At 37.8% G+C, this 72,089-nt stretch overlaps 3 protein-coding genes across 5 annotated transcripts; 1 reads left to right on the top strand and 2 right to left on the bottom strand.

Moving 5' to 3' along the window:
* Positions 1-9,273: 9,273 nt before the first annotated feature.
* Positions 9,274-9,895, top strand: LOC145642935 (uncharacterized). Its single transcript, XM_081694091.1, has 2 exons — positions 9,274-9,528; positions 9,638-9,895. Exons 1-2 carry the CDS (start codon positions 9,274-9,276, stop codon positions 9,893-9,895), a joined length of 513 nt encoding a protein of 170 aa, XP_081550217.1.
* Positions 9,896-39,973: 30,078 nt separating this feature from the next.
* LOC145641820 (peroxisomal 2,4-dienoyl-CoA reductase [(3E)-enoyl-CoA-producing]-like) lies at positions 39,974-69,169 on the bottom strand. 3 transcript variants are annotated; one of them, XM_081692791.1, is made up of 6 exons: positions 68,884-69,166; positions 66,960-67,119; positions 44,331-44,500; positions 43,996-44,218; positions 40,201-40,360; positions 39,974-40,170 (listed from the first exon to the last, which is right to left on the bottom strand). In XM_081692791.1, exons 1-5 carry the CDS (start codon positions 69,070-69,072, stop codon positions 40,206-40,208), a joined length of 897 nt encoding a protein of 298 aa, XP_081548917.1. In that variant the 5' UTR covers positions 69,073-69,166; the 3' UTR covers positions 39,974-40,170; positions 40,201-40,205. The 3 variants fall into 3 exon arrangements, with proteins under 3 accessions (XP_081548917.1, XP_081548918.1, XP_081548916.1); XM_081692792.1 differs by having other exon boundaries at positions 39,974-40,360; positions 67,011-67,119; positions 68,884-69,169; XM_081692790.1 differs by having other exon boundaries at positions 39,974-40,360.
* On the bottom strand, positions 44,975-47,595 carry LOC145556031 (uncharacterized). The gene has a single exon (XM_081617714.1). It carries the CDS (start codon positions 47,518-47,520, stop codon positions 46,183-46,185), a length of 1,338 nt encoding a protein of 445 aa, XP_081473840.1. The 5' UTR covers positions 47,521-47,595; the 3' UTR covers positions 44,975-46,182.
* Positions 69,170-72,089: the final 2,920 nt, after the last annotated feature.

Genomic DNA, 72,089 nt, shown 5'->3' with positions numbered 1-72,089 from the left:
TTTAGGGTTAATATGACTATAATTCAAGTGATCGCCAATAATAGTTTTATTTGTGCATTAATATTCAACCAACATAGATAAACAGGTTTAGGGTTAAACCGAATGATTGTATGTTAGTCAGAAAGCGCACATGAATAAGATCAGAATAAAGTATAGGCCTATTATTAGGGCAGGTTCAATCTCTTTTAGGTTGGATTTGTACCTTCATCCCCGAACTACCAGTCATGGTTCCAGACCTATTGGAGTTGACGATCTCCTGGATCGTTAAGGGGTGTAACCTTCACCTCGTGAACGGTTTACAAGTTCCTAAAACTTGTTGGCGACTCTTTTGCTCAATCTTCTTTCCTTTTGGACGCCACCGTACTTAAGTGTATGATCACAGTGGGGTTCGAGCTTGGGATAATGCTTGAAATATTCCCTACACTTAGCTTTATCCTATTTAACATTAAGCATTTAATCTTTTAATTTATCTTACTTTACCTTCTACCTTCCTTAACCAAATTAGTATCTATCTTAATTCCATCTCTAATCTTTTCCATTGGATTTTTTTTTACATGAATTAACCTAGACTAAATTTCACTCATATTCATTTAACAAATTTACATTTATCATGTTCCCATGCTAATCTCAATCCTCCTTCAACTCTATCTTTCCACCCTCAAAACACTATAAATAGACCCTCAATTCTTCACAAATCCCTCACATCAAAAGCTGAACTTTTCACTCCTCTTAAGCCTTCACACCTTTCTCTTGCTATCTTTCCCACACTCATGCAACAACAACACCGAAACCGCAAGTTAAACTAGCTACTACCACCCTCTACCGCCTAGTTGCCGCCACACAAGCCTCCCCGTGAGCTGCCTTTAGAAGGTGGAAAAGCATGTTCTTTCTTTCAACTTCATCTTTGCCGCAAATTTCCTTAAAAAAAAAGGAAAGAAAAGAAAAGAAAAGAAAAGGATACTTTGCTTCCTCTTATTTCTATTGTTACAAATATTACTAAATTATAATACTAAGGCTATTTTGATACTATAATTACAATTTCGATACTTATATCACTACTTTTGATACTAACATAAACTATTAAAGTTTTGATAGTTTTGGTAGTTCATGCATAAATAGAGTATTATCCGTAGTTTTGTGTTTGTTTGGTTAACCTTATATTAATTAAGGTTATGTTATTTGTGTAGGAAGAGTGTCTCGACCGGGGTCAAGTTTAGTGGTCGTACCTTTATTTTCGCGTGATCAAGGTACGTATAGGTGGCTAGATCCTTGACGCAATTTTTGAATGCGTGTTTTGTATAATGTTTGTTTTAATGATTGTTTGAATAAATGTTGTGTATGAATATTTAAGTTAACAATTTTCATGACATGTTAAAGTATATAATTTTATGATTTGAAGTTTTGATCTCTAAAAGTGTTGATCGATTTAATAAAAGTTGTTTGATTTATAAATCACTTTATTTAATTAATTTGCAGCTCATTTTGAGCCTGAGTATTTGATATTTTAATTGTCCCTCTACCCGGGACTGGTTAAGTAAGACCATGAACTTTGTATGATCTGGTCTTTCCTCGAGTATAGTATAACTTGCTTGGGGGGTGTGCACACTTAGATGAGGAAAATTGGTTTGGAATTATATTTTTAAAATTGGAAAGTTTTTAATGATGATCATTACTACCCTTGGAAGGTTTAATTTTAGAAAGTCTAATTTTGAATGTGACTTGTGACAAGTCAAATGGTTATTTCGAAAGCATGTTTGACTATTAAAAATATTGAGCGTTTGACTAAGGCCCATGACGAATTTAATGAAGAAGGAATGTAAGTTTGTTTGGACCCAGGAGTGTGAACAAGCGTTCTAGACCTTGAAAGACAAGTTAACCTCAGCACCAGTGTTAGCTTTTCCAAATGAAAGTGGGCAATATGAGGTGTATAGTGATGCATCGAAGTTTGGATTAGGTTGTGTTTTAATGCTGAATCGGAGGGTCATTGCATATGCTTCGAGACAATTGAAGCTGCATGAGGTGAACTATCCAACCCATGACCTGGAGTTAGCTGCGATTGTGTTTGCTTTGAAAATTTCGAGACATTATCTATATGGTGCAACTTGTAAAATGTTCACAAATCATCAGAGTCTAAAGTACATTTACACTCAGCAGTATTTGAACTCGAGACAGAGACGATGGTTGGAATTTAGGAAAGATTATAGTGTGAATATCCAATATCATGAGGGGAAAGCTAATGTGGTAGCTGATGCTTTAAGTAGGAAAACCAGTCATTTGATGAATATGATGATTTTGCCAGACCAACTGTGTGTAGAATTTTAGAAGATGAATTTAGAAGTGATGGAGCACGGAGAGGTCAGTAAGATGTTGAATGCCTTGACAGTGAAACCTTCTATTTTTGATGAGATTAGAGAAAGTCAGTTGGGAGACTTGAAGTTGAAGGAAATAAACGAGAAGATTGAAAAAGGGCAGGTTTTAGACTTTACTATTGCAGATGAGGAAAGTATTCGATTTAAAGGGAGATGGTTTATTCCACAACATCGTGGGGACATCAAACATAGACTGATGGAGGAGGCCCATAGCTCTCCTTATTCGATGCATCCTGGAGGGGATAAGTTGTATAATGATATGACGAAGGTCTTTTGGTTGCTAAACATAAAGAGAGAAGTAGGAGAGTTTGTGCCAAATTGCTTAACATGTCAGAAAGTGAAGATAGAGCATCGAAGGCCACAAGGAATGGTTCAATCATTGGAAGTACCAAAGTGGAAGTGGGATTCGGTTGCCATGGATTTTGTGGGGGCATTACCAAGGACCAGGGCAGGGAATGACATGATTTGGGTCATTGTGGATCGATTGACTAAGTCTGCAACCTTTATACCTATGAAAAACACTTGGTCAACGGATCAGTTAGGAAGGGCATATGTGAAGTTTGTGGTGAAGTATCATGGAGTGCCTACAGATATCATTTCAGGTCGTGATTTGAGGTTCCTATCTAACTTCTGGAAAATTTTACAAAAGGCCATGGGAACTAAGCTATTGATGGGTACAGCTTTTCACCCTGCAACTGATGGTCAGACTGAAAGGACCATCCAGACCTTGGAGGACATGTTGAGAGCATGTGTATTGGAGTATCAAGGTTCATGGGAAGACCACTTAGACTTGATTGAGTTTCCGTATAATAATATTCATCATGCAAGCATTGGAATGGCCCCATTTGAAGCCTTGTATGGAAGGAAATGTAGGATCCCAGTTTGTTGGAGTGACATAAGTGAAACTGTTGTAATTGGGCCTGAAATGATCGAGGAAACTATTAAGCAAGTGAAGTTGATCCAGGAGAAAATTAAAGCAGCCTAAGATAGACAGAAAAGCTATGCTGATGAGAAGCGCAGGGATGTAGAATTCCAAGTAGGAGAGAAGGTGTTGCTAAAGATATCTCCTATGAAGGGGGTTATGAGATTTGGAAAAAGGGGAAAGCTGAGCCCAAAGTACATTGGGCCATATGAGATCCTTCAGAAAGTTGGGAAAGTAGCATATATGTTGGACTTACCTAACGAGTTGGAAAGGGTGCATAATGTTTTTCATGTGAGCCAGATTCACAAGTATGTTCCTGATGTTGCACATGTTCTAGAACAGAGACAATTGAGCTAGATGAGAGTTTGACCTATGAAGAAAGACCTGTGAGAATTTTAGATAGTAAAGTTAGAAGCACCAGAAACAAGGATGTGAAGATTGTCAAGGTTCTATGGTCGAACCATAAGGTTGAGGAAGCAACTTGGGAGGCCGAGGCAGAAATGCGTAAAAAGTACCCCTTTTCATGGTGAGTGGTTAAGTTACGGGGACGTAACTCTCTTTTAAGGGGGGTAGAATGCAATAGAGTTTCACACTTTTCTTTTTATGTCTTTTTATGAGTCTTTTGAGTTGATTCTTTAGGTTGTGCATGAACTTACTAAATTTTAACCAATTTAAGATAATTTGGAGTATTAATTCGAGTTATTAAATAATTTTAAGTTTCGGGACGAAACTTTTTTTAAGGGGGGTAGACTGTAATACCCCTATTTTTTTGAAATATTTTCTTAATGATTTGGAATAATTAAATAAATTATGATCTTGGTCGGTCCATAATTTGTTAGTTAACGTTCTACGCTATTTATTTTTTTAAAAAATTAATAATTTTTCCGGATTTTACCTTAACAATACTTAACAACCTTAGCTTAATTATTATCTCATGAATTATAACTAATCTTAGTTTTGATATTATCTATATTTTATATAATAACTTGATTTAATCATCAAATTCAATTATTATATTTATTATTTATGATTTTTGTTTTTTATTATAAAATAAATAAATAAATAAATAAACACACAAAATGGCCGTGAGTTTGTTGAGGCCTAGTTGTTTTTATCATGGCTTAGCTTTATCCTATTTAACATTAAGCATTTAATCTTTTAATTTATCAACTTTACCTTCTACCTTCCTTAACCAAATTAGTATCTATCTTTTCCATTGGATTTTTTTTACATGAATTAACCTAGACTAAATTTCACTCATATTCATTTAACAAATTTATATTTATCATGTTCCCATTTTAATCTCAATCCTCCTTCAACTCTATCTTTCCACCCTCAAAACACTATAAATAGACCCTCAATTCTTCACAAATTCCTCATATCAAAAGCTGAACTTTTCACTCCTCTTAAGCCTTCACACCTTCCTCTTGCTGTCTTTCCCACACTCGTGCAACAACAACACCGAAACCGCAAGTTAAACTAGCTACTACCACCCTCTAGCGCCTAGCTGCCGCCACACAAGCCTCCCCGTGAGCTGCCTTTAGAAGGTGGAAAAACATCTTCTTTCTTTCACCTTCATCTTTGCCGCAAGTTTCCTTAAAAAAAAAGGTTTTTCTAAGCTATGCCCCTAAGGTATTCGAGTTTCTAAGGTGTACCCATGCTTTTTCAAGTTTCTAAGCTGCGCCCTTCAACTCCTTATCAATACTAAAATGTACCCTTATTGGTTGTTTAAATGTTATTTGAGAGTGTGATTTCGTGGCTTTAGTTTTCATTATTAGGGTTGCGGTGGCTAAGATTTCTTTTTCCTACCATTTCCCTACCTTTTATCATCTTTCTATTAAATTTATAGTTAACTTTAGGTGACGTGGAAGTCCCAAGGAGGGTATCATTCATCAATGGTAGTAAGTTGAGGGGCACAACTTAAAAACTTGAAAAAGCATGGGTACACCTTAGAAACTCGAATAACTTAGGGGTATAGCTTAGAAAAACCCAAAAAAAAAAAATTGATACTTTGCTTCCTCTTATTTCTATTGTTACAAATATTACTAAATTATCATACTAATGCTATTTTGATACTAGAATTACAATTTCGATACTAATATCACTACTTTTGATACTAACATAAACTATTAAAGTTTTGATAGTTTTGGTAGTTCATGCACAAATAGAGTATTACCCGTAGTTTTGTGTTTGTTTGGTTAACCTTATATTAATTAAGGTTATGTTATTTGTGTAGGAGGAGTCTCTCGACCGTGGTCAACTTTAGTGGTCGTACCTTTATTTTCGCGTGATCAAGGTACGTATAGGTGGTTAGGTCCTTGATGCAATTTTTGAATGCGTGTTTTGTATAATGTTTGTTTTAATGATTGTTTGAATAAATGTTGTGAATGAATATTTAAGTTAACAATTTTCATGACAAGTTAAAGTATATAATTTTACGATTTGAAGGTTTGATATCTAAAAGTGTTGATCGATTTAATAAAAGTTGTTTGATTTATAAATCACTTGATTCAATTAATTTGCAGCTCATTATGAGCCTGAGTATTTTATATTTTAATTGTCCCTCTACCCGGGACTGGTTAAGTAAGACCATGAACTTTGTATGATCTGGTCTTTCCTCGAGTATATTATAACTTGCTTGGGGGGTGTGCACACTTAGGTGAGGAAAATTGGTTTGGAATTATATTTTTAAAATTGGAAAGTTTTTAATGATGATCATTACTACCCTTGTAAGGTTTAATTTTAGAAATTCTAATTTTGAATGTGACTTGTGACAAGTCAAATGGTTATTTCGAAAGCATGTTTGACTATTAAAAGTATTTACATTGCACTTATACGTACTTAGCGTTTTTGCTAATCTTATTTCCTTTTTGTTTTGGTTCGCCCTGTTTACCATTTTTTGTAAACAGTCTTGATTTCAGGTGTGGAGTTGTTCGTGCACATAGTAGAGTCGGGACTGGGATCACATAGTTAGGGGTTAATTTTATTTATGTGTGGAGTTTTCATTAGATTATTTCGATACAGTTATTATGGTTACTCATATTATTATTAATAAAAGTTAGTTATTTTTCCGCTGCAATTTGAGTAATTAAGTAAGCCTTACGTTTTCACGTGGCGGTAATACGCCCAAGTCTAATTCTACGGTATTTGTATACGTATAAATATAGTAATTACATAAAGGGAGATTTGGGGTTGTTACACCCATCCTCCAAGGGCTCGGTCCAAGTCTCAAAGAACCCGGGTCCATTATTTGTTCATAAGCCCTAGACGGAATTCGGGGAAGGGCGCATTTCTTCCTAAGCAATGTCGGGTCCTAATTGTACCGGCGTAAGAACCGGTTTTTTCTTAATTTAGGTGAGGAGATCAAGTGAACATCTCCTTCCAGCCGGACTATTTAGACGGTTTGTCCAAAAAAACATCAAATACTGTGAATGGGTGGTTAGTGTGTACCATGCCTCATACCCGCCTGGTTCCCGGCTCATGTAGTGCATGTGAGCAAAAGCCGCAAAACATGGCTCTATATCTTGAAATTCGCAGGCGACGATGTAACTAAGTATGTTAAACCATGAATTTGGGGTATGTTGCCAGACTCCTAAGTCATACCCCTTCAAAATTTTCTTAATACCCTTGTGAAGGGGAATACGAAGGCTAGCTCTAATCACGGCTTCATAGCAGTCGAAGCAGTTGTCGGCGTTTTCAATGTTATCCTCCCAAGCAATCGTTGCCTCAGTAGGCGAAACTTCTATTTTCCAGCCTTCCCCAACCGGATGAGCATCCGAAAATGATCGGAAGCTACCCCTCATGACAACAAGATCTCTAGGAAGCATCTTAGTCTGTAAGGGATTTGGCAGGATTGGCCCCCCTAAGTGGCTGCTAGTAGTCAGCCGCAATATCGCCTTGATCAGAGCTCGACGCTTCTGATCCGGATCTTTTGACGGCTTCCTCTCTGCTTGACTCCTCTTCATCTCAGGCTAGGGAAGAGGCAGCATCCTCGCCGCCTGACTCCCTCAGGATTGAGTCACTAGGGGTTGAAGGGGTGCCACCCGGAGAAGATCCCGCCTGCTCTACTGAACCCTCATACTCCTCATCCGAAATTATTTCTTCAACGGGCACTTCCCGAGCGCGCCGCTTCCTAGGCTTGATAATCGTCTATTTGACTCTGGCTATGGTGTCTTGCATAGACACAAGGACGGAGGGATTCGGAGATGAGCAAATAATACTAGAAAGTGAACGTCCATTTTTAAATTGTTGAAATTTTGCATGAGATCACAACTAACATGCAGACTCTTTTATAGGGTGGCTCAACCAAGCCTCATCTCTCTCAATAGTCGAACCCTAAGCTGCAAAAGTAGTTGGGTGGCGACGTCGACAAAAGCCGAAAGCACGTCGCCTACAAGCCAAAGAAGGGACCGGCGCCTCCACCCATATCCAGACACCAACGAAGCAAGATACTCATCAACGAGTATCGAAGAGTGGAAAGCCACTCACTACTGCTATTGGCTCAACAGGCGGCAGTGATGCCGCAGGGGGGAGGAAGGTAATACATCTGGCCATACTCCACTTGTTTAATCACATAACCTTGATAAAAAAAAAAACGCAACTGTCTTTTCAAAGTTCTTACTTAGCTTATTTTGTTTGTTTTGACAGAGGTTCCAGCGAGGCCGACTATCCTACAGATGGCCAAGCAGATGCTCAGGACGCTTGATCCTGATAACAAGGCGCCTAAGATAGCTTAAATAAGAGCTAACTGTTTGTTTCACAACAAACTTTTAACCAAAGACAATATACATGTCTCTTTGTAAGCATAAAAACGAGACTACGGGCATTACCTGCATAACCTAATTGAGAACATAATGTTTGTTGCTATACGTGATGTCTTTCTGGAAAGTAACACATTTCCAAAACGACAAGTGGAAGGAAAATGAACTTGATGACCATCTAGCTTAGAAATAAACCAGAACGGAGAATCTCGGAAGACTCAAAAGGGCTTTATGAGAATGACTGATCAAGAATACTCAAAAGGACTTTACTACCTTAAATTGGAATTCATTACTCACAAAATATCAGAAATGATGGAGTAAGATCAACATAATCAAAGGGCATTGAAAGCGCCTTGAAACTCATGTTTGATGTAATTACCCCTTCACCTAAGGCTTGGATTGAATCCTATAATTTCTATTAAGTTAGAAATAAACCTAAGACTTACAAGCATACTATTTATAATTAGATAGTAAGGTTGCACGCATTTCTGGAAATTTTGGTGGGGGGCAGAAGGTTGACGGGAAGCAAAAACATGATGGGTGTGGGGATTATGATGAGGTGATGAGGGATTCAATTGAGGGAGGGGGGGAGTGTGTGCTAGAGAAAGAAATGGTGCGCTGGATGGTGTGGAGGGTGATATAAGGATGGATGGAAGAGCACTAAAAAGTTATAAAATAATGATGAGTCCTCGGGTTGGGTGAAGACAACTCAAGTAACGGAGATTGGCGGTGCCCAATCCCGAAAAGAGCAATGAACATTCTAGCATGGAACTGTAATGGGCTTGGCAACCCATTGATAGTGAGAGCCCTCCAAGATTGGTGCTGGAGGGATAGGCCGGAGTTAGTTTTTGTTTTGGAGACAAAGATTGATAGTCAACGTTTGGAGCTTATTCGAAATAGGTATGGATTTCTGAATGGTTTGTGTCTTAGTAGTGAGGGTAGACCAGGTGGATTGGGGATGTGGTGGAGGGATTTAAGTGTGGTTGTGCGCTCTTTCTCGGCACACCATATTGAGGTTAATATGTGTAATAATGAGAGTACTACTCTTTGGAAGGCTGTGGGTATTTATGGATAGGCGGAGGCAGCTTGCAAATATAAAACATGGGACCTTATGCGTAGCTTAAAGGGGGGTGCGAATGTTCCTATGCTGTGCTTTGGGGATTTTAACGAGATATTGGGGATGAATGAGAAGAGTGAAGGGTCTGTTTGAGAAGAAAGGGTGATGGATGCTTTTAGAGGGGCTTTGGACGACTGTGGATTTAGAGATCTCGGGTACAAGGGTAACATCTACACTTGGCAACGTGGAATTTCAATCAAAGTCCTTGTTCGTGAAAGACTTGATAGGTATGTGGCCGATTCGGGGTGGTGTGCTCTCTTTCAATGTTCTGAGGTAATTCATCTTCCAATGTGCCTTTCCAACCATGCTCCTAATTTGCTTAAATATGGGGATCGTAGCAATATTGATAAGAGGGATAAGGTCTTTAGATTCGAAGCTCTTTGGCTGTTGAATGATGAGTGTGGGCAGGTGGTGGGTGACACATGGATTGAGGGAGTTATAGCTCCCAGTACTGATCGCATTGCATTAGTGGAGGAGAGGCATAAGGCGTGGGGCAGAGAAGACCTTTGGTGGGCTTAAAAAGAAAATTGATAAAGCTGAAAAGAAGCTGCGTGTGCTACAGGGAGGTCGAATGGATAATTCCATTATTGAACAATGTAAGGCAGTGAGTAGTGAACTTAATGATTTGAGGCGTGTGGAAGAGTCATATTGGTTTGCTCGATCTAGAGAAAATGATCTTCGAGATGGAGATAGGAATACAAAGTACTATCACCATAAAGCGTCTTAACGAAGAAAGAAGAACACTATTGTGGGACTTTTTGATGAGAATGAGGAGTGGCACACTTCTCCTTTGGCCATGGATTCGATTATTTCTGGCTATTTTTCTAACCTTTTTAAATCAGATGAGCTAACGGAGTTTGATGATGCATTGGAGGGTATTGAGAAGCTTGTCACCGAGGATATGAACTTGTTACTTGATCAGGAGCCCACTAGGGAAGAGATAAAAAGGGCACTCTTTCAAATGCATCCTAATAAGGCCCCGGGTCTGGATAGGTTGCACGCTCTATTTTTTCAAAAATTTTGGAGCATTGTTGGGAATGATGTGATTAATTTTGTGAAGGCTTGGTGGCGTGGAGAGGTGGAGTTGACTAATGTCAATCAAACTTGCATTGTCCATATCCCAAAATGCAATGAGCCGAAGAGAATGTCGGAGTTTAGGCCAATAAGCTTGTGCAATGTGTTGTACAAAATTATTTGGTGCCAATAAATTAAAACCCATGCTCGGTTATGTCATCTCTGCAAATCAAAGTGCCTTTGTTCCAAATAGGTTGATTTCTAATAATGCCCTCATCGCCTTTGAAATTTTCCACTCAATGAAACGGAAAGGGGAGGGTCGGGATGGTTTGATTGCACTTAAGCTTGATATGAGTAAAGCTTATGATAGGGTGGACTGGATGTTCCTTGAGAAGGTTATGATTCAGATGGGGTTCCGGATTGCTTGGATTGGTAGGGTGATGAAATGCTTGGAGAGTGTCTCTTTCTCTTTCAAGTATAATTATTCGATTTTGGGTTCCTTAAATCCTTCGAGAGGTCTCCGGCAAGGAGATCCTATCTCTCCATAATTGTTCCTTATTTGTGCTGACGCCTTTTCCACTCTAATTTCAAAAGAAGCTCGTGAGAAAGTGATTCATTTGGCTAGGGTGTGCCGTGGTGCACCGAGGGTGTCTCACCTATTTTTTGCTGACGATAGTATCCTCTTTGCAAAATCAAGCTTGCAAGAATGCTCTTAGATTGCTTATATTATCAGTAGGTATGAAAGAGCATCGGGTCAGAAAATTAATCTAAGAAAGACTGAGGTTGCATTTAGCAAATGTGTTAGTATGGAAAGAAGAAATGCTATTTTGGGAACTCTTGGAGTGAGGGAGGTGCATAAACATGAGAAGTATTTGGGTATGTCGACAATAATTGGTAAATCAAAGAAAACAATTTTTGCTTGCTTAAAGGAGCGGCATTGGAAAAAATTATAAGGATGGAAAGAAAAACTACTCTCTAGGCCGGGTAAAGAAATTCTCATTAAGGCGGTGGCGCAAGCCATTCCTACGTACATCATAAGTATTTTCAAAATTACCGATGGTTTAATCGATGAAATTCACTCCTTGTCAGCCAAGTTTTGGTGGGGTTCGGTGGGGTCGGAGAGAAAGATGCACTAGCATAAGTGGGAAAACCTTTGCCTTCCAAAATCGAAAGGGGGTCTGGGTTTTCGTGATTTACGTGTGTTTAATCAAGCTTTATTAGCAAAGCAAGGTTGGCGATTATCAAAGGACAACACTTCTCTGTTACATGTTGTTTTTAAGGCCCGATATTTCAATAATTTTTATTTTCTTGATGCGAGACATGGGTATGATCCGAGTTACAGTTGGCGTAGTATATGGGGTGCGAAAGGTCTTTTGCTTGGTGGCCTGAAATGGCGAGTTGGGGATGGATGTGTGGGATGAAGCATGGCTCCCTGGTGATATCTCTACTATGGTGCCTTCGCCAATCAGCAATTTAGACCTCAAAGTGTGTGATTTAATTGATAGCGAGCTGCATTGCTGGAAGGATGAGGTAATTACTTCGAACTTTAGTGCGGCTGACAGACTTGCAATTCTTGATATCCCTTTGCCTTCCTCTGACCAAAAGGATATGCGTTACTGGTGGCCATCGAAGGATGGTTTTTTCTCTGTTAAGAGTGGGTATTGGTTAGGTCAACTTGGTCACTTGCGAGCATGGGATTTATTTCATGGTGATAGTTCTAGCTCATTATGCACTACAAGAATCAGGTCAAATAACGACGGACCAGTTCTGACGGACCTGAAAATCCGTCGGAAAAATCGATATTTCCGACGGATTTAATTTCCGTCGGACAATTCCGACGAATTAAAAAATTCCGTCGGAAATCCGTCGAAAATTTCTTACGGAAAATAAATCCGTCGGAATAATTGGACATTCCGACGGAATAAAGATCATTTCCAACGGAAAAATATTCCGTCGGAACATATACTATAAAAAAATAAAAAAAATATTTATTTACCACCTAACCCTAAACTTCTTCTATCTAGCCGCCACTTTTTTTCCCTCACTTCTCTTTCCTCTTCTTTCTCTCTCCTTAACCCTCAGCTCCTCCTTTCCTTTCTTCTCTTTTTCTCTCCTCATCACCTTCGTCCGCCCCTTCTCTCTCCATCCGCCCCTTCTCTTTCCTCCTCCTTTCTTCTCCTCTTTCACCCCCTACCACCACCAACAACAACACCATAAAACACCAAGCAACAAAACCGGCGACTACAACAACAACACCGGCGACTACAACAACACCGGCGACCACAACAACAACGGCGACCAAAACAAGAACGAAGACCACGTACACGCGCATAGATCTAGTTAATTTTTTATGAAATTGCAATGTTAATTTATAAATTTTATTAGATGATTGTATAATTATATATTTCCTTTAATTTTTGTGGTTTAATTATCGTTTTTTTTTTTTAATTTTCTTTATGAAATTCTTGCTTAATTTGTAGATCTATTGGTTTTGATTTATTTGTGTGGTGTTTTTCGATTTTATTGTCTCAATTTTCGTATTTTTGGGTTGATTTTCGATTATGGGTTATTTTTAGTTTTTTTTTGCTAAGTTTTGTGTTTTTTGGGGTTTATTTTTGGAGTGGTGGTGTTTAAAGGTGGGAAGGGGCTAGGGTGGGTGTCGGTGGCGGTGTTTGAAGGTGGATTGGTTGCTGGTGTGGGTGTCTGTGGTGTCGGTGGTTTCGGTGGTGTCAATGGTGGTGTTTGAAGGTGGGAAAGGGGCTGTTGTGGGTGTTGGTGGTGATGTTTGAAGGTGGGAAAGGGGCTGCGGTTGGTGTCGGTGTGCAGTGGGGTCTGGTGGTGCAGGGTGGTTGCTGGTGATGTGGGCTGGTGGAGGGGTGGTGCGAGGCTTTTTTTTTTTTTTAAATAATTTTCCGACGGAATTTCTGTCGCAACATACCGACAGAACTCAGTCCGTCGAAAACTTGCGACGGACTTTCTCGGGCCTGAAAATATTTTCCGGCGGACTGAATTCCGTCGGAAATTCCGTTGGAATAGTGTTTTCGACAGAAATTCCGTCATAAAAAGCCCATTTTCCGACAACTAGTTCCGACGGAATTCCGTCGGAAACGAGTTTTCCGACGGAAAACAAGGTGTTTCCGACGGAAATTTTCCGTCGTTATTTAGCTGTTTTCTAGTAGTGATGGAAACTGATTTGGAATGTTGGAGGTCCTCCAAAGCTTAATCATTTCTTATGGAGTGCGTGTAAGGCCTCATTGGTTGTGACGGGAGTAATGTATTGGAGGCATATCAGGGACTCACCTCAATGCTCTGTATGTGGAAGTGGAGAGGAGTCAATTACTCACACTCTCTTTAAGTGTACTCATGCTACTGCTATCTGGGCAAGAAGTGATTTTGGCGACCTACTACGCGATGCACCTATGAGTTCTTTGCTGCAATGTTAAGTTAGATGGCGACAAAGGTAAATAAAGAACGTTTGAGCATTTTTGCTTCTTTGGCATGGGCTATTTGGTATTGTAGGGATTTTGGTATTGATGATGTGCGTATGGGAGCTGGTTTTGTTAAGTTTTTTTTTACCATTGTGTTTATAATAAGAAGGTTTGCAAGCCAAGTGGTGGGGGTGCGCCTGTGATGAGTGCTTCGTGGCAGCCTCCCTTTAGTGGAAGGGTCAAGATTAATGTTGATGAACACGTTATACAGGGCAAGGGTGTTCAATTTGGTGCGGCAATTAGGGGGTCAAGTGGGCAACTCCTTGCAGCTGTTGTGAAACAAATGGAGGTCTGTTGGAGTGCTGCTATGGCAGAAACTAGAGCTGCTCGTTTTGGGGTTGAGTTGGGACGCAGGCTTGGTTATGAAGAAGTAATCCTGGAAGGTGATGCGCTGCAGGTGGTTCGTGCAATCCAAGCAAAGCAAAAGGTTCGTTCTCCTATTTTTATACTGTACGAGGATATTCGTGAAGTTAGTTCTTTTTTCTCTTATTTCCAATGTAAGCATGTAAGACGCGGTGGTAATTCTCTAGCGTATTTAGTTGCTAGATGGGCTGTGAATCCAAATTCGAAGTTACTTTGTACGGATTCTTTTCCCCATAGTCTTTATACTTTGGCGGAAATTGATTTAATATAATGATGCTTACTTAGTTTCAAAAAAAAAAAAGATAGTAAGGGAATAATGTCTTGTAAAATAGCTACAACAAATCCAAATTCCGAATAATGATTAGAGGCTATAAAATCCGAAATAGACCCCATGTTTGAAATTTATGTTTAAAACTTGATTTATTTTCATGAGGGTGAAGACCCATCAATCGCAAATAAGTTTTCAAAGTGAAAACTAACAAATGTGGAAATGTATATGAAATACATAGATTGGTTGAAAAGGATATAATTAAATTTACGGAGTTGATTTTAATAAAAACTTATTCACCAATCGGAATGCTCAAGTCTTTTCATGTTTATTCTAGCAAAATTGCACATATGATATATGGAAAAATAGATACAAAAACCGCCTTTCTAAAATAGGATTTTTGAAGTGACTATGAAAATAGTCCAAGGGTTTTGAAAATCTAAATAATGTTAGTTTTGAAAGCAAGCTGAAGAAATACATTATGGGATTGAAGGAAGCATTGCATAAAGGAAGTGGAACGTGTTTTCTCATAAAGTTAATAAAAGAATTGACTTATGGAGAAACATTGAAATACTTACACTACTACAAAAGGCGTACTTTTTGGACGCTTTTCGTTCGACGCTTTTAAAGTGGCATTAGCGTATGATTTTTGGTACCACCTTTTCTCGACGCTTTTTAAGGTCGAAGATTGTCTCGACACATAAATGTGTCGGAAAAACACGTGCTATGCACGTGAGTTATTGTTTTTGCAATTTTGAAATCTTTAATGAAAATATTAGCAGGTTATATTTTCCCCAAATTCAAAATTAAACTGCCCACATTCTACTCAATTGCTCATCTCCTCTAAACCCACGACTCCTTCAGCAACAAAAGAATTTTCACAATTTTGCTTGCTAAACTTCAAGGAATTTGGGGGTTTTTTGCTCGTCACTTTCAATAATTTCAGGTATCAACTTACAATTTGCTATACAATATTGTTGCTAGGTATATATCTATCGTTTTTAGTACCCTAATATCTCACAATTCTCTAAATTTCGTTTATATTGGGCATTATTCTTTGCATGTCTTCGATTTTGAGTTGATGTAGAACAAGAATCGATCTCTTATTGAGAGGTAATTTTTTGCCCTTAATTAGATAATTCAATTTCTTTTTATGTTGTTTTTTTCATGAATTCTGTTTTCAAATCCATGGTTTCCATATTTTTGTTTTTATTTTTGTAAGTAGTTTTTTGGTTTTTGTTATGATTTTTATGGCGAATTTTAGGGTATTAGTTTGAAATTTTATGGGTTTTTTACATGAATTTTATAGGCTTTGAATTTTTTGGTTTTTGATATGAATTTTATAGGCTTTGATTTTTCTAGTTTTTGAATTTTATGGGTTTTTGATATAAATTTTCTAGGGTTTTACTAGTTCTCTGCATTCATGTTATACTTTAGGCTTGGTGTGTTGCTACGATTGTTGTGCTAGCTATTGTTTTGGCCTTTAGTTTAGGAAGTTCTAATTACAGTTGGTTGCTGCTGAGAAATAATGCAGTAATGTCGTTTACTATAACTGCTGACATCCCTTTTCACAATAGACCTCAGATTTTCGGATAAGGTTCTGTTTTTCGCGCCACCAACTCAGTACAGGCAGTTTAGTTATATTCTCATTCAAGTATTATACACCACAATGTTAGTAAGTATTGCCAAATTATGTAACGGACCACCATCTATATATTAGTTAATATAGTAATTACGAACTTTAATTTGTCTTTAGCTATTTGATTAAAGACAAAATGATATAATTAATTGTTGCTTTTTCATGAATGAAAGCATTTTTGTAATATACTAGTGCAAAAAAAGAGGGAAAAAAAGTGATGTTGATTTGTTGGCATGTGTTTTTGATAGTATTCTAAAGCTTAGTCTGACTTGTCGAGTATTTTGTACTCTTGTTAACAAAATTATGGAGTATTTCTCTCGTGTAAAATTAACTTTTAATGATTTTTAACTTTTTTGGGGAGTTTATATCCGTAATCTAAGTCAATTTTTTGGCATGCATATTCCTCACCAAACCACTCACTGTTTTATGTACCATGGAAAATATAGAAGAATACATTTGTTTTCTCAGTTGGTTAGGCATACCAAAAATGAACACTGGAGGTTGGGCAGTCTATCTTGCAGCAATACTGTATATTAATGCCATGCCTCAACTTTCGCTCCTCACTCAAATCAGGTTCTTAATAACACATTCAAAGATCAAACTCGGAGTTGAGCAAATACCTCCTTTCATTTAATAAATTTAGCTTGACTTGAAACATAACTATTCTGATGGTTTCCTTTGAAATGAAATGATCAGTGTGACTTGTTAGTTAATGGATGAATAGACCTTACAAAAAAGAATTGCTTAATTATTGTATCTTTTATTTTGCTCATAGAAGTTTCTTCTCATCCTTTTTTCTTGCATCTCAACCTGGTTTTATAAGTTTCATCTCAGGCTTTGCATCCTTTAAAATGTTAAAGCTTACTAACACTACCTATTCTGTTTTCAGCCTTGTTCAGTAGCTTGAAATGCACCGATTGTTTGATCTTACTGTACTTTTGCGACAAAAGAAGGTACACTCTACCTTAGACATTAGCTCAAACTAGAATACATTTTTAAAGATTGTGGCTTGATAGTGTATGTCATATACTTATTTCAATTGTGTAGGCTTGATTAGATTTCCCTAATTGGATGATTCATGTGACACTATCTTCTAATTGCTTGAATAACATGTGCCTACTGCCTTAGAGTCATGTTTTGTAGATTTTCAGTGTGGTTTGTTGAATGAGAAATTAAACGAACTTGCATAATTTTATTTTTTTTGTTGCATGTTTCTTTCTAATTTTCTTCTTTCACCCCCAACAAGTTTGTAGGCTTGAATTACTTACTTACATTATTTTTTAGTGGATAAACTTCTTGATATTATAAGTTTGATCTATGTCTATTTACGTAGTGAAAGTGATGTCCCTATTATATATTGGTTTAACGATCCTTGTAACATGTTTTTTTTATTTATTTATTTTTTTGATGTCATTGTTTTTAATTAGCAATTAACTATATACTTCTTTGTAGACATGGATACTAGTTGGATTGATTTACCAAGAGGTGATCCTGGATATTTTAAAGGTTGCATGAAATTCTTGAAACTTGCTAAAGAGACTCTTTTACCAAATACATGGGAAACTAAATGCCCATGTAATAAGTGCAAGTTAAATAAAACGAATTTTGTAGAAGAAGTTGGAGGGCATATTTTATTTTATGGTTTTTATAAAAACTATAGAAATTGGATATTTCATTATAAAGATGAAGGGAGTAAGACCTATGATCTAAGTGATGATCAAGTAAATGCAGTAGGTCGAGATGATATGGACGAGTTACTAAGAGCAGCTTTTAGAGTTAATACACAACAAACCGACAAAACTCAAGATCCATCATTTAATGAAAAAAGTATTGAAGATGACAATTCATATGACATGGATGTTGGGTTTACCATTTATCGCGAGGTAGATGATGAGAATCAATCAACTTTCTCAAATGAAGAACAGGCAAAGTATAAAAATCTCATGGAAGCTTCTGAAAAAGGCTTATACGAGGGGTGTACTACTTTACCGAAACTTTCATTTCGATTGCATTTGTTTCACCTAAAGTGTATGTTCCATTGGTCTGGAGAGTCATTTATTAAATTACTTGAACTTCTAATTGACGCATTTTCCATTATTAAGGAGTTTCCATCGTCCTATTATGAAGGCATGAAGATAATAAATGATTTAGGGTTAGGATATGAGAAAATCTATGCATGTCCAAATGACTGCATGTTATATTGGGGCAAATTCGCAAATAAAAGTGAGTGTCATATATGCCATACATCAAGGTGGAAAAGTGTGAAAGGAAAGGAGGGTGATGTAAATGAAAAAGGAAAAGAAGCATGTAAGAAAGGCGAGGCAGCTACAGTAATGCGGTACTTTCCCCTTATCCCTAGATTAAAGAGGCTTTACATGTCATCTAAAACTGTAGAGGACATGAGATGGCACTTTAATCGTAAGGATGATAAGATTCTACGACACCCTGCTGATGACAAGACTTGGAAAAAATTTGATGAAAATATACAGAGTTTGCCGCTGATCCTCGCAGTGTTAGATTAGGCCTAGCGAGTGATGGTTTTAATCCATATCGTCTTATAAACACAAATTATAGTACATGGTCGGTGGTCCTCATTCCTTATAATTTACCACCATGGCTTTGCATGAAACCATCATCCTTTATTCTTTCTATAATTATTCCTGGTAAATTTGGTCCCGGTATGGATATTGATGTGTACTTGCAACCACTAATCCATGAATTGAAATTATTGTGGGAAGGTGTTGATGCTTTTAATTCTTATAGTGGAAGCAAATTCAAACTACGAGCAGCCCTACACTCTACTATTAATGACTTTGCGGCTTATGCTATGCTGTCAGGTTGGAGTACGAAAGGCTACAAAGCTTGTCCTTCTTGCACTCATTCTACTTATTCAGATGGATTTGGTGGCAAAATTATCTACCCTGGGTATCGAAAATTGTTTCCTATTGATCACCCATATCGTTCACAATCTAATTTGTTTGATGGGAAAGAAGCTTATTGTGCATGAATCAATATTTAATATCTTATTCATAATTATATAATAAATACATACTCTTTGAATGTGAGTGCAGGATATGTCAGAATGCGGTAAAAAAGCACGAGCCTCCCAAAATCAGTTTCATACATCTGGCTCTAAAAGTTTTGCAAACCGACAAGCTGATTATGTATGGAATATATATGTCATTTTATAATTACCTAGGATTGTATTTAGAGCATGTCTTTTTATATGTGATTGATATTGTTGACTTTTCATATTAAAGCTCTTGTTGCTTTATTATTTATAGGAAGAGGAACACGGACAGAAAATGAGCTTGTTAGAGCTGTGGATTAAAACCCATACGGGTAAAGATGGAAGCTTTCTTGCTAACACAGTCACTGAAGATTTTGTGGTATGGTTTTGTGACAGATTTCTGGTATGATTTTGTGCAAATTTTAATTTGTGGTATAATTTGGTGCAAATTTTGTGGTATAATTTGGTATAGGATGATGTTAAAGCTAAGGTTGAAGAGCTGAGGATGATGCACCCTAAGATGTCTGAACAAGAGCTCGAAGATGAAGCATTTCAGCAAACTATGTATGGCAATGAGATTCCCGATCGTCCTGTAGGTTACGGATTAGGGGTTAAAAAGGGGACATTTTCGGAGTACATGGTGTGTTAAGGAAGGAAGGGTATGGAAAAGTTCAAAAGAGGAATATTGTGATGGATAGTGTTAAAGAAGAAGTGAATGCTTTGCACAAAAAAAAATGATACACTATCCCAAGAAAATGAAAAGTTGAAAGACCGGGTCGGACACAACAATCTTCTTCTTAAAGCGCTTGTTGGACAATTTTCTTAGATTGTAGGTGCAGTTCGTCAAGGGAATGCATCTCCGGATCTTTTAAACAAAGCATCTGAGTTCTTAGGAAAGGCAAAGCATCAAGTAATATCTTTATAACTGAAATCAGAGCTGAAATCCAGAACTGAATTCAGATTTGAAGTTCAAAACTGAAAATTAGATTTGAAATCAGAATTGAAATTCAAAATGCTTGTCTGCCCTGCTCCCCTACTGCTTGTCTGCCATGCTCATTTGTAAAAAAAAAAAAAAAAAAAAAAAAAAAAAAAAAAAAAAAAAAAAAAAAAAAAAAAAAAACTTGAAAAAACTTCAAGATTAGTATGTTGGGACTAAGGCTTTGTTGTTTTTTACTATGTATTATAGGAACTAGGAAGAGATATATTGCCGACAGTTGTTTAATAAATTTTATGGGACTAAGGCTTAAATCATGCATACAGCTACACAAACATAAATCATGCTACATTTATTAGCATATACAAAACCATAGCACAAGTTTGTGAGCTGAAACAGGTACATTTATTAGCATATACAGTCTGACAGTGATGTCAACATAAGAAATGTACCCTGCTAAAAAAATGTTATGTATTTCAGCTTTTAGTGTAACATTATAACTTACCTACCTACTCTAGGTGGAAAGCTGCCTAAATGGTCATACTTAAATACAATTTGTTTTTGGTAGTTAATTGAATTTGCAGTCTATTTATACAGGACAGAGTTCTAGCTATAGTTCTCTACTCTTGTGGCTATGCAGCAGTGATATTTTAGTGTTTTATCTTGCCAATATTTGGAAGTCAATGATGTTTATAGCCTCACTTTAGAAAAATCGTGTTTATCACTAACATGATTGTTTACCCTCTTTTTGACATTAGAGGCCTTCTGTTTTGCATGGTTTTATCAGATTCCCATTCTAAGGAATTGCAAAGCTTGACCAATTAGGAAGTTGGACAAGACCCCAATTTATTGATGTGTAAAGCTCTGCTAAATGATTTGATCTTGTGAGCGTCAAATTGGGTTGTATGAAAATTTTGACATCATTCTTGTTTGAGGGTTAACTCTTTGCTATATATTTAGTGAAATAGGAATAAATAAAGAAGCATTACATGTTCAAAGATATGATAAAGCTATTAATACTTTAGTTTTTTCATAAGTGCTAATCTTGTATAGTTGTGTACTAGTGTATTAAGGAATAACTGTCTCAAAAAAGTGGTATAATATATTGGTGGTGTTGGCTTAGGTAGACCCCACTCCCACTCCCACTTGATGTTTCCCTTGCACTGCACATGTAACTTCTTGTGGCGATAGAACTGGAGAGGAGTGTTTTTCAATTAATTGTGGTGTTTCTGGATTAACTGTTGGCTTTGGCAATGAAATTGTGAACAGACATTTGTAGGGTTGTATCCTGTATGTGTTTGACTATCCTATGCTTGTTGCATGGAAAATGACAGTCTTTGTGCCTTGAGTGTGGTTAGCACACCTGTAGGCGTCGTTTGAAGTGCGCCTACGTTGAAAGCATGTATGAATATGCTTGGCACTCATAGGAAGTGGGAATTGACATAATACGATTAGGGACAAATAAAGTAGGGAGCCTCCAACAAGTTTTTAAGGAACTTGTAAACCGTTCACGGATCATAAAGGGCAACCACGAATAAGGGACAACGATAGGCAACAAAGATTGACCCGTGAAGGTTACACCCCATTCATAATCCATGAGATTACTAACTCCATATGGTTTGGAACCACGAAAGGAGGATCGGGAATGATGGTACGAAGTGAGTCATGGAGTCACATTCGCCCGTATTGGCCTCTACTCGATTCTTATAGTGAAAAGTGATTCCTGCGATCTCAAAGGCATACAAACAAAATATTCAATTTGCTCCAAACTATTATTAAGCTAAATTGGTTGAATATTAATGCAACACATAATTCTAAAATATTTGTGATCACTTGAATTAAGAAACAAGATTAAAAAGGAACCTAAACTGGTTGTCCAAATTATCTTATTAGGCGTGATTTTCAATTACATATTCCCTTTAACATGCAATATGGTGATCATAATAACAATAGAATAAACATTAATATTGGAAACAATTTAACAATAATAACGTTAGTCAAATCAAATATAAAATAACCCTAATCATGATCCTAGCAATAAGAAAATAAAATAAGAGTAATTAAATTAATTAATTACTCACATTCCGCGCGTTCCTTTAAATTGCTACATCATGAATAAATTGTTAGTAACTTCAATAAAAATATAAAGCAAATGAAAATTAAATTAAATAAATATAGATTTGATTTGGTCCAAACCCTCAATTATTTATACCTTTCATGCCTTGATTTAAGGACGGAACCTCGGGTTTAGTATAGACTCCTTGGAGTGCTTAAGGGAAGAATGGTGTAATTAGGAATATAGGTTTAAGGCTTAGAATTTGGGAGAGAGAGAAGAGAATGATTTTTGGTGTAAAAGAGAGAAAGAGAGAAGGATTCGACGATCAAGCTTGTTGATGATTGGAAAAGGGGTGATATGACCTCTATTTATAGAGAAAAAAAGAAGGGTCGAAGAATTAAGATAAGATCGAGTTCGAATCGGATTAAAACTCTTGCGATAGACAGCAGTTTTTGTGGTTTTTGTTTTTATCATATCTTTTGATCCAGAAATCGGAATAAGATAAATAAGATATCGTTGGAAAGCTCTTGAAGTCTAATTTCTAACCCAATTATAGTCAGATTAAAATATTTTTTAGAACAAAAGATATAGACGAAATAGTGAGACGGTATCAGTTTTGGATAGAGTTTGACATTTTATTCATATCTTTTCCGTTATTGCTCGGATTTGATATTATAATATATCATTGGAAAGATAATTTCAAGGGCTATCCAACCATATAAAATTTGGATAAAAAATATGAGACACAAAAATAATATCTGTCTATCTTTGAATGTCTTTCAATTCGGATAATATTAGGACTTTAAAAAAAAAGGAGTTTTATTCAATTTCAAACTCTTTAATCTTATCTTTAAAGGATCATTAGGATCTTTTAAAAAATTATAGAAGCTTATAATTAATCCTAATTGGTTTAGGAATGGGATTAAATAATTTGGACCCTCCACATGATCATTGGGTCGTAGGTAAGGTGGGCTTAGGTTCGGTTTGGGCTCAGTTTAATATTTTGGCCATAACTTATTCATTATAACTCGGATTTGGGCTTATAATATATCGTTGGAAATCTATTTTCAAGCCCCATCCAACTATTCAATCATTGGACCCAGATTATGGACCAAAATAAACTGAAATAAATGTTTTTTTAAAAAGGACACGAAATGAATGATTTTAAAGGACACAAAATGAATTATTTTGGGTTTAAAGGCACGAAAAGAGGAAAATAAGTTATGATTTGGGGAAATGAGATAGAAGTTGGGTTGGTTTATGAAATGGAAATATGGATTTAAGCACTCCAAGAGATTAAATACTCAACCCGACCAATAATGGCGGTGAAAGGTTGTTCATCATCGGGTTTGGTTTTGGGGAGACATTTTTAGGTGTCTACAGAAGCCCCCACTTTGACTGAGTTTGTAGAAACGTCAGTTTTGAAAACGATAGTCAAAGTAGGCGATAGGGACGGAGAATGAGTTAAGACGTTCTGCGATCCTAAATCACTCTGTATACGCCGATACCTGCAGAAAAATGTTAATTCCACAGATAAAAGAGTAAAAGGATAGAATACGTATCTGGCACCAGTGTATCGGTGACAAATGAGTTTGGAAGCTTCCTATGCTTGAAGGAATCCACCGTATGACGTTTGTTGAAACGCTTTCCATGCTTGAGGAAAGCCGACATATGAGTTTGGTAGCTTTCTAAGCCTGAAGAAACCTACCAGATGACACTTTCCATGCTTGAGGAAAGTCGACATATGATTTTGGCGTTTTTCTATGCTTGAAGAAATCCACCGATAATGCTTTCCATGCTTGAGGAAAGCCGACAAAGGAATTTGGCGGTTTTCTATGCTTAAAGAAATCCACCGAATAATACTTTCCATGCTTGAGGAAAGTCGATAGATGATGAGATTGCAAGTCTCTGTGTATCGAGAACCTTGCGCCATGAAATGTTGGTGGTTCGATTGTCCCCGAACATGGGCTGTAGATGGTTCGCTTGTCCCCGAACATGGGCTGTAAATGGTCCGCTTGTCCCCGGATGTGGGCTGTAAATGGTCCGCTTGTCCCCGGACGTGGGCTGTAGATTGTCCGCTTGTCCCCGGACGTGGGTTGTAGATGGTTTGCTTGTCCCCGGATGTGGGCTAGCTGTAAATGGTCCGCTTTTCCCCGGACGTAGGCTGTAAATGGTCCTCTTGTCCCCGAACGTGGGCTGTAGATGGTCCGCTTGTCCCCGGACGTGGGCTGTAATGAGACCTGCAAAAATAAATATGCCAATGGACTCGTATATATTGTGATTAACTTGACCACTAACTTGACCAAGTTTGACTTGATGTGACATGACATGTGTATGACTCGTGAGTGTGTGTGTGTATATGTATGTATGCAGACACAAGCAAACGAAGATGCAAAAGCAAAAATTTTCCGTCAATTTTTGTCATGAGTGGAGGGTACTGACTTTCTCCCGAAAAAGAAAGATGTGAAACTGAACTTTTATTTTTTAACTTCCCTCAATGAGAAAATTTTGAAAAAGTTTTTTTTTTAAACTTCCCCTAAAGAAAAGACGCGAAAAAAGGAAATAAGTTTTGAACTTCCTCGTTGAGCAAGACAATATGAATCGCATGGATTGAATTTCTTTTCTTGAAAGTAATGTATGCATGATGCATGTCCTTAGGCCAGGAGGCTAAGGACAATTACATCATGTGACACGATGAATGAACTTAGGTCATGGAGCTAAGCATCATATATGGTGTAAAGAAACGATCTTGAACGTCACTTAGATCTGGAAGCTAAGCACGTATACATATGAAGTGATTATTGCATAATGAATGTTGCTTAGATCAAGGAGCTAAGAACGATATGCTTTGTATATAAATGTTTCTCAGCACATTATGCGATGCATGAAACAATAAATATTGCTCAGGTCAGGAAGCTAAGCAAGTATACAATGTTTCTTCTAATGAATGTTGTCTTTAAATATGATGAAACATGCATAGTGTTGAAACAAGATTTCATGATAAAGGGCTCTTAAAAGGAAGGATGATTGATATGGATATGGATGTGTGAGTGAATTGTGTGAATGTGATACTCAGGCTGGCTGCAAGGGTTATGGCGATGGAAAGAGATGTGAGAAGAGTCAAAGATGATGACTCTTTAGGCTAGGTAGGCTAAATGATGTAGGTTCATGCCCCCAAGTCTAGCTCTAAATGGGTAGGGGTAAGCATTGGATATTCTTTAACTCGATCATGCATGGATATGAATATTGAATGTGGATATGAATGTGGCCGCACCTCGATGTGAGGTTGCCTACGAATCCGTTAGGAATCAAGCTAACGTAGCTCTAGCCAAACTTTGCACAAGTGTATGTGCACCTTAAAGAGGTCTTTCAAGGGTTGTAATGTGGTTAAGCTGATGGTTTAAGGAAGAAAGGGGTAAAAAGCTCAAGACCCGAGAGAAGCCCCCAAGATGTGTAATTGTGAATTGGACTTTGCAAGTTTTATTTTCAACATTTCTTTTTACTTTGAATTTTTTTTTTTTTTTTGAATCAATGTGGGCAATCTCAGATCACGCGGTCCATCACTCACTTAGCATTCATGTTTCTCAGGCACGGTACCAAGCACTCGATGAGAGACGCAATTTGAGACGTGTTCATATCAAAGACATTGGAACACTTGCCCTTAGACATTGTTTTTTTTTTTTGTTGCTTTATTTATTATTTTTTTTAATTGTCTTTAAATGTTATACAATTACACATCTTCCAATCCCAGGGTTGAGTGAATGTGGGTTGAAGAAATGAAGGCCAAACGTTAGACGAGGCTCAAAGTGGTTGATGAAGAAATGGAATTTGTGCTTGAATGGTTAATGGGAAATGACAGGGTTGGAAAGGTGCCTCAAATCATTGGTGTACCTTGTGTTTAGTTCGGTAATTGAGGTTTTTTTTTTTTGGCGAATGACATGATCGAATGCAAAGGAAAGAAATGCTCATTGATGGAACTTGGCAAATAGACATAAAGATAAGGAGAACCTATGCTAGACTTATTAGGGGAAAAGGGTTGAAACGAAAGAAAAAAAAAAGCATGAAATCTTGTACGGAAACTTTTCTTGTGCTTCGTCTTTATGGCTGCTTATGAATTACTTGTTACCGCCAAGAGGGACAAGAAGTTTGTTATTGTTGATGCTTTGATTAGAAGAAAAGAAGGAAGGAATGATGTTCCCCTTATTCTTCCAACTCTTGCCTAGTGATTCTAGACTCAAGTACTGTGTAAGGATGAACCCACTTAATGCATTCACTCAATACTCGGATTGAAAAGGAAGAGTGTATGAAACAATTTTGAAAACTGATGGGAAATACTTCACTCATTCCTATTACGACGGAAAACGATGCATGCATGGTCCTAGTATACGATCATAAACAATATAGTGCATTACTCGAAGACAAAGTGTATGCAATGACTCAACATGTGTGATTAGGTGAGTTTATTAAGACTCGTGGTATGATCGCATGGCTAGACATGAGGACGTTGTGAAAAACAAAGGACCCAATGACTAAATAGCACGGAAGACTAAAAGACAAACTAACTTGATTAATTTTGTCCAATTTTAATGTTTATGCTATTTACTAGGTGAAAACGGTCCATTGGCATTCGTTAGTCATAAATAAGATCAACAACAATCAAATCAAAGAACACATGTTAAGGTTAGCACAAAAAATCACAAGAAATTAGGAAGAGGACTAGAATTCTAGAAGAGTTAGGACTCATGCGTATAAAAATAAATAAATAAATAAACCTATAATCCTATGTTATACGAGTTGACACGGATTAAAGGATTTGGCTAATACTAGCTTGATACGAAAAGATATAAAAAAAAATTAAAAAAAATAAAACAAAAGAAAGTTGACGCTAAAAAGACACCTAAACTGGACAGGCTGTAGTATGTCGGTTATAACTTTTTATATGTGACTTTGAATGAGACGAAACCAACTCCAAATGAAAGATAAAACCAGGGGCTACAGATCCATAGGTATTACGACACGTAACTCTTTCTAGAACTCCGGCTATGACCAAAATAAGTTGACTCTTGTGCAGTATACGGGAATTAAAATCCGGGTGACTCAAAAATAAAAAATAAAAAATCTATGGCTCGACTCTAATAATAAAAAAAAAAGGGTTTGATAAGAGAAAAAAAATTAATTAAAAAAAGGTCAATAAAAAAAATGCACACATAAGCATATCGTCACGCATGATGCAATGAAGTTCGCAACCTAAAGTCAAGTTCTATGTTCGACTATGGTCAAGCTTTTGGGTGTCAAAGGGTACCATGGTTAAGAGTTTGGACGCGTTAGCAAGGCAGCCTCCCTTGAGGGTGTATGCCAATGGGCGGCTCCGTGAGTTCGTGATGAAATCGAACTCGACTCCATGGTTTGGGTGGATTTAAAAACTCGGATGAACCCTTATTGCCATGAGCGTTTTCGGGTTGATAGAGCATAAATCCCCCGGGCTAGCCACATACGTAGAACACGTACTATTGTGGCAAAATAGGTAACCTAAAAAAAATCATATGTATATGTGACAATGCCAATTAAATCGTAGGAATACAATTCAAGAATCTTTCAAGTCTCATCCACTCATCTTAATTAAATACCAATCACTCAAATCGATAAATAACCAAGAATCCTCCCCAGTGGAGTCGCCAAATTGTAGGCATCGTTCGAAGTGCGCCTACATTAAAGCATGTTGTGAATATGCTTGGCACTCATAGGAAGTGGGAATTGACATAACACGATTAGGGACAAGGAAAGTAGGGAGCCGCCAACAAGTTTTTAAGGAACTTGTAAACCGTTCACGGATCATAAAAGGCAACCACGATTAAGGGACAACGAAGGCAACAACGATTGACCCGTGAAGGTTAAACCCCATTCATAATCCATGAGATTACTAACTCCATATGGTTCGGAACCACGAAAGGAGGATCGGGGATGATGGTACGAAGTGAGTCATGGAGTCACATTCGCCCGTATTGGCCTCTACTCGATTCTTATAGTGAAAAATGATTCCTGCGATCTCAAAGGTATACAAACAAAAATTCAATTTGCTCCAAACTATTATTAGGCTAAATTGGTTTAATATTAATGCAACACATAATACTAAAATATTTGTGATCACTTGAATTAAGCAACAAGATTAAAAAGGATCCTAAACTGGTTGTCCAAATTATCTTATTAGGCGTGATTTTTAATTACATATTCCCTTTAAACATGCAATATGGTGATCAATAAATATAATAGAATAACATCAATATTGGAAGTAATTTAACCATAATTCCAACAATATAAAATCGTTAGAAAAATAATAGAAATAAAAGGAACATAATTCTTACTTTGATTCTGTTTGTTTGCAACTAAAAAATAATAAACGAGTTAGTAACTTCAAGGAAATAATAATAAAACAATAATAAAATTAAATTAAATAAAGTAGAGTTGATTTGGGGCCAAACCTCAAACAGCTCTACCTTTCACGCCTTGGCTTAAGGACAGAACCACGAGTAAAGTATGGACTCCTTTGAGTACTTGAAGAAGGAATTTTGAAATAAGAGGGTTAGCTAGTGTTTAGGCTAAAGCATAGAAGAGAGAAAAAAACTAGAGAATTACTGATGCCCGTACATCAGAAATGAGGGGGTATTTATAGAGAAAATGTGCTGAGGGAGCACACGGAACCCTAAAATGATAAAAACCCTAAAAAAGTATCCCGCGATACGGCAAACTGTACCGTGACACGGGAAGTCCCACTGTCAGATGGGAAACATTCCCGTGACACGATGCAATTTTTGAGTGACGCGGGAAATCTTTAGTAAACGGGGAAGAAAACGCGTTAAGGGTTTACGCGGAAAGGACACGGAAATTCCCGTGTCACAACAAGTTTCCCGTGTCACGGGAAATCCCACCGTCAGACGGGAAACATTCCCGTGACACGGTGGATTCCTGCCGTGGCGCGGGAATTTTCAGTCCCCTTTTCCGTCTAAATACATTTTTAACCCTAATTTCGTTCAGCATTTTAAGTGCCGATTGATAATTTCAGGCCTTTTTCTGATTTATTATTATTTGCGCTAAAATAAGAAAATAAGAAAATAAAATAAATAAAAGGTTTGGGCCAAAAATAAATAATAAAACAATAAAATAAAAAAGGTTTGGGCTAAAATTAAATAATAAGTTTGGGCTGAAATTAAAACTATGCTTTTACCGAAAATCAAGACTAATCCATGGACTATTCAAAAATACGAATTTAATAAAATACGATTTTTTTAAGCACTCTCGGGGTTAAATACTAAACCCGACCAATAGTGGCGGTGAAAGGTTGTTCATCATCGGGTTTGATTTTGGGGAGACATTTTTAGGTGTCTACAACACCACTTTGTTTGATTAGGTTGCAATCATAACTTCTTTAATTTCTGATGGTTTGATATATCTACAGTAATAAAATAAGCTTTTCTGTTATACTTTGGGTGGTGTAGGAGGTTCAGAACTTCAGAGGATATGCTTCTTCCAAAAAAATGTTAATAATAATTTAATAATAATCAGAAGAGATATTTGTGCATGCAGTTTTGGAGAGGCTCTTTTAGAAATTAGCCTTGTCCCTGTTAGGCAACTTTACTTTACTGCAAAACAGAAAAAGTAAAGAACCATTTATCAAGAACATCTTTGACTGTTTATAGGGTAGGATTCCTTTTGTAATTGATTCAGGGATAGATTTGCAAATAATGTGAAACAAGCTATGCAAGAAAAGTGTGCCCAATGTAACTGGGGTTACCCTTTTTTAGTGGAAGTCCACCTGTCCTGTTATTTCCATGAACAACTGAGAACACAAATCAAAATTTTCAGGTGGTCTAGGCTTGTCATTTACTGTTCATTTGGGTTATGCACTATGCATAGAAGTAGAGTGAGTTTTTTTTGTGAAAGTTTCAGAAGTGAAAGCATCAATTGTTTAAATATGGTCTTCGGAAGTCATCATCCATGATGTCCTTTTGGGTTTGAAGGCAGATAAACTATCTCTTCATTTCAAGACCTGAAATTCCACCGTAGTTCTGCTTACAACATTATAACTTACATTGCTTACAACTTAAGACTCTTCTATTTCACAATAACTCTCTTAAGCTTTCTAATGGACAACAAGAAAGCTTAAACAATTATTTTTGATGCAAAGAAAGCTTAAATAATTATAGGCCTACTTTACAGATTTATATATGTGCATTGTACACAATTAATTGCCTAGATTAAAGTATAATGTCCGTGTTATTGTCTCAAATCGATTATGAATCTTGAGCCTATATTGTGTAATGTACTAATTTATACTATTTTTTTTTTTTTTAAGATTGGAAAAGGCAATGTAGGTGCAACAAGAGAATAGGTTGGGACACTTGAGCATCAAGACAAGCGACTATATCGTCTATAAGGTCGTCATCTATATATTTTGGTTTTTTGTCTTATATTAGTGATGTATTTATTTAGGGACAAGCTACTATATATAATATGAGATATTTTTTTATTTTATTAATTGTGTTGATGTTTTCTTTTTAAAATTTTGGTAATTAATTAACTACGTACTGTTATTATATATTGTTGATTAATTATTGTTTTTTTTTTATTTTTTTAAATCTAGTTATATAGAATATTTGTTTATTTTAATTTTTATGTTATTAATTTAATTTATGATAAATTTATATAACTATAATGTATGTATGATGGTAATAATTAAATAAAAGGAAAAAAAAAGCTTAAAAAAAATTCTAGACGCTTTTTAATGTCTACATATTTGCACATTTTTAAATTTCAAAGTGTTTCCCGCCATACCATAGGTTGACACGAATAAACGTAAGATAACAAAAAGCGTCGCGAAATTTGAGTATGTGGACTGGTAAAAGTGTCGCTAAAAAACTATACACATTTGGGATAATGCGCGAAATACATAATTTGCGACGCTTCTTACATAAGTTAGGACACAAAAAAGCGTCGATATTCTCGACGCTTTTTTGTGTCCCTGAAAATTTTAGACTTACGTTTTTTCGACGCTTTTTAGCAGCGTTGTGAAATAATTTTTCGACCCTTTTTAGCGTCGATAAAAAGGCCAAAAAAGCGTCCAGAAAACACGCTTTTTGTATTATGGATAAGAATTTTAGTGGGAGCAAGAGTCAATCTTGTAATGTCTAACAAGAAGTTTACGAACTCTGTTGTAAATTAACTATCAAATGTTAAATGCTTAAATATGAAAGTATTTTCGACAATAGACCAAACTAAAGGCGACACTTAGTACATATTGGAAATTAAGATCTATTGTATAGACTTAATAAAATGTTTGAACGAGTAAAGGAATTTACTGTGTTAAACATGAATTGAAGGACTTTGAAAGGCTTTCGGCCCATATGTATAAAACTAAGTAACTGTTTGAACTAAGTATGAGCTAGGCTAAATACTAAGTCAAACAAGAAAGACCCTAGTAGAGACTTTCAACCATATCACATAGCAAACAGTTTAGCAAGACTCGGTGAAACTGGATGAGCTAAAAGGTCACATGAAAAGAATAAAATTGAGAATAATTCTGCAATTGAAACCATCATGTATGCTATGGAGTAGTCCCACAATTTACATGTTTAGCGCATGAGAAGAATAAAGTATCAATCAAAATAAATCTAAGTCATGGATCGTTATATTATGATCAAGAACATCCAAAGTACTTGGATAAGTAAAAGGGATGGGTTCTTAACGCATGAAACAAATGTAATCTGAGAATTGATGTTGCAAGCACATCCCTTATGAAGGATCAAGATCCTTAAACAAGGAAGCCATTTATAAGCACAAGCTAAAATGCGTCGTGGCTTGAGAACATGTGTAATGTACGAAAAATTAAGGTAAATTTCCATGACCACAAGTGATTAGGGTATCCCAAATTGTTGTGAACCGTTTGGAGTTAAACCCAAGCAAAGCATCATCAGAAAGTCTACTAGAATATATGTTGAAAAAATTGTTTCCTTAAAAGGCAATAATAAGGAAGATGTTAAATGGAAAATTCGTTGTTGAACGTTAAATGATTATAGGTTGTCAAGTTAAAGATCTCAGTTCATGAAAATAAGTGGGAGCCATCACTTGGACAATAAATCCTATATCAAATATAATCCATAACACTCTCAAATTCTATCATCTTATTATGAAAGTGATCGATAATGAAGATGCTAGGATTTGCAAAGTAGTCATAACTAAACCTATGCAATAAGTGAACGACAACATTCACAATTGCACGAAAGAAATCAAGCATATTAAATATGGGTGTGAATTCTATAAATGTTTTATAAAGAGCATTACTCTTAAAACATTTGGGAAAATCATTTATAGCACCGTTCTAATTATTCCACAAAACTATTAAATTGTGGTTTAGAATTGAATTACGAGTCCATTCGATTTGGAGAATATAGAAAATAGGGTATTAAGACCAGTCTTGGATAAAGAAACACCTATTAAGTGAACATTGAATATTGTAATCGAAAATTATCCCTAATCGAGGTCATTTAAATGATGGACGATTAATGCCCCCTTGAGATTAGTGTGTAGTATGATTTATCGCACCGTTCCTTGTGCTACAAGGACATAATTTTCATAAATCATTTGCACGGGTATTGGTTTAGAACCATACTGGATCGACATATGAGAATACTTTAAGAGATTTAAAAATCGTCATAAGTATAATTCTCATTATGGCTATCGTAACCTCTTTCCTCGACCATGAGTATTGTGAGTTCTCTTGTTTAAGTACTAGTCCATTTTCATGTTAGTCAAACGTCTGCCGTACGAGATTATAATGACAACACTCGGGCAGAGTTCCTCTTAGTAAGAGAAACAGACAGTACAAGACTGGGAATGTCCCCCTACTAACAATAGGGAACATGTCTTTGTTGTTTACAAGGCCTCTCAAAGAGCGAGAGTGTAAAATGCATGGTCGTGCTCAGATAGATTTTAAGAAATCATCTGTTTAATAATAGTCAAACTCGGATTTCGAGAAACACATCTGAACGTAATAAGGATGACGAATAATCTTACCTTATAGTTCATGAAGAGATATTAAGTGACATAGGAAATAAGGTATACACAAAAACCAACTTGTCCGGAAGGACATGTGGGAGATCGATAGGAATAATGTCCTTCGAACAAGTGTATTATTCCGATAAAGGGTACGGAATTAGTAGTAAGCTAATTATTCAGTGAGGTCAAGTGATCGGAATGCCTAGTTGGAAGCCGCTTCCGATCAGTAATTTTAATCCTTAATTGGTGATGAGTGTGTTGTTTGGTATACAGACTTATTGGGCTCAAATTTTTATTCTTCCGAAGAAAATTCTGAAAGAGATTGAGGCTAGGTTCAGATGCTTTCTTTGGACTGGATCCTCTGCTCCTGCTAAGAAGTCTTTGGTTGCTTGGAATAATGTTTGTCTTCCTAAAGTTTGTGGTGGCTGGAATCTGCTTTCTCTTCCTGAGTGGAATAAAGCAGCTGTCACTAAGTTACTTTGGGATATTTCTCACAAGGCTGATAATCTTTGGGTTAAGTGGGTTCATATCTACTATTTCAAGCACAAAGATTGTTGGACCACTCCTACCCCTGCTAGATGCTCCTGGTTCTTGAAGAAGATTTTGAGTTGTAGAGATGTTGTGAATGATCAAGGGGGATGGGATGGTTTTGTTCAGGGCAACAAGATGAAAATCAAGAAGCTTTATGCTGCTATTAGGCCTCAAGTGCCTAAAGTTCCTTGGAAGAGAGTTACTTGCCATAACTTAGCAACTCCCAAGAGTGTTTTCATATTGTGGCTAGCTTTATGGAATAGGCTTGTCACTAAGGATAGGTTGCTTCAATGGCACATCTCTTGTGATCCAAAGTGTTTCCTTTGTCTGAATGGCAATGAAAGTGTTCAGCATCTTTTCTTTGATTGTGATTTCTCTAGGAAGGTTTGGAGTAAGGTTTTGGGGATCTTACGTGTTTCCAAGCCTGTTCAGCAGTTTAGTGATGAGATTGATTGGATGAAGAAAATCTGCAGAAGTTCCAGATTGAAGAATAAAGTGATCCAGGTGGCATTTACTGAAACGGTTTATGGTATTTGGATTCAAAGGAATGCAGTTCTCTTTACTGGTTGTTGCAAATCAGTTGATGCCCTTGTTCGGGATATTGTCTTTCACTCAGTTTGTAGAATCCCGGCGGGAAGCAAATATTTGATTGTTTAGGGCTTGTCTCGGGCTCTTTGTGTTTTTGTTCTGGTTTCATTGGGTTGGGTTCTGATACTGGGTTTCCCGTCGTTTCTTTTTGTATTGGTTTCCTTCTCTGCAGGCTGGTTCTAGTTGCTGTCTGCTGGTAGCTCTGCTGGTTTTGTGTTGCTGTGCTCTGCTGTGCTACTGTGTTGCTGCTGCCTGCTTTCTGTGCTGCTGCAATGCTGTCTGCTGTTGGTGTTGCTGTGTTGCTGTTGCTGTGCCTGCTGCTTGCTGTTGCTGCTGGTCTGCAGTGCCACCTGCTGTTCTGGTTTTTTTTTACTCCTGTTGCGCTGCTGTTCTGCTGTCTTTGCTGCTGTGTGCTGCTGTAGGCTATGAGTGGTGTTTGTTGCTGCTGCTTGCTGTGCTTTGCTGCCTGCTGGCTGCTTTGCTGCTGGTAGATTGTGTTCTGTTGTGCTGTGCTGAGCTGCTGGGTTGCTGCAGTGTGTTGCTGATGCTGTTTGCTGTTGCTGCTTTGCTTTTTGCTGCTGCTGATTTGCTTCTGCTGCTGCTGCACTGTCCTGCCTTGCTGCTCGTTGCTGCTGGTGCTGCGTTCTGCTTTTGGTGTTGCTGTGCCCTGTTTTCTTGCAGCTGCAGTGCTGTTTTTGTTTTTGCACGACTGTTTTGATGCTGTCTTTGTTGCTGCAGTTTGTTATTATTGTTGCTTTGGTGCTCGTTTTGTTGTATATCTTTGTTATTTTGGTTTCTTTAGTCGGTTTGCAGGTATGTCTGCTTCTGGCTGTTGGTTTTGGTGTTCTTCGGGTGTTGGGCTTTGTTGTTTTCTGGTTTTTTTTGTTGTCTGGTCCTGGTTTCCGGAACCCTTCCTAGAAGGTGGCCGGAAATCTGAGTCCAGTTGTTCTAGGCCCTTCCTAGAACCCTTCCTAGAAGGTGGCTAGGTGTGGGTCTAGAACTGGTCGTGGGGTGACCTGTTGTTTTCGGTCTATTGGTGTTCTGGTGGTAGTTATAACTTAGCTTCTGTAAGTTGTAACTTTCTCTTTTTGGTAATAAAATCTTATTTTCCAAAAAAAAAAAAAACCCTTCGGGTCACACCCAAGCAACTAACGATCCGATACGACGAATTAGTCTGAAAGGAATTAATGAGTCGCTTGAGTATTATGAATTTAGACGTCGGAATTCGAGCTAGGAGCGTCGCGTCACAAGTCAAGTTGAATTAATAAATGACGAGACGGTTAAATCAAATTAATTAATCAATAATTACCAAAATACCCTTATAATCCGAGCAAAATGCGTGCTAGGGGAAATGGTGCTAGCATGCACACCGCACTAAGGCTAGATTGCTGGGTGCGCATGGCTAGCTAGCTAGCTGGCACAACGCTAGCAATGCTAGCGGCATGAACCACGCACAAGCAGCAGCAGCAGCCCGCATTGCATGGCTGGTGCAATGCTAACACGCTGCTGCTCGCGCGCCAAGATAGCATGGCTGGCAGCAGGCCTCGACCAGTAGCCCGCGCATACGCGTGGCTTGCTGGGTCGAGCCTTCGACTAGCCCACACGCACATTGCGTGCACGGCCATCCCAGCCAAGGCAAGCCTTGGTGCGTAAGGCTGGCGCCACGTGGGGAGTGGTGATTGGTCCTTGTGGCATGATAAGGGCGTCTAAGGGGAAGCTTTGGGAGGAAGGATATGGTCCCTTCCATGGTTCTCACCTACCTTCTCCTTCCATGTATGCCACTTGTTGATTAATCATTTGTTTGAGATTTCTTTTTATTTTTTATTTAAAATAAAATAAGAAAATTGATTTTTCCAACTCTCCCACAATGATGGGAGAGTGGAATTCTCATATGACATTCTCTATAAATATCCACCTTGGGAATTGGAGAAATCACGTGAGTAGGAACTTAAAAAGGCATCTCCACTTCAGATAAAACTTTTAAGTTCATATAATGCTCGAGTAGTGTTTTTGTCCGACTCGACTAAACTCTGAGTAAGAGACCGATCGGTCGGGTTGCGGGTGGATACCGTTGGAGGTCTTTGCACTTGCAAGACTTGACTTTTCAAGTAAGAGCTTTGTAGTGTGAGCGAAGCATGCGTCAAGGGTAAGATGGTCTTTTCACTCTATCTTGTTATTTATGTCTTTTAGTTATATTAATTATGAGCGGGTCTTGGGGTCGGGTTTTGTTCCGCGGAGTGTTAAACTTTCTGAAACCCAACACATAATACCTGTACTTTCCAAAGACAGGGGAATTAGGCGGCAGAATTGCATTAAAATTCTAGGGCATTTGATACTAAAGTGGTTGAACAACTGGAATTAGAGTTGGAGTACGGTGAGCTTGACTTCTGTTGGTCCTTGTCGAGCTAGTATGCTTGGAGAGGGTGTGGTTTGAGAAATCATCCGGCATAGTTGGAGTGGAGGCGATGTCCGAATAGGCTATCCGCTCACGCTTCCTATGCCGGATGCACTCCTTTACATCATTTAAACGCCAAGACGGCTTAATTACTTCCTTCTAAGGCTGCTTGGTCAAAGGATGAGGCATCATGGAATGAGGTGGTCAAAGGATCACTTTAATTGATCGTTGCGATCAAAGTCTTTATATGCCCGTCCTGACCAGGACCCGGATTGGTGTTAGGTGTCCAACATTCTTATGCCATAATGGACGAGTATCCCCACAGACGGCGCCAAATGATTCGGGGATTTTTTTAGATTCCCTTGGGATAATGGTCACGCTCTTCGAACATATGGGCTCGCACACCTACAATATAACGAATATTCTGTTTACCGGAATATTCTCCCTCGGCGGTCAAGTTAGTAACCGAAAAACAGAAAGGCTAGAGAGAGAAAGTAGAGAGAAGTTGGAGCTCTTAATGCTCTTTTCTTTGTTGTGCCACAATCTACCCCTCTCATCGTAAATTTTTAGGGTATTTATAGGGGTGGGGAATTATGCCCCTTAGGGTTACTACCCTAATTTTCAGTGCTCTTATAGGCGGCGCAATCAGGAGTGGACACGTGTCCTTAGGGGCGCCGTTTTGCGGCTTTCTCAGGGTTTGGGCCTCCTGATGTAAGGAGTCCTTTTACTCTCTATTTCAGGTGCTCTTGTTTGAGGTTAACACGTGTCATCTTCCTATAGGGACACGTGTTGCCTTTTAGTTTGGGCCACATGTTTCTATGGGACTGGACGAATTATTTGGGGTATTTTTACCACCCTAAACAAGAATGTCAATCTAAACGCCTACTAAACCTATAAAAATCCAAAACCAAAGAGCAAATGTCTCCTAAAACCTAGGAGTTTGCATTGTCCTTAAGACCAAGAATAATGTTCTTCCTATGGTGAGCCTGAACTACAGAAAAAAGTAATCAAGTATTTTAATCTCAGATGCATTCCACTTCACTTTTGCTCGTTGTTTTCAAAAAGAAACACCACCTAAGCCTTTGTAATCTTTTCCATCCTAAAAGTACTAAACAAACACCGACTACTTTGACAATCAAGATTTAAAAAGTATTAGTGACATCCGTAACCGACTAAAACTTTCCAATCAATACCCCAAGCCTTTTTATGAGAGACACAGAAGACCAGCAAACGATGACGAAGAACACAGAGTCTTTTTTACAACGAAAACATAAGAGACCCCGGGATATGATCAGCAAAAACAGTCCGAACCATAGTAGCAACATCCACAGAGTGTGGGCATCAGTTTTCAATTTTGTAATGCCACTTGTATCTACCAAAAGGCAAAGAATCACATAGAATAATAGCCACACAAGACATTCTTTTGAGTTCGCATTCTCACTTGAAATTTCTATGTAAATTAAGATAAGGGGAAAAAATTAAAATAAAGTACATTTAGACCAGTTATATACAATAGAAGTATAGAAACATTCTTTTTGAAATAATGTACATTAGGACCACTTATTATTTTTGAATAAATTAAATTGGGACAATTAAATTAGGGTAATTGTTGATTAATTTAAAGTATTGTAGACAAATGCATGTTGTTTAATTAATTAGCATAGGTTAACGTGTTGATAATTTAAACAAGTTTTAGAAGCAATAAAGTTCTCAATGTAGAGGAGTTGAAAGCAACCTGGTTAGGAATAGCTCCGCCCAATACGGCGCGAGTGCACGCTGATTAGTGACATTTATGTCACTCTTAGGGTAGTGTTTTTGCTTTGTTTCAACTTGTTTTAGATGGTTTTATAGTTTTTTTTGTTCAGATAATGCGTGCATTCATGTCTTGTTATGTTCTGGAAGCTAAGAAATCACGTATGTTCTTGAATGCTTGCCTTTATAACGTGGCGCGACATATGTGTCATAGTGTGGTAGAGGCTCCCGTGTCTCAGTGCCTGCTGCCATGTCATTGCGGTATCTACCATGTTGTGACGGTTTCTGCCATGTCTCGGTGCCTAATGTTGCGGTGTGGTGCCTTTGCCATAACGCGGCAGATTTTCATTTATGCCCGGGCACGTAGCTCTGTGAGATGGCATGCATAGGAAGCAAATTTCAGAAGCTGAGGCAGAATGTTTGCTCATGGGCTACAAGGGCTATGCGTGGGTGCGCATCTGTAGTGCGTGGGCGTGCAACCGAGCACGCAAAGCCTCACATACCCACTTAAGCGCGGGCGCGTAACATCATGCTAAAGCATGTCGGGCCCTTGTCCGGCTTATTTCAACGGCTCTGTAAATACGCGAGGCTTGTTTTGTATGGGCATCAATTAGACTTCTTCTATTCTTTTTATATCTCTTTCTCTAGTTTTAGGAGAGCTTTTCTTTTTGGGTTTAGCTTAAGATTAGAGTAGTTTAGAGAGAGAAAGTGAGAGATCTTTAATGGTGGTATTTAGAGCTTGAAGATTCAACTTGTGATAATTTTTTTGAGATCTCCGTGTTAAATCAATGAGAATTTCTTACCTTCTCTCCTTTATTTTCATTCCTTTCTTTTGCTTTTGCTTTGTTAATTGCTTATTAATCATGTTGATGCTTGTTAATTTGTTGATTAATCTTGTTGTTAACATGATTAGTGAGTATACCCCTCCATTAAGTTGGATCTTGAGCATGTTTTAGGGTTTGGAATTGATTTGTTTGTGATTAAAGTCTTTATATGCTTGATGTTCTTCAATCTACTTGCAAAGTGCACATTGTTTGTTGATTGAGGGTGGATTGATGCTTGATGATGTGACAGCAAACCTAGCTAGATTCATTTGTATCGATTTATACTTGATTGCACCTTCTAATATATGATTCTAGTATGACAACATAGAGGCTATGTTAGGAGAAACCAATTGAACCAAACAGGTGGCTAGATTGGATATTACATTGAGATTCAAACATATCTAATTCATGATTAATACGATTCCATGATTTGTTTATACATGAGTGAATGCTATGCCTAAACCATTTCCCTTAGTGTTTTAGTTCTTGTTTTAGTGTCTTTAGACTTTAGTTTATATATCCCATCCCGGACTAGCTTAATTGTTGATAGCATTTAGTATTGCTAAACTATTCCATGTAGTTCGACCCCTATGGTTACATTATACTCGTATTGCATTTGTTTTAGGGATAGACAATTGACGATGCGTTTATTCCCTCACCCCCTAATGAGTGTATGCATTTCACCCAGTTCGAGCCACTGCCGCCCGGTCGGGCGCGAGAATGAAGTAAGAATAGCGTTAGGCAGCCGCCCGATTGGGGCCGCTAATGCCTGGCCGGGCGCAAGAACGAGGTTTTGAAAATGGGCTTTCTCACTTGGTAGGGCAACGAGCGCCTTGCCGGGTGTGTGAACATCCAAACCATTAAATGTGAAGTCGAAAGGGTTTTTGGTAAATTAAAAAAAAAAAATTCAAATATTACAAGATGTTTTTTTAACACCATACCAAATACGAATAAAATAAGATTTTAATGAAGGTAAGAGCAATGATCATTGATCACCCAGAATCCTTGTATGATAATTATTATTATTATTATTATTATTATTATTATTATTATTATTATTATTATTATTATTATTATTATTATTATTATTATTATTATTATTATTATTATTATTATTATTAACTGATTACAGCTTGCTCTTAGGAAGCCCAACTGGAGCACTTCTTGATTTTTTCTCTACTACACGAGAAAGTTCCTTCACTGCATCTTTGGGCAGATGGCGTGGCCGGCTCAGCCAGAGTCCTCCATCAACTGGAAGTGTTGATCCATTGACATATTTACCTGAAAAATTGCAAAAGTTGACTCAAATCAGCAGAGTCCTTTCAATCGCTTAAGAGGAAGATTCTGTGCTTTACAAACATAGAGACAGCATAATGTATCTAGTTAAGTAACTTCTTGTTGGTCTGCCCATCGTTAAGTTACTGCCTTATATCTTCCATTCCAAAGAACAAGGGAACATGAGTCTACAAAAATATGAAGTGAGGCATATCTAAACTCACTAAACTCAGCTACTTTTGAATGGAAATATCATCTTATTAGAAAGAAATTGCAAGTAATGCCAGATATAATTCTCTTCTTTGGCTAGGAGGCAACATATACCATATGCACAGATATTTAATAGTCACAGTATCAAAAACAACAGAAAAATGGATTAAAGACTCCAAAAATATGATTCTGACAGACAAGGAATTGCTAACAGGTATGTCTTGGTGTAAGTCATAACTGCAGAGACAATTTTAAATGCAGAATCTCAGAAAAACTAACGGTCTGTTCACTTCAGCTAAATTTCAGTTTAGTTCACCTCCAATCAGTTCAGTTCCTAATTTCTTTCTCTCATAATATAATCATTTCAGCTCAGTTCAGTTCAGTTCAGCTCACCTCAATAAATGTGAACACGCCCTAACAAGCGCAAGCTTGAATACATTAGAGAATGGAAAATAATTTACAGGAACGAGTATTTTTATTTAATTAAAAAAACATACACGTGAGAGGTAAGATAAACGGTAGGTACCACATAGATTTTTTTTACCATCATTATCTATATATAAGGTAGATCACACAAAGTTCTGAAGTAATACACACCACTATTAAAAAGTCAGTCCAACATTTTCAAATTTTCAATGCCTCCGATATCAGAATTATTCAGCATCCTCCAACTAACAGTCTGCTTCCCTACACTCTCTTTATTGGTAACCTTATTACGATAGCACAATATCCACTGCCCACACATAGAACTTAATTTAACTTAACTAATCCGCATCTTGCCAATAGATAGGAAACTTCCAGTTATAAGCACTAGATGAGTTTTGTAATCTAAAAGAACAGAAGATAGATGTCTGGAGGTGAATACAGATTTCAGGCTTGTTGGAAAAACAGCATTATCTAAAAGATCAGATGCATGATTGACCTTATTGAGCTTCATGGTATCAAAATCCTTAGTAGATAACCAAGGCAAAAAAATGGGCTTGCAATACTCCCTTTATCTTCTCTAATTTCAGTACCTCACAATCATATATTCCTCCTTTCCTATTAATGATTTAATTGCAGTGGAACTATGGCTAATTAAAAACAATTCAGTAATAAAACAAAAGGAAATGCTTTTGTTAACCAAGAATAACAATATCATAAAAACTACTTCATCAAACTTGTATACAAGTTCATTGGATAGATCAAACTGGTCAAGAAAAATGTAATAAACAATCAGTCAATCAAAGCCTTAATCCCATAAGCAGGGTCGGTTACATGAACCAAGAGTGATTATTCCGTTTAGTCATCGTCAAAAATCTTCCTCCTCTATCCCTTACGATCAAATGCCTCATCCTCATGCAAATCCATTCACTTCATTTCCTTCCTAATTCCTTCCAACCAAGTCATTTTCAACCTCCCTCTCCCTCGTTTAACCCCATCATGGTCCCACTCTTCCACTCTTCGTACCAGTGTACCCTCGGGTCTCCATTATCATTTTGTGATTCTTGACATAACCCACTCACATATTTGACCTTTGCTCCCTCTCCTTCATTGCAGCCTTTTAAAAAAATCTTTTTTATTTTCTGTTTTCCGTCTCCTCCATGTTCAAAATGTCTTATCAGTTCTCAGCATAGTGACGGTAAAAAGTAGGAATAGGAAACTGCAAGGAAGAAAAGACGGATATCTACCATATCCAATTTGGACAAAATGTGTCAAAATATCAGATTCCAATACCCTTCCCTTTTCCTTCATCATCTCAGTTAGAAAAGTACAAACTCTCCCTTTATTTGGTTCCTCCGATCAATTTACTGCAAATAATCGATGAAAAGAGTACAAAACATTTGCTATCTAATTGGTTCCAAGTCCTTTTACATTGACATGGTAATGCAGACAGTAACAGTCATTGTCCAACATCTAAAATCAAAAGGTAGGAAACTTTTCCCAACCAGTGGGATACTAATGTACTACTGAAAATTTTTAGAACTATCAGCAATGCCCTGATTTATAAAGATGATTTTACAAAACCATATCAAGTTTTACAGAAATTCATAACTGACCCAAACAATGCACAAAAAAAAAAAAAAAAAGGTAGGGGAAAAGGTAAATAAGTATCAAGCACATTCAATAGATTATATACTGAACAAACTTACGAATACTAGGGGAGGAAAAGAGATAAGGAACCCTGATTAATGATCTTAAAAATAGAACAGATGTCTGATTGAAATACAAAATACAAAATGTTCTGAGATATTGCAAACTGGCAACAGGAAGCCTGCCTCAGACATTCCAAGTTATGAAGCAGGGAAATTATTTTGGACAAAAGTAATACTAAATTACTAATAATACGCAGCATGACTAAGCTCCATCAAGAGATAAACCATCAGTGTTTGGCACTCTATGCAAGATTAGCAAAAACGGTGACTCAATATTATACACACAGCTCGATAGCTTATATTTGGAGCAGAGATACCAAGAAATGAAAATCAAAGGAAGATAAAAATCAGACTTCACAGGTTGTATAGTGAGTTAATTTTTTGTTTATTTGTAAACAATTTAGGCAAAAAATGTTTGTCAGCTTCAGAAGATTTTTTAGGAAGGGGGGGAGCAACATAAGAAGAATATTTTGTAAGAACATGCCAACACAAAAAATTATGAGTGATTAATTCCATACAATTTCCAAATTTTTTTTGCAATAATTGAGCATTAGAGCATCTTGTAAAGTGAAGCCTCACTTAGCAAATAAAGCAAACAATCACATAGAGACTACACTTGGGAACGTTGGATGTCACCACAACTACAGATTTGAAAATGGTTCCATATTCAATATTATTATAAAGGAGGGATGAGGAATTAAAGAGATTTTTTTACCATAAATATACCTTAGTTTCATTGAAAGATATTAATAAAAATCAAGCAAGAATGCAGGGAAGTAGTAGTTTGGTTATCAATCTTATGTTGCATGTGGAACAATTATTAATATAAATCTGTGTCTTTGGTGTGCCACACCACCTAACTGAAATGTGACAGCTGCTTACTGTCCTACATGGAAAAGGTGTATTTACATTCTTTTTTCTTCCTACTGATTTACAAGCTCAAGTTTGCGTAAAAGAACTAAATTTCAAAATTTTTAACAAGGCATAAAAAGTAAGAATAATAATATTCGACACTACAGTGCATGTCTATGGAGAAATGCAACTAGACCAGTACACTTGATATCATAAATGCCAGCAAGCATATATACGTCAATAAGCCATGGAGTCAATAATTGCACATCTTGACATCATTTTCTTGTAAATTTAGGAGAGAGGAGGAGGGAGGGGGGGGGGGGGGGGGGGGGGAGAGATGTTAGTAGTTTCTATAACAAAATACAGCTTCTTATATACTAAGTACCATAATTAGGTACATCAAGTAGTAAAGAAGGAAAAAATACATAAAAATGAATTGCTCACCTGCATCTGACGCAAGATATACCGCAGCCATAGCAATGTCCCATTTCTCACCAAGTTTATAAAGTGGCATGTAATCTTTAGCTTTGCTTGTTATCTCTTCAGGTGCAAGTTTACTCATTCCAGGTGTATCACCAATTGGACCTGGCGCTATTCCATTGACTCTAATATCATAATCTGTACCCCATTCCAATGCCAAGTTTCTGGTAGTTGCATCAACAGCTGCCTGCATCACCACCCACCAATTGACAATTAATGGGAATGAAAGAAATAACCTAGAATACTGGAAACAAAAAAATGTATTAAGGGACCCAGATATAGCATTTTTTACAACTAACCTTGGCCGCAGATACATGAATTTGATACCAAGAAGCTGTGTAATGCAACGTCGCACTTATATTCAATATTAGTCCACCACTGGATGACTTTCTTCCTGGCCCCCCTTTCTTGAGATATTTTAGTGCTTCATGGCACATAGTGAATGTCCCAACAGAATCAATATCCATCACTGCAGAGTGAGAAACGTATGCAGTCAGTGGGCAACATAAAAAAAAATTTAAAACTTCAAGAAAATTGATGTCCGCACTAGGGGTATTATTGATTTTAAAAAGTGCATGAACTTGAGCTCCACCTGACTTGAATAAATTGCAAGCGCATTACAAACTCAAGCTTGAATCGACTCAATGAATTCTAGGTTTGAACTTGACTCAAGATAGACTTGAAGATAAACGTCAGTTAGTTTAAAATAACTACAAATTGTATTAATATAAAAAATGTTTGAATAAAGAGGAAAAATTAACAAATTTTGAGTTTGTGTATTTTACAAATATATTTATCAATTCGCATATTGCTATAGCGATATACCAGAATAAGTACTAAACTAATAACTGGGTAAGACAAAAGTAAATGTGATAGAGGAAGCAACACTTCACTTAGTTTTCTATCTTAATAAAATAATAGGATACAAATGAGGGGGCTAGTGTACATCTTGCTTACATGTTTCTTCATTTTTTAACCGTACTATGTGTGGAGGAATTGGATTTTAATTGGAAATAGCAAACACTGAGACAACACGACCTGACTTGACACGAAAAGCTACGGGTTAGTGCCAAGGGTTTACGACCCGTTTAATTAAACGGGTTAACACAACATGACATGACACATTTAATTAAACGGGTTAACACAACATGACATGACACATTTAATTAAACAAGTCAGGTTGGTGTTGAGATTACCAACACAAAACCGAAACAACTCAGCCCGCCTAAGAAACGCAACTAATAATTTAGGGTATTGACGATAAATCTCTTGAAAGAAGCCAACTCTTTTTAATATAACACGACAAAGAATCAAACAAGGAAAAAGTATATTAGTATTAAGGGTTTTCACATTTTTTAGTATATGGTCACCACGACATGACAAGTTTAACTAAACGGATTGCATTGGTATTGAGTTTTCCTAACTAGCTTATTTTCAAATATGAACACAAGCACGACACAATACAACACGCTTTCCAACTCTAATCTTAATGGTGGAATCGTGCAACAAACGTGGTGGTTCAGATTATAATATTTGGTCGGAAGGTTAAATCGATAGATATAGCACAAGGCTCGGGTACAACGTAAATGGCTTTAGGCCATCACTCTCCAAGACTCACTACAATAATCTTCTGGCTGCTTTCTTCTAACTTAGGCTATTCTATTTATACTACTTGATTGCTACAAGCTTTGGCCTACTGCCTTGATTGTTAAGCATTTACTACTATTTGTCATCTAGCTAAATTACCACAGTAAAAGATAAAAGGCTGCCTGCAATTTCAGAACTGTTGCTGCTCATGGTAATGGGTTTGTGTTGCCTTGTGTTGCTCGCTGTTTCTGTCTTCTTCTTCTGTAGGTCAGAATGTGTGGAGGTGGTGGTTGGTGCATTGCAATACTCCCCCCCAAAAGAGCCACCTTGTCCTATTTGTTCTGCCATACTCGCCGGAACCCCCATCGCCATAAACTCTCCCTCAGCGCCCTCCTCCTCCTCCTCTACGAGCAGGACACTTAGTCCCTTAGCCGTGCACACGTGAGTGGGCCCGGTCCAGCGGCCGTCACACTTAAAGCACAGGCCCTTGGCCATCTTATCTTGCATCTCTCTCTCCGTCAAACGCCTCACATTTCTGCTGAATTGGGAAGAACTGGGGTTGGTTCAGTTTTGATTTTGGTAGGTGTAGGTCTGGTAGTTAAAAAAAGCTACGGAGCTCTGAGTTGCAGAAGTATTTTGTGGGTTGGAGTTTGTGGAGTTAGAAGGCTGGTTGTGTGTTGTGTAGGATCCAGATCCAAGAGGAGTGAAGGCTGAACTTCTATTAAAAGAAAAATAGGGTTCAGTTTTGGATACAACCGTACCCGTTTTCTCGCTACCACAGACCCGATTCCGTTCTTTAACCCGAACCGCTAGGTTCATGGCATCTTCTAAAGTTAATGGGTTTAGCAACCGGATTTCTGCCATAATTTCCTCCTTCAATCCCTTGATGAACTGCCCTTTCATCACGCTCTCTGGAATGTCCACCAATGGTGAGGCTTTCTCGATAAACGCCCTCCGATATTCCACCATTGAGGTCGACTGAAGCACCGCGAGCCACTGCTCATGCAAACTCCCTGAGTTCATCGGTTGAAACTGGGTTAAGATCCGTCCCTTGAGATCCTCCCACCCGATCAACGGTCGGCGCCTACTCTCCCATTGGTACCACCTTAACGCGTCGCCATCCATGGCTACCACCGCCGCTTGGAGTTTCTCCACCTCCGTCAGCCTATAAAATTGGAAGTATTGCTCTCCCCTAAAGATCCAACCGTCGGGATTGGAGCCGTCGAAAACCGGCATGTCTAGCTTGCGAAACCTCCGGTTGTCGCGATTTTCGTGGTTGTTGATGGGGTGGTCGTTGTAGGGGTCGCCGTGGTTATGGAATCCCCCACCAGCACCGGGGTCCCAATTGCCAAATCTGAGCCTGTTGAACCCACTAGCACTTAGCGGCGGCGCATTGCAGCCACCTGCACCCACCCTGCGGCGGTTCATTAGAACCACCTGCCCCAGCGGTGGCTCCTTAAGACCACCAGCACCTAGCTGCTGCTCCACTTCCTCGTCCACCGCGATCGGTGTTTTCCCCTTGTCCTTCAAGGTCGCCATCATTCCTCTAATTTCGTCGAAAAAATTGTCTCGGTTGTTCTTCATAAGAGCGTTTTGTTGGTTCTGATCGTCTCTAATCCGATTCATGCGACCTTCAATTTTCTGGGTTGCTTCGTCAATGGAAGCCAAGTTCTTGCGGTTGGACTCTTCGATGGCTTCTCTGTTTTTGCGGGCTGCCTCTTCTTGATTCTTGTTGAATCTCTCTGTCAATGTTTTCTGAATAGCCTCCATACCCTCACGGATTGTCGTCATCAAGATTTGCTGAATGGAATTTTCACCATCCCCTACCTTGTAACTGATCTCTAAACGTTCTTTAAGTGCCGTAACTCGTTCAACGGTAACCGTCGGGGATGTCGGAGGCATGTCGGCTTTGATACCAACTGCAACGAACGTGGTTGTTCAGATTATAATATTTGGTCGGAAGGTTAAATCGATAGATAAAGCACAAGGCTCGCGTACAAACGTAAATGACTTTAGGCCATCACTCTCCAAGACTCACTACAATTATCTTCTGGCTGCTTTCTTCTAACTTAGGCTATTCTATGTATACTACTTGATTGCTACAAGCTTTGGCCTACTGCATTGATTGTTAAGCATTTACTACTATTTGTCATCTAGCTAAATTTTGCCTGCAATTTCAGAACTGTTGCTGCTCATGGTAGTGGGTGCGTACTGGTCTAGGACTCAGTGCATGTGTGTGCTGCTGCAAGATATTATGGTTCAGGATAGGAAAAGTGGTGGCATAAGACGTGGGAATGGTTGGGAGATGATGATTTCGCATTGCAGCATGCTGGAAACGACACTCCTGTGTTACAGAATCTTTCTTCCAACGACTTTTTACTTTCTTTACAATTGAATAAGTGAGAGTCCTGCAAGTGATATATCATAAATTATAAGAAAAAACAGAATAAGTTTTGGGCTTATCTTTACACGCTGACAACTTGGTTTAAGACATGCAAATTCCTCCTGACTTTAATTTAATCTGTCATGTTCAAGTGGCTTTTGGCTAGTAAGTCTTTATTTTCTAGTATCATGTGATCTCTATTGTAAGGAACATAGAGTTATGTAATTTGCCTTCATATAGAGCTCATTAAGATGGTTTTACCATTTCATGAAGCTCGGATGCTGAACGTTAATTAAGCCAAAAAAAAATGTGTAAATGTCACTTTCTGATCAAGAATGTTTTGATGACTAATGAAGTGAAAAGTTTGCCTTACAATTAATTTCATGTGTTTAGAAGAGTAATTTTAAATCTTTCAAAAAAAGAAGAATAATTTCAAAAGAAAGAGTGTTTCCATAATTTCAATGAATAGGTCTAAATTAAGTTTGTTAGACTACTTAGGCCAATGAGGCTTAAAAATAACAGAATAGAAAGCAGAAAAAATAAAGAAAATAAAAAAATAATAATAAAACAGCCTAAATTTTCAGCAATTTGTATTTTACATCTCAAATACCGTTCTCACCCCCTTTTGACAAGTGACATATAATGTCACTTCAAGGTTAGGTTTCGTGCTTGTTTTTAGCTTGTTTTAGTAGCTTGTTTTCATTGTTCGTGCTTCACTGGTAAATGGTGAGTGCACGTTTATGCTCATTTTCTTAATGGTTTTCATCCATTGCCTTATCAATCCTACTCTCCCATTTGCTTTGCTACCTTTGTGTAGGTTTCTTGGGTTTCCCAAGTTCATTAAGAGGTTGTTTGGCCAAGCATGGAATGTAATACCCCATATTTTCATACGTATTTTCTAATTAATTAATTAAGAATTATTTTATAAAAAGGGTATTTTAGTAAATTCATTATTTGAAGCCAAAATAATATTTGAATTTTGGCGCCAAATATAAGTATTTAATCATTTGAATAATTAATTATTTTCGGATTTCTAAATTAATAATATAGGTTTAAGTATCTTTTTTAAGGTCGGTCCATATTTTATTATACTATCTATTTCAAGAGAAATATCTAATATACAATATGTATTTAACTAATTTTGTTTCGAGGTTATTTGTGTCCCTCGGGAGAGTTACAGCTCTAGACTGGATTTAGCAAGGACGCCCGTACCTATAAGCCCGTACCTATAAAACAAACGGAGCACCAAATGGTCGGTGGTGCGCCTCCGAAGATTAAGTTAGTACGGTATTTGGAATGAAACGTGCGGAAATTAAGTTATCTGCTCGGATTCCAAGCTCAGTAATAATTGCAAGAAGTAACATGTCCCCATAAATGAGGGGAATGTCCCTATTTATAGGGTCCTTGGGAAGTGTGCCCTCCCTAGGGTTTGATGACTTAGGGTTTAGGGCACGTCGTTTTGCGGCGCCCTCAAAGTTTGGGCCTTGAAGGCCGCCTTTTCAGAAAGGGATATCTGAGTGACACGTGTCACGCATCTGGAGAGGGCGCCTCCAGGGCGACACGTGTCGCTCTCTCATTGGTCCACTTGGGGGTATTAAATACCCCAAATCATTTGCCCCTCACAGGTGTCACGTGGCATGCCTCGTGGCGCCTGTGACAGGTGTTGGCTTTTAATTGGCCGAGGATTTTACTTTTACTGTTCACCTGAATCTATTGCGTGAATCTTTGGGAGAATCTTTGAATTTTTTGTTTTTGAAGAACTTTGACTTCTTCAGCACTCGGCCAGCTTAGTTCGTCTGTTCCTACAGACGTCCCTGACCGGCGCCTCTTAGTACCTTCTTCTAAGGTAACCGCCTGACCCTTACTTTACTTATTTCTTTGTGTTTTTTCTTTATCAAAAATGGTTTCCCAAACGCACCCGCCACAGCCTAGATTAGCGATCAGCCGCTCACCGGGGACGGCTGAATCTAGAACTAGGAGTGTCAAATGCTCGTTCGAGAACTTTCCTTTGAGTACATCTCCAAATCCGACAGCTGTGCCCCTACAGGACACGATGGCTAGAACAAGGCAGACGACCAGGAGATATAGGATGGATGGTTTTTGGTACCATTCGGAGAGTGAGACAGTTTTCTCGGATAGCTCCATTAGGGCGCCTGTCTCCGAGATTAGTAAAGATCCCCCTAGCAACGTCAGCACTCCCAGCGACTCATTTTTAGAGGAGTGTTATGAGGAATATGGAAAGCCCGAGCCGAGTGAATCGGTGTCGGATGCTGAGTTGGGGGAGGCCACTGCTGGCACCAATCGGCAAGCCCAGAAGAAAATTCTAATGATCATCCTCCAACAGCGCCTCCGTTGACTCGGAGGAGGCGCAGTCGAACCTTAAGACTGCCTGAGAGTCCCTCTTTGTTGAGAAGGGAGAGGGCTGGGAGGAGCCGTCTGCTTTCAGGCGACATAAGCGTCTCCTTATTACTTGCACGTCGCCAAAAGTAGGCGGAAAACAATGAAAGAGGACCTTGGAAAATTTATTTCAGCCCATGTCATGGGACATGGGTTCTTGCTGTCCGTGTCGGATGCTATGGACACGGTCACCTAGCATGAGATGGCCAGCTATGGTGACCAGTGCTACGAAGCAGCCATCCAGACAGGGCTGCGCTTCCCTCTTTATCCGGTCGTGGAGAGGATAATGGATGGATATCAGCTGGGTATTTGGCAACTAGCCCCCAATTCTTGGGTTAACATTCTGGTTGCCGCCTGTGAGATCTGGAGGTGGAGCCCAGCTTCGAGGCGTTTGCTCATATGCACTACCTGAGCAAGACTTTAAATTCAAGCGGGATCGGCTGATTTACTCTAACCAGCCATACCCGTTATATGATGACCCTAGGGAAGGAGAATAAATGGAAGGACCGGAGGTCCAAGTTTTACATAATCTCTTCCCCAGATTTCCAAAAGAACAGGCGGTACAACGGCTGACTCAATATCCGCCCCTCATGGGAAGAAAGTCCTTCTGCCTGTTCCCAGGAGGAGACTTTTGATCGAGGCCTTTTTACTGTGGCCGTCCGAACAAACAAAGAGACAGGGTCAAGGATATTACCCCCCAAAGTTATATTCCCCGATTTGAGTGGCTCTCGGACGGGACGTACTTTGCCGCCTGTGGCCTTAGTATAGAGAAGCCGAGAGGTAGCTGGCCGCTTGAATTTATCAGCTTTGTTACCCATATTGTTTTTATTCATTTCATTTCTAACTATTATGTTGTTTGGTGCAGACATAGCTGTTAGAGCAAATGGTTGATAATTGAAGTAATTAGCAAAGAACAATTAAGAAACTTGATAGTAAAAGAGACAAGAAATTGGAAGGTGGGAAAATCCTTCAAGCAATTACTTGAAGACTATAAAACCCACCCAAGAACAAGGAGAATGTTTGTATTGATTTCAATTAGTGTTTACAAGAGTAATCTCTCACTAATTTCCACTCTAAAGCACAAGGGTTTCAAGAACAAAAACCCTAGCTCTAATTGTGTTTCACTCAATTTGGGGATAATGAACAAAATAAACCTTAATAGGTATTTATACCCCTGACGGATTTGGACAGGGTATCAGGTAGGCACGGACGTGCAAGCCCAGATAACTCATTCCAGTAGCTACTGCTCGTCTGGAACTGCAGCAGCACGGACGTGCCATATTTGGCACGGACGTGCAGCTCCTATTCGCGTCAGCACAAACAGCTCATAGTAAAACAATTATAACTTCCTCGTTTCTTATCGGAATTAAGCTTATGACCTATCATTGGAAAGCTCTTGAAACAAGCTTTCACCTCAAAACTCCAAGTAGTTTGAGAGATATGCCCAGTTGAAGTTGACCCATCCAATGCTTCCTTTCTTAACACAAGTAATTCATCCTCTTAGCTTATATGCCAAGCCTCGATTGATTCTCGAGTCACATTCCAACAATTCTCCACCTTGACAAGATAATCAATCATGTCATGTAACCACAACAACCATCCGAAAAACAACGGATGTAACCAACATCTTCAACAAAGCTGAAACCACCTACAAAAGGTGTAACCATCCTTACAAGGGTGTCAAAAACAACATAGCTAATAACAACCAACCAAGTTTGAGCAATGCTCAAACTTTGCAACCGGCAAAGGCTTAGTTAACATATCCGCCGGATTCTCCGAAGTATGCACCTTCCCTAGTGCTACCTTGCCACTAGCAATAGTATCTCGAATATAGTGATACTTTACATCGATGTGTTTTGTCCTCCTATGAAAAGAATTTTGATTTCTGGCCAAGTGAATAGCGCTTTGGCTATCACTATAAATCATAGGAACACATCTCTCCGACCTCAACTCTCCAACAAAGCCACCAAGCCATAAGACTTATTTGAACCCCTCCGTTAAAGCCATGTATTCGGCTTCCGTTGTTGACAAGGCGGTCACTTCTTGCAATGCCGACCTCCGACTAATAGCCGAACCACCGAGGCAAAACACATACCCCGAAGTGGACTTCCGATCATCAAGGTCACCACCATAATCGGAATCCACATAACCAATCAAGTCATCTCTATTCCGCCCATACTCTATACAAGTGCAAGAAGTACCCCGCAAATACCGAAGAATCCACTTGACGGCTTGCCAATGTGTCTTTCCGGGATTTGCCATGTACCTACTTACCACGCTTACGGCTTGAGCAATGTCTGGTCGAGTACAGAAAAGCTGCTAAGTTTTTTTACTTAGCATATTTATTGAAAACGGTATTATCCGCCTGTCTTGCCCCATAGCCAAAACAGGCGGTAAGGTAGCCTCTAATATGAAACAATAGCCGTTTTCCGCCTGAATAGTCGGAAAACTTAACGCTTTTTCGATTTCAAGTTAAATTAAATCAAACGACAGCGAGCGCTGCCTTAGCACATCCGGTAGGGCCGCTTGTTGTATTTGTAAAGCAATGTGCCATCCAAATGGGAAATGCTTCTCCGCGACGAATTCGAACGGATGGACGTCGCCAGTTGTCTGACTCATGTTGGAGCAGATAGTCGTACTCATGTTGGAGCAGACGGTAGTTTAAATAATTTTCATCCGGCCATTAGCCTTGTTTAACAAATAAATAGCCACTAAGTCATTGTCTTAGCTTAAAATAAAGAATAATTAGCTGCTAAGTTATTAACTTGGCTTAAGGATAGGTTTTAGGACGACTGTTTTGGTGCAGTTGGGTCCTTTCCTGGGTGTTTGCTGTAGGGGCAGACGGTCCCTTAACCATTTTAAATTTTAGAGTGTGCTTAGCCGTCTGTGCAGGCGGTAGCTCATAAAATCTCGACGTTGTTCGTCTGCACATTGTGCAGGCGATATTTGAACATCGTCATTAGTTATAATTTAGTTCGTCTGCACTATGTGAAGCCGGAACGATAAAGGGTAAGTAGGATCCGTCGGCACATAGTGCAGGCGGCATCCTTCATTGTTGTGAGCATGGTCCTTCTGCGTGCGTGCAATCGGTCTCAAAATAAAGTAAAATAAAGACAAGTATGAAACGAAGGTTATATTTCATTAACAAGTCAAAAAACTTTACAAAATTTCAGAAGTAATACTTCTTTAGGTTATCTACATTCCACGTTCTAAGTAGCCTCCTGCCGTCAAGTGTTTCAGGCAATAGGTGCCGCCTCTTACTTCTTCGGTAGGAGTCTTCCCAATTTGGAGTTAACTCCCGTCCACATACACTTTCCAAACCTGATTGATAGTGTCCAGCTTAGTCGGCCTTGTCATTTCAACAATAAAGTCGGCGAATGTTTGCCCCTTTATTGCCTTCCTTGGTTCGAAAGTGATTTCCAGTCCCTGCAACTCAATAGCCCATTTGAGCATTCGACCAGTTCAAGGTCGTCATTGGCCGCTTGATCGGTTGGTGGTGTAGACCGTGACTGGATGTACCAATAAGTAAGGTTTCAACTTCTTGACAGCCATGTAAAGGGCGAGACCAAATTTTTCGACCATGGGGGAACGAAGTTCCGCGTTTCTAAGAACGTGGCTCATGAAGTAGACCGGGAGCTGGATGCCGTCTCTTTCAACTAAGAGAACAGCGAGGGCATGATCTGAAACAGCCAGATACATATAGACCGCCTCTTTAGGCAAGGGGCTGACTAACCTCGGCAAAGAGTGCAGATGCGTTTACAGCTTTTGGAAGGCCGTCTCAGCATCCTCTCCTCATTCAAATCTAGTCTTCTTCCTGATCGCCGGGAAGAAGTAGAGGCACTTGTCGCCTGACCGGCCCGAGTTTTTTGGACTTCCTTAACAGTACGGGGCGATTGCATGTCGATTACCACCTGTATTTTTTCAAGGTTGGCCTCTATCCCCCTTTGGTCAATCAAGAATCCAAAGTCTCAGACTCAACACTAAAGACACTTTTTTGGATTAAGCATGACCTTGTGGTGCCTGAGGGTGGCGAATGTTTCTCGGAGGTTAGCAAGGTGATCCTCCCGATTTGATTAATAAAGACTGAATTAATCATGCGTTGGAAAGTAGCAGGCGCATTCTTCAAACCAAACGGCATCACATTATAACAGAATAACCCCTGATGAGTGACGAATGTCGTCTTCTCTTGATCTTTTTTCCACAAGGGAATCTGATGAAAGCCTGAATATGCATCCATGAAGCTCATTAGGGCATGTCCGGCTGTTGAGTCGACTAGACTATCGATCTTTGGAAGTCGATAGCTATCCTTCGGACATGCTCTGTTTAAGTCAGTGTAATCCACACACATGCGTCAGGTACCATTCGGCTTCTTTACAAGCACAACATTTGCAACCCATTCAGGGAAGTTACATGGCCGCATGACTTCTTTCCTCGCCATAGTTTCTTTTCTTTTGCCGAATGGGCTTCTTTTTAGGATCCACAGCAAGATCCGGGCTGATGTCTGGCATCTCTTACACTTCAAAGGCAAAGATGTATTTGAATTCTTTGAGCAGTTGGTGCAAGCTTGCGCCCAACTTAGCAATAGCAGCCGTCCCCACCTTAACATCAATGTTCTCACCAGCCGGCTTGGGACGGAGGTCGTCTTGCTATTGCTTCTCTTTTTTTACCACCACCAACGGAGTATGCTTTCTCTTCTTAGCGGCTGGTGGGGTCGAATGGTCATCCTTGATATCATCAAGATCTATTGGCTCTTTGCCCTACCAACTGCAGCTGTCGCAGGCTTGACGTCCGAGAGATAGCATTCTCAAGCCATCATCTGGTCCCCGTTTAGGGAGCCAATAGTCCCATCATCCTTCTCATACTTGACAAGCATGAGATTGCACTCGTTAAGAGTGGGTCGGCCAAGGATAAGATTGTAGGCGGTCAGCTCTTCAACCACTAGGAACCGGATGGTCATGTGTCGACCGCTACCTTTCTCCCCCACTTGAATGGGCAAATCAATGCGTCCGACTGGATGCACAACTCCTCCCCCAAAACCCACAAGGGGATGGGAGACATCCATCATACTATCCGGCCTGTATTTGAGGTTGGATAGACATTTGCGGGATATTTGAGGAGCTTCCTGTGTCAATCAAGATTCGACCAACCAATTGGTTGGCCACTTTACATTCTATGACCACAGGGTCATCATTCGGCCGACGGACTTTGCCCTTGTCCTTTTCGGTGATGATGACTTCAGGGAAGGCGGATGTGCTAGCCGCCTGTCCCTCATCAACAAAATGGACCATCTTTCTTATATGGTCCTTGTTGCCCCGGATGGTCGGACCACCACCGGCGAATCCGCCTGCTATTGTATAAACCGGTTCCTCATCCGTTTCAGAGCTGATAGCAGGCTAGGGAGTCTTTTTGCTTGACTGCCCCAGATTCGATTTTGAAGCCACTTTGGACTTCACATAGGATTTCAGCGCTCCTTTGTCGGCCAGACGGTTAAGCGTCCACTTGAGGCTAAAGCATTCATTTGTGTCATGGCCGACATCCTCATGGTAGTGACAGTGCTTGTTCTAGTTTCGATTTTTAGCGGAACCTTTCATAGGAGTCGACTTCTCTAGAGTCAGCCGATCCTTAATCTCCATGAGGATGGAGTAGCTGTCCTTGTGGAACTCGTACCTTGGGACGTACGGCTTCCACTCTTTCTTTTTCTCCTGGGCTGGCTCATCGGAGTTATCAACCGCCAAATCTGTTTTTTCTTTTTGCTCTCTTCTGCTAAGGAAGCCGACTCTCCTTCTGTCGGTCAAACTTCTTAGAGTCCGACTGTACTAGAGGAGCAGAGCTCGGTCGCCTGTATATAAGCGTCCGCCTCCATCAGGATTCCTAGGAGGGTGAAAATTTTCTTGCGGACGAGTTCGAACTTGAAAGTTGACCCGTCCTTCAGACCTTTGAAAAAGTCTGTATAAGCCACTTCGTTAGACAGTCCTTAGGTCTGAATTCTCACCGGGTTGAACCGCCTGACATATGATCAAAGCCCCTCTCTATCTCCCTGCTGCACATGGCCTAGATCAAGGCTCGTTTTCTTTACAGGGATGTTCATAGAGAAGTTAGAAGCAAACAAGAACGCAAGCGTCTTGAAACTGTTTATGCAACCAGTCGGTAGATTGCCAAACCACTGCTAAGCTATTACCCAGCAGTGTGGCCGGGAAGCATCGACACCAGGCGGCATCATCCAACCCCTGTAAGTACAGGAGGTGGGTGTATGCCAAGAGGTGGTCTAGAGGTACCATCATAGGTTCCAACCATTATATTTTTCACCTTGGCCGGCTGTTTAGCCTAGCCTCGGCTATTTCCCCGGAGAATGCATAGGGTTGTTCCCCAAGGTTTTGTAGCTTCTAGCCGAAGCTGCCAGTCCAAAGGCTGGTAGTTGTATGCCGCCTGTCCTTCGAAGAAGGCAGGCTGGATGTAAGGCAAAGCAGGCGGTCTGTATATTGGCTAAGCCATATACTGCGCCGAGGTGATTACATGAGGCCCCGACTGTACGAGAGGACCGCTTGATGGAGTCTGTGGAACTTCCTCACCGAGGTATTCTGAAAACTATCGTGATAAGCCGACGTAGAAGCCGACTCCGACAGCTGCTGATTCCTTAGCCGGTAAATGTGCTGACATCAGGAAAGGAATTTTTGGAGCAGGAAACTAGGGCCGAGCCTTCTCCTTTGGAGCAGGATGAGGAGTCGGCTGTCGATCCCAGATCGACTTTTTCTTTCCAGACTCAGCAGGCTTTGTGGCCGATTGTTCCTTTCTAGGAGCAGTCGTCCGCTTGTTGATTAGTCCCTTAATTTCACCCTTAAGGCTACTCATGAATTTCATGAGCTCATCACGAGTGACTGGCTGATCCTGCCGCCTGGGAGGCATCAATTAGCTTCCCTGAGGGCTTACTTGAGGCTCCAGGGGGCCTGCTAGGACCCGCCTGGTTAGCATTGCGCTCCCGCCTGTCTTTGTGACGGAGGCGCTTAGAGATGAGTGACCCGTTTGGGGCCACATAGGTTTCGGCGTCTCCATCGTCACCTGAGTCATGGTCCGTCTAGACCTCTATTTCTTCCAGAGGACGGGTGGTCTCTAGAGGCGGCACATGTTCTTGAGAAGCCATCTTAGAGGTACTCTCCCCACATACGGCGCCAAATGTTTCGGGGTTTTTTGTGTCCCTTGGGAGAGTTACAGCACTAGACTGGATTCAGCAAGGACGCCTGTATTCAAATACTATTATTATGAGTAGTTTTAATTATATAAAATCAAATTTTTAATAATGTTTATGTTGAAAGGTTCATGTCCATATAGCCGGGAAGTTTTAATTTAATTATTTGTGATTATTTGTTAACCTTATATTGATTAAGGTTATATTTATTTGTAGGGTGTGTTCAATCAAGGTTCTTGAGGTTCTTTTTGTGTGGTTTTGCTAGCAAGAATCAAGGTACGTTTAGGTGGCTAGATACCTTTGAAAGTAATTGGTTTGAATAACATGTTTTACATGATTTGATTGGTGATTGAATTAAATTAGTTTTGAAATTAATTATGTTTGAAGGTATTTATTTTAATAAAAGTATTTGAATGATTGATTTTTAAATCATGTTTTGAATGGTTTGGATTACTTATCGTGTTTAAATAATATTGGGAACTATTGGATATTAAAAGGATTTATTAAACCATTGAATTATTATTAATGTTTTATAAACATGTTAGTAATCCCACTATGCGGATTTGGTTTATTGATAAGGCCTTGGACTTTGTATGACCGGGTCTTTCCTCAAGAATAGCCTTGTAATATAAGGAGACTAGCTTAAGGGGTGTGCACACTTGGGTGAGGAATTGGTTCTTATTAAATGAATTGGTTTTATTAACTATTATTTTGAATATTGAATCATTGGAATCAGTTTTGGAATAATGAGTTTTGAATGTATTAGATTAATTATTGGAATTGGTTTTAAAAGCATGTTTGCAAATAAATTGAGTTTACACTATCTTGCACTTATCGTACTTAGCATATTTTGCTAATTCGTATTTCTTATTTGTTTTGGTTCGCCCTAATGGTCGGTAGTGTTGACTACTTTCAGGTGGAGTCATGAATGAGCATATGGGAGTCATGGATTTGCTTCACCTAGTTTAGGAATGTTGGTCTTGTCTTAATTTTTTAGCACTCACAACAATGTTACTATTTTTATAAGTATTAATAAAAGAAAATTGGGTTTCCGCTGCAAGTTTTGTTGTTGAGTTAAGTACTTTAAGTATCCTTGCGTAATCAAGCGGAGGTAATACGCCCAAGTCTATCTCTACGGTATAATTATACGTATTATACTAGTATTTCCGTAGAGGGAGATTTGGGGGTGTTACATGGAAGCCTAGAAAGAAGCATGAAGCTAAGGAGGAGAGTGAAAGGAGAAATTGCAGGCCGCGCTCATGGGACCAGCACGCCCTCACCAGTTATGTAAAAAAAGACTCCAAACAAACTGATTCCTTCATGCATGGACTGCATAGTTAACTTGGATCTTGAGCATATTAAGGGTTAGGTTTGGGATTATTTGTGATTAACTACTTTACTTTTCATGAATGGCCAATCATTAGTTGTAATTGGGTGAATTGACCAAGGACATAACGATGGTGTGATCGAGATTCATTGAAAGATTTCTTTTAATTGTACCTTGTTGTAAGCAAGCTTATGATTATACAGTAATCTTGTGTGTATGAGAAATCAATCAACCCAAATAGGTTGATAGGTTGTTGATTGTGCTTTAAATCATCGATAATGAATTTCTTAGTTCACATCTTATTCTCATTTCCTATACCCTTTGTGTTGCTTGAGTGAAGAGTTATGCTTCACCCATTTCCTCAGCGCTTGATTGATGTGATTACTTCGTTCATAATATCTCTAGTTTTTGTTTAGTGTGTTTAGTTTAATCACTTTAGTCAGTAACAAGCTAGCTAAATCTCCAAACTTTACTAGATATGTTAGGATTTATAATTATTTTGATTCTTAGGGTGTTTTATTTGACAACATAAAAAACCCTTCACCACCTCTCTCTTTCTCTCTCCAATTAGAATACCCTATTTTTCTTCCCTCCCCTTACCACAAAAATCCATCCATCTCCTATGCATATTTTCATTCTCTCTTCTCTTTCACTTTGAAACATCAATCGATATTTTTTATTGCTTCAAATCTTCCTATAAAATATCTCTTTATCTGTAAAAATAACAACAATTCTCCAATCTCACTTACTTGAGATCAATTTTCCAAAAATACCAGCAATTGGAAAACACAAAATGAATATCCCATTTTCATTACCAAATCCAATTAATCTTGTTAAGACATAAAAATATGTAAATATTATTTGTCCATATTAGCTTTCTAATATATTAGAGTATTGTGTGTAAACCCTAGTATGCTGAATAGAAGCCTCCAAGGAGAATTATCCTATAAATCTTCCTCTCTTCATCCTTATTGGGTAACTTGCATGCAACATTGCTGCCTAATTACTCCACCAAAATCAAACCCATCTTTGAGTTTCTTACGGTAATTGAGAAGTTTTTTATTTTTTTTTATTTTTTTTTTTTTAAAAAATCCCAAATGAGTTAATTATGTAAATTTCAATCGAATCACAAATTTGCTATGAATTTGACACTTTTTTTTTTGGGAAAATTGTTTGACTCTGATGTTTATTGCATCAAATTTTGAGCAAAACAATCTGATGAATGCATTTGGGCAAATGAGTAATTTTATGTAATTGAGTTCATCTAAAACAAAGAAGTTTAAAATTTATTGCACATACCTGTAAATTGGTTATTGTCTTACTCATTTTGAGATAAATGAGCAAAATTGTAATCCCCCGTATTTTTTTAAATAATTTATAAATGGGATTTTATTTCATTTATAATATATATTTGTATTTTTCCGGAATTTCATTTCAAAAGTTTCGATTTTTAATTTGGGTCGAAAATTATTTTGGTACAAATTTCTTATACATACATTCATTCTATAATTCATGTCCAAACAATCAAAGTCTAACCCAGTTTACTTTCCTAATTGACCCGTAAATTTTATGAGGCCCAATCTTACTACTTACCCTACAACTCTCTCCCCTATAAATACCCCATACATCCCCAAAATTTTCCCCACACAAAAGGTTAGTCTTATTTTCTCCTTTGTTTTATTAATTTGTGTAATTATAATTATTGATTTATGGATTTTGATTTTATTGTTGAAATTAATTTAATTAGTATCAAATTGTATTTTGATGATTAAACTTTATAATTTCAGATTTTAATTGTGTTATATATTTTCAGATTTTATAATTTATAAACCTAGGGTTTTAATTTAATCAGATCACGATTTTAGGGTTTTTACGAACAATTGATTTAGGGCTTTTATAGTAATGATGTTTGAAATTTTGGTGATTATAACTACTAATTAGTTTAACTTAATCCCAGAATATTTTGAACACGTAAATTCGTGTTTAAAGTCTTAGATTTCCATTCGTTAATATTAATCCCGTTTTAATCCCGATTAGGTTCTGAACTCATCCGATTTTGATAAAAAAAAAAAAAAAGTAGTGTTTTCCATGTGGAAACAATGTTTTAATAAAGACTCACTACCTTTAGTAGTGAGCACCACCCTCTCGTGGCCAAATTCAGCCTCTAAATATGATTTTCGGGCAGTTTTTGATTTTTAACGAAGTTTTTTTTTATGATTTAAATTTTATCCTTGAGTTTTAAAGGGTTTTTGATTAATTTAAAATGCTGGAATTTTATTTAAAGTAGTATAATTGTGATTTTAATAAAAGGGTGTGATTACCCATTAAAAAGGAGTTTAATTAGGGGGTTTTAAAATAATTTTCAAATTTTTTTTAAGTAGTCTAAAGTAAATTTAAGTTGCTAGAAATTTGGTTAAGTATTAATTTATTGTTGTTGCTTGCTTTCTAGGAAGTGATTATTTCTTAGGAGACTTTTAAGTGATTAAAAGTGGCACAAAAGATTGTTTATACGAGGTACGTACGTGTCTACTTCGTTGTAAGTAGTATCATGTTTAGGTACCAAAGAAAAGAACTTAGTTTCATGATTAGAGAACACTTGGATGGAAATTGTTTGGTTATATATTTAATTAATTCATGTATTTATGTTTATGAGGCATGTTTTGGTGAATTAATTATGCTTGTATGGAATTATGGATGCAAACATGTTGAATTATATTGGATTAATTGTTTGTATGGAATGTTGATACAAACATATTTTATTGGATTGGTTTGTTAACCACATTTGGATTATTAAAGGATTGGAATTGAATGGTTTAAGTGGAATGAATTTATTAATTATTCCACAAGGTTATTATTTATTTATTTATTACTCAATCATGACTTGTTAGTATGTTAAGTAAAGGTGGATTAAGCCGAAATGGCTAGGTGGGTTGACTATGTTCAACAATTTTGAATAATTTGGAAGTTTAATGGAATTAAAGGTCAACTTGTGATGTGATCACCATTGTCCTAAATAAGATTAAAAGTGAATTGATGTATGATTGTTATGTATGGTCTTCTTGATTGAGTCGACTATTAATTAAAATTGTAATCACGTAAAGTGAAACATGGATGAGCAATAAAACTCTGGAAAGCGTGCACTTCTAGAGTATTGACAATTATGGGTTGGGGTACACGGTGGTAGCTCGTGGCTTTCCGAGGCTTGTTTGAACATGTCCTCTTCTCTTTTGGTATTTACATTTTTATTTTATAATGAAAGTTAGATGGGATCCTAGACTAACTTTGTGAGAATGTAGTCGCGCCCATTCTTGCATCGCGCTAAACTTTTATTTTAAATGGTCATTTGGGACCAAAATGATTTGATGGATTGGACAACCTCATCTATTGCTTACTCCAAATTAAATTAATTAAATTAAATATAAAGAGTCAAGTGTTTGGAATTGATTAGTAAGTATGTTGAGTCGATTGAATTGTTTAAATGTGGAGTCTTGATTAATGAATTCGTGTTGTATGTTTATTTACTTTAATGAGTTGAGCATGCTAGGTTTGGTATGTTGTAGCTTGTATGTACTCAGCTTTGCTGATTGCGTGCTTTTGTGTGTTTTCTTTTGGTCATGGCCTTCGGCTTTCAATGACCCTGTGATGATCCAATTATTACACTTGTATTATTGGGGAGCAATATTGCACAGGTTAACTTGATGATGTGAAGTTCGGTGATTTGACATACGCATTGTCAAGGGATTGGTGTGAGATTGAGAGTATTCGTTCTTTGTGTTGAACTTATTTATGTTTTACTACTTTAATTATGTTTTGGGACTTCGATTATTGGTTTGGTTTTAAATAAGGGCCTTTATGGTTCCAATTTGTAAGCTTTGACTTATTGGTTTTCTAAATTATATTATTTTAAGATTTAAGTTGGATTTCCGCTGCAATACTTTGATAAAGCCTTAACGTTTTAACACGTGGCGGTAACATGCCAATGGTTCTCCTCTATTTTTATTTAAAGTAAGTGGTTTGGAAAAGGGAGAATTATTGGGGTGTTATTCTTAAAAATGGCATTTTGTAGACATGCGAAAGTGTTAATTTTAAAAGGCGCAAATGGTCCTTGCAGCCTAGGCGCGAGGCGCAAGGTGAAGGCGCGCGCCTTTTGTATGCAAGGCGCATGTATTTATATATTCATTTCAAATTATTTTTTACTTTGTACTTAATTACCAATTAAAAAGATTCATTATAAATTAAGTAATGACATATGTAAATCCATCATTCTTCAACTTATAACTTAAATCTTAGTTATTTTCCTTGAGGCACAAAGGCGCGCCTTACCAAAGGCACTTTGAGGCGCATGAGGCGCGCGTTCCGTAGGTGATTGAGCCTCGCCTAGCTAAAGCCCATTTCCTGGGAGCGAGGTAGGCGCGCTTTTTAAAACCAAGGCAAAAGTTCTGCTCATATATGATTAATGTAAGAAAGTTACAAAGTCGTGTTTAAGAATTTACTCATTATATCGAATAACCAAAATTTTGTATATTTAACGATCAACAATTAAAATGTTCATCAGTTAATGTTGCAAGCTTAGATTATTTAGGTTGTTTTGTATTTTGTTTGATGAGATGATTTGATGAATTAGAAGGTGCTGTTGCATAATGCCTTTTTGTCTATATCGTTGTAGAGTGGTCTCTTTGGTTGGAACGGAAAATAATTGTGTAGGAGCTAGACGATCCGACAAATTGCCATGGGATAGAGTTACACAGGCTTTAGTGGGCTCATCAATCATATAGATCAGGCTTACATGTAACAGCTTCTTAAGTTAGAAAAAAGCTTATCTTCCTACATGCTCTTCTTATTTAATTCAACGCAAATTTTCTTCTCTTATTGAAAAGCTATATTTTTTTGGGTTAAATTATGCTCAGAGGAGCATAATATATTTTGTGAGACTCAATATAGGTTTAGGCATTTTGCTACTTTATCTCTCAGTATATTGCAGATTGAACACGCTAATTTTACTAAATAAAGCAACGCCATCCGACTACAAAGAAACACTGAAACTTATTAACCCAAACCCTTAAACCAATGACCCATAACAAACAATGAACTCATTTAATCTACTAGAAACCACCCAAGGCAAGGAGACCATGGACTCAATTCAAATTTCACAAATATGAAAGATGTCACTTAAGATGAGATGTAGGCTTTTCCAACCAACAGTTCATTTTTTGAAATGTGTTTATCAGATTATTATTATCAATTTTGATAATTACATTTCTATAGCCATGCTCTACTAGCTGCAAACAAAAATATTCTTTGTGTCTGCCAATCAGCTACTAACATATCATGAAAATGCCAGGTAACGCCAAGCTTGGACATAGCTGCATTATCTCGTACAACCACACTCAGACCAAAACCCATCAGGAAAAATCAATGAGCAGCAGCAACAGCAATGAAGAAAGGGGGAAATTGAAAGGTAGAAGCTTTTTAAAGGTTTGTTTTATCCCAGTAAGCAAATAAACTCCTTGTGACTTTCTCAATACCCCCTCTCCCCTAAATCTCTTCAACACACATTGCAGTTCACCTTCCTTATCCTCCAGCAAACTCACTTGCTTCCTCTACAAGCAAATCCTATACGCTAAAAATCTTTCCACTTTCCCTATACCCAATGCACTACGATGAGTTGAAATCCCTCCTCCCTATCCTTCTTCAGTTCCCCTAGCAGCTTATCAATATAGGCAATGTTCCTAAAAAATCACTCCATGGAAACTTCTCCTATTTCTACATTCTACCTCCCCAAATAGCCCCCAATATGACACAGATCTGCAATGTATTATCACATTCATCCTCTTAAAGCAAGCCCAAACAAGGTCCACAAGGAAATAATCTGCTCAAAATCCCTATGACACTCTTCCTAAACCAGCATAATGAAGACACAACTCCTCCAAGTGTGTAATTTAATTTCCACCATTGTCCATTCATGAAAGAAAAACTGTACAATAAAATTCCCCAAGAATAAAAAAAACTTGTGAAGATCCAATCTAGGCTGGTTTGGGTTCCACTATACGCCCTCCAAAAGAAAATATATTTTGATTCTTGTAGTGTTTTAAGTTTTTTTCTATATGTATGAACAACCCAAAGTTGCAGCAACCCCAACTCAATAACCTCTGCGCAAAGAAAGCTTAGTCAGCTGAACGACCAGAATATTCCCTGTCCTCTAAACTCTAGCAAATGTTATCGACAGAAGAATGAGAACTCAATAGTATGATAAGGACTTGTTCCCTCTCAAATGGAAAGGTCCGCTAAATCTTTTCTATATACCAACAGCCAGAATTCTCATTGATTAGCTCACATACCATCAAATTCTCACACAAGTTACCTCTAGGCAAACTATCCGTGATTGAGTTCTACAAATCCAAGGACTCGCCAAACTTAATCTGTAGTCCACCATACACACACCATCTCATTCCTCACTATACCACCCATTTTAGCACCCTCAAACACCCCATCATTTCTAGCTAAGATAACATCCAGCAATGACCTCAAGAAATCTATTTCTGGGAAACATCATGCCCTTAACCTTCCAAGGAAAAACTGTGGGGCATACGACGCCACACGTGCTTCCTCAAAAGCGCTGCATTAAACATCTTCAAATCAAGAAAACCAAGACCGCACGCTGCCTTGGTTCTACAAAGTTTCCTCCATGCAGCCCAATGCATCTTCGGCTCACCTTTCTTTTAACTCTACCCAAAATGTGAAATCAATGAGTCAATGACTGTAGTTCATCTGAAAAGAAAGGAAGGAAATAAGGTTCGAATTGGATGGACCGCTACCTTAATCAAAACTTCTCAAACCTGCTTTACAAAAAAATATACCTTTCCAGGCTTGAAGTCTTCTTACACACCTTTTCTATAATACCTTTACTCCTTTAATTATAACCTTAGATTTTCCAATAATTATTGGAGAACCCAAGTATCTATCATCAATATCCAGAACCTCACTCTAAAACCAGCAGCAAGGATCCTCTTTCTCTCCTTTATAAGATGATAGTTTTATCAAGATCCATTAATTGCCAAAAGCCTTTTTCATACACCTACAAGTCACCTCATGAATAACCCCAACTTTCTCAACATTAGCACATGCAAAAAATGTACTACTTCCTCCTTTTTTCATTCGATGCATCACTTTCAAATTCAAAGACTCCTAGGCAATTTTTGGAGATGAAAGAGATAGAGAGAAAGGAAAAAGTAGACCTATGTGATATGAGAGAGATAGAGAAAATTTATTAAACAAAAAGGAAAGTGATAAATCTAAAAAAAACTTCCCAATATAAAAAGTGATGCATCTAAAAAAAACTAAGTAATATCTGCAAAAAAAAAAAAATAATAGAGAAAATGCTAGCCTAGGACATTTTCAAGAAGGGAGGGGAGATCCAGTGATGCGAGAGGGAAGAACCAACTTTAATTTTATTACATAATGTATATTTGTCTTCATTTCATTTATTATTATTTTTATTTTATTTTTTTTGTTGGGGGCTGGGGGATATATATGCCTCAATTCTCAAAAAAACTCAAGATTTGAATGGTATGCTAGAAACTATCTCTGAATGTAGACTCGTGAGTTTGTTAATGAATAAGCTACTGTTATGATATAAAGTGGAAAATGATAAAAGGTGAGTGACGATGGTTGGAATTTTGTGCTTTACCTTGGAATTGTTAGGTAGGATCTCTGGATGTTTGTTAGATTTGCAATGTGATAGGCATGGAAATTCATATATGGATACATGTTAAGGTTTTAGTATTGTAGCTTTTACAATTTGTTTTAAAATAAGAAATTTCTTTTTTCCAGTCTAAAAACTTATTTCTAAACACAAACAACACCCATTGCTAGTCATACTTTAGATTTCAAAAGATCATCATGCAAATCATTTCCTCTTGATGATAAATGACTTTGTATAATCAAGAAGACAGTATATACTCATAGAAGTGATATGTCATGTCATAATTGTGGTGCTTGAGGAAGGAAATCATGCCAGCCATTTGAGATGATAGAATGGATTAACTCCTAACCTGTTCGAAATCCATTAGGAGATAAATCCTCTGCAGACGCAAGAAAATTACCAGCTGCAGCATTTACAAGAATGTCAATCTGCCCATAATGCTGGAAAGTTGACTCCACTACCCTTCTTGCATCTTCCAGCTTTCGTACATCCCCTTCAAACCCAATGGCCTGCAGATAACAAAGATATTGATGCAAATCAGGAGAAAAATTCTACAGGCTAAGGAGTGAAAAATCAGAACCATATTCAACTATTACATTCTATAAACTACCAGACAAGCTCCGCTACATACAGTTACGTCAAAATTAAACTCTATCTACATACAAATGCCAAAATAAAAAATTATAAAAAGGACAGAAAAGGGAGAAGGGAGAGACTTAGTTGTTGGAAAGTACAAGATACATTAGGTTAAGGTTTCATGCTTAAAGCATAACAACCGCCGCATAAATTAAGCAGGACCAAAATGAAAAGTCACCACATGTATTAAGATTGTCCAGCACCTTTATCAACAGGTTTCATTGCAATAATCTATTTAATGAGGTTGGTTTGCCTCAACTCTAATCACGTCTACAGGAACAATTCACCGTACTTCTGTTGTATTATTTTCAGCTAACTTTCATCCAAAAATTACTTCAGGAAGTAGTCGGAATGAGATTATTATCTAAAAGGAAAGTATTTAACTTTAAAATAAAGAACTAAATCGCAACATCTCTACCATTAGGTCTATTGCAATAACCTGCTGTGATACCAGCATCAAAAGCTACCCTACCATGCATTAGCAAGACAACTTTTTCTACCCATTGTAATCTGCAAATTCCTCCTTCAACGGCTCGTTAGGTAACCAGTTATATAACAATGGTAACAGTACTGAATTTGAGTGTAAATTTGGAAAGATAATCAATATTCATTACCACGATCACTCAAGATAACCCCCAAACAGTCTATTTTTCTTCCTAATCTCCCTTTCACATCTAAAATCACCTCCCAAGTTATAATGGATGGTAATCAATAAAAAGAAAGGCTTAGGGGATGAGTTTGTCCATGAAAATTATAGGTTGTTTTCCATATTACCCTGTATTTAATTCACATTACTGCAATTTTTTACCGGATACCAAACGACTATATAAAACAGCCCAAACGCCTGAAAGGTTACACAGTTGAATTCAACAAAGCAAAGCTCCATATTAATGATTTAATGGAGCCACATAGCACCATGAAAGATTTCAACTCCACACAGAAATACACGAAACCATCTATAGGAGAGTTAAGAACAAGTTCCCAAAGCTACATACTACCACAAAATGACCTGCCAATATAAACAGGAAAAATAATAATAATAATAATAAAGTCCAAATTAAAAGGTGCATCAATCAATCAAAGCCATAATCCCAAAGTAGGGTCTAGGTCAGCTACATGAACTAAAAGTGATTATTCTGTGCATTCATTGACAAAATTCCCAAAAAAAAAAACACCCAAAATCAATCATTTCAATTATTTGCTTGTCAAATCCACCTAAGAAGAAAGCACAAGGCCAGTCAAATTCTAAAAACAAAATAACATAAAAGTTATGAAATCTTGATAAAACAAAAAACACCCAAAATTAATCATTTCAGTTATTTGCACCTCAAATCCAATCCGCCCAAGTAGAAAGCACAAGACCAGTCAAATTCTAAAAACAAAATAACATAAAAATTAAGAAATCTTGATAAAACCAAAAACAAATTTAAAATAAAAATAATAATAATAATAATAATAATAATAATAATAATAATAATAATAATAATAATAATAATAATAATAATAATAATAATAATAATAATAATAATAATAATAATAATAATAATAATAATAATAATAATAATAATAATAATAAATAAATAAAAAAAATATAAATAAATAAATAAAAACCCATTCGAGGTAAGGAAGGAGAGTACAGGAATGCCAAGGGAAGCGAGAGACGAAACCGCAGCATCAAGGGCTTGTCTACGCCTGCCCATGATAGCGATAGAAGCACCATGTTTCCCAAACTGAGTTGCAATCTCAAAGCCAATTCCAGATCCACCTCCTGTTAACAGCGCCACTTTTCCCTTGAGTACATCTTCTTTGAATGGAGATGATTCCATTATTTTGAGTTGATAGGTGGAAATTGAATTGGTTCAGGACACACCAGTTATTATGATGATTTCGATGATAATCGTAGATTTGATGATGACAAATAGTGTCTAAACAAGTTATTGGTTCGGGGCAATGTCAAATTTATAATTAAGTTTGATCAAAATTAATAAAATAAGGGGGTACTAAATGCAGAATACTTTTTCTTAAATGCAGAATAAATTAGTTATTTAAAAAAGCTTTTATTCCAATTCTGCCTTTATTATAATTTAATCCTTTACACTCTTACCTATATAATCATAATTTACAAGCATATTTAAACATATTCAACCTTTCATCTCAAACTTTAACACAAAAGGTAGCATATATTACTTGGGCTAAAGCCCCATAATTACAAACTAGCTATTCAAAGCAGTGCGTGCTTCAAAATGCACTCTTTGAATAATATAGACAACGCAAAAGTAAAAAACTACTACTAGAGTATTGTTCAACATATAATTGTTTAGCATACAACCCAACAGAATACTAAGGATTAGGCTGAGGACGTAAAGCAGAAAGATCATCTTCATAAGCAGCAATACAGCCGGTAGGCACACTGTAGTGAGGGGTGTGACCTACAGCCATTGTCATAGCGTATTTGGCCAAATAATGTGCCAAGCAGTTCAGCTCTCTAGGAATGGTACTGAAGATGATAACCATATTCTTGTTGTTAAGAGCACTGGCCACATCAATGATTACTGCGGCTAGCTCATTGTGCATCTGATCCCCTTCCCTGTTAAGAAGACCTTTGATTGCTTGAGCATCAGTCTCCACTTCCAGAAATTGCAAAGGTATAGCTTGGGCATAGTTTAAGCCTTCCCTTAAAGCATACAATTCTGCTCCTAATGCATTAGGAGCATTATATTTGCTGGAGTAGCCAAAATACCACTCTCCCTTATCATTTCTGAAGACACCTCCTCCTCCCCCTTTTTCATTAGAAATCCAAGCAGCATTTATGTTGAGCTTTAACCATCCACCTCTTGGAGGTCTCCAACAAGGAGGCCTGACTATGGAAGGACCAGCACCATATCTCCAACAGTTACCTGTAACACAAAGGAGTTGATTTGATAATCTATAATGAATCTGTTAAAAACAAAATTACAATTATAGACCTCATTGTTAAAGATAAAACCATTTCTCAGTCTCCATATATGCCAAAGACCCATAATAAAAATAGATTTCCATTTGGGGGTAAGAGAGAAATTATACATCAGTCAATCATTCCAGTTAGAATTCATGAAGGTTGTATAATTAAAATTTTTTGGAGGTTTGATTTTTTGGAATATCATTTTCCAGAGAATACTGGAAGAATAACAATCCCTGAAAAGATGAATGAAATCCTCTAAAGGGGATTGGCATCTTAAGCAAACTGGGTCAAAACCAGGAAATCTGAAAGATAGAAGAGAAGCAGTTGGTATGATGGAATGTACACAATTCCACATAAACATATTGTATTTAAATGGAACTTTGAGTTTCCAAAATGCTTTCCAACTGAAAGAAAAGGGGAGTGAATAAGGAATGGGATCCTTGGAAAGGAAGTAGGCAGATTTTATGGTGAAGACTCCAGATACATGATGTTTCCATCTTAACTGATCAGCAGAGAAAGGAGGTTCAGATTGACAAATAGGGGTGCAAAGGATTTGGTTACAGATGTGACTTAGAAGCAGATATCTGACATCATTAATATACCATTTCCCATTTCTTATGATATTTGAAACCCTCCAATGACACTTTGATTGAGGAATATCAGTAGGAATGATTTTGTATAATGGTGCATCTCCAACCCAGTGATGATACCACAATGAAGTATCCTCCCCATTCCCAATTCTAATGATAAGGCCCTTAGACAATAAATCTCTTCCCTTTAGAATATCTCTCCACATTGAAGATTGAGAAGAATTAGGAATACAATCTTGTAAATTAGTTCTTCTCGCATATTTATCCTTCAAAATTTTAACCCAAAGTTTATCCGGCTTAGTTAAATAAGTCCATCCTAACTTTGCCATGAAAGAGAGATTCCAATGATACAAAGATCTTAGCCCTAAACCACCCATAGAAATAGGAATAGTTACATTATCCCACTTTGTTCTAGGAGTATACCTAATAGAATCAGTTCTATTCCATAGAAATCTTTTGCATTGCTTCTCAATCTCAGTCAAAATAGAGATAGGAAGTAGACTATGCTGCATAGCATGAACAGGGTAAGAATTTAAGACAGATTTTATTAAAGTACATCTTCTTGCCATATTAAGAAGTTGTGCTTGCCACCCCTTAATCTTATCCAAAGTCTTAGAAACTAATTCCCAATAATCAGATTTTCTCAATTTGTTTGGGCTTATATTAATTCCTAAATACTTCCCAAAAGAAAAACTGGACTTGAAATGACAAAGTTGGACTAACTCACTTCTAATATTGTGATCCATTTTAGCAGGGAAAATAATGCTAGACTTCAGATCATTCACTCTCAACCCTGAAAACATCCCAAACTCCTCAAGAATTTTCATCATATTACTAAGATTTTGGGAGTTTGCTGTACCAAAAAGAAAGACATCATCAGCATAGAACAAGTGAGAAAGATTATAGTTTTTTGAAAGTTTTAGAGGCTTCCAAATCCCTTGTTTCACACTGTTTTCAATTAGGAAAGATAATCTTTCCATACACAAAATGAATAAGTAAGATGATATAGGGTCACCTTGCCTTATCCCCCTAGTAGGTTTAAATTGGTAAGTGATTTCCCCATTCCAAAGAACTGAAATTTGAGTGGTAGAGACACAGTTCATCACTAAATTAATAGTGGAAACAGGAAAGCCAAAACAAGACAAAGTATCTGAAATGAAACTCCACTCTAGACAGTCATAGGCTTTTGCTAAATCTAGCTTTAAAGCCATAACATTTTTTCCCTTTTTACTCTTGTGAAACATATGAGCAACCTCTTTGATCAGAATAATATTATCACCCATACACCTATCCTTAATGAAGCTTGATTGAA

Source organism: Chenopodium album, chromosome 8 (assembly GCF_948465745.1).
Source record: "Chenopodium album chromosome 8, dcCheAlbu1.1, whole genome shotgun sequence".
Lineage (NCBI taxonomy): Eukaryota > Viridiplantae > Streptophyta > Magnoliopsida > Caryophyllales > Amaranthaceae > Chenopodium > Chenopodium album.
Note: the sequence above shows the minus strand (reverse complement) of the source record. Positions and strands in the feature narration are given on the sequence as shown.

What these genes read in the sequence shown, in the direction of transcription:
- LOC145556031 (XM_081617714.1), bottom strand. Translation starts at nt 47,520, where the DNA reads ATGCCTCCGACATCCCCGACGGTTACCGTTGAACGAGTTACGGCACTT.
- LOC145642935 (XM_081694091.1), top strand. Translation starts at nt 9,274, where the DNA reads ATGGATGCTTTTAGAGGGGCTTTGGACGACTGTGGATTTAGAGATCTC. An exon ending in ATATTGATAAGAGGGATAAG is followed by an intron (nt 9,529 to 9,637) that starts GTCTTTAGATTC and finishes GCATTGCATTAG; the next exon opens with TGGAGGAGAGGCATAAGGCG.
- LOC145641820 (XM_081692790.1), bottom strand. Translation starts at nt 69,072, where the DNA reads ATGGAATCATCTCCATTCAAAGAAGATGTACTCAAGGGAAAAGTGGCG. An exon ending in TCCTAATGGATTTCGAACAG is followed by an intron (nt 44,501 to 66,959) that starts GTTAGGAGTTAA and finishes CTCACTCTGCAG; the next exon opens with TGATGGATATTGATTCTGTT. An exon ending in TTCATGTATCTGCGGCCAAG is followed by an intron (nt 44,219 to 44,330) that starts GTTAGTTGTAAA and finishes GTGGTGATGCAG; the next exon opens with GCAGCTGTTGATGCAACTAC.